Below are 72,089 nucleotides of genomic sequence, written 5' to 3'. Positions count from 1 at the left end.
AGTTTACGAGGCGCGACCTTTTAAACCACCTCCAGTGTCCTATAACCCTATTGGTCCGTTTTTGGGAAGTCCACTGTCCTTGAGTAATTCAGGGTGCGTTCCAATAGGTTTATTAAATGCAAACACAATCGATATACAACAACATGCCTTCTACATCATTCAGTTAGAAGAGGTGCTTTCAAGATATACATTTCAAAAAGGCAATAACATTAATGGAAAAGGGGGGGGGGGGGGGGGGGGGGGGGGGGGGGGGCAGATTAGGGTGTATAGCCAAAATCATATTTTTCAGTTTGTTCAAAGGTTTCCCTGCATTTTTGGGTTTTAATAATTTTAAGAGTAAGAAAGAAAAATTATGAAATCCATGAAACTTTGGTTTCACCTTCAGATGTTCAGATCTGTGTATGTGAAATTTGTAACGCATAAGAATAACACTCACCAAAAAGTCATCTTTCCTATTGTCCATAATGAGTCCATAAATAATTTTAGTGACGTTTTCTAAATGAGAAACCTGTCGAAGATGCCGATTCTTAGAGCTTCTACATACACACGCTGAAGTTTCAGGAGTTTCACTCTGTTCACAAAACATAGTTATTAGTTTCAATTCCAAATCGCTGTTGCAAAACATCACTGGATGGAGACACCCTTTACAGTTTTATAGTGCATTTGTCTGACTTATGGGAAATTTTTCCACACATAATAACTGCGTACCCAACCCCTGAGAAGGAAGACAGCTGTGGTTCCCACGGCCAGAGGGCAAGAACCCCTGAGAACCAGCAACTGCCCTCACAGCTTTGAGTGATCCACACAAAGTGCAGATTATGCAGTCGTTCTGATAACATCTCCCTCTCCTAAAAATAAACACTCCTATTAGCGACTATCACCTCACGTATACGGAATGATTTTTTAGATTTTGTGTAATTTGCAGTAAATTGTGTGCCACAGACTTTGTAATTCACATTTGTGTGATTCATTTAATTATTCTCCTTCTGAAAGGGAAACTCTTACAAATACACATGCCATAAAGCCAGCCGCAAAAATGCTCCTGTTCACAACTTTAATAAATCCAGCAGCTTGGTAACGTCAAAAGAAGGCTTTCTGCTGCTGCAGGCATTCGTAAATGTGGTCCTAAATGTTCCTTTTTCTTTAAAATTCAAACCTTGTTTTTTTCACAGACTGTTCTTGTTTAAATGACCTGCATAAAACAACTGGGTTAAAACACACATGCACATTTTGAACTCCTTCTTCTGCATGTTGTAGTTTCAACAGGATGGACATCCAGAGTCACATTTTTAAAGAGAATAGTGTAATTTGGATTCTTGGCACACTGCTCTCCTCTTTTCCTAAGTCCTTATCAATTTTCCTACCCACCATTCCTTGACCTCAATGACATCTTAATTGACGTGAAGGAACAGAGGTTAGGAAGAGGAGCTAGGTGGGACTTTTAGAGCACACCCTCAGAGTCGTGTCAGTGGGGGTTCACAATTCGGGTCATCATGTAGTTCATGTTGACTTGTTCCCACAATGGTTTAGTGAGCAAATAGAATGTGAACAATACTGCCTTTTTTGGTAATTAATGATCCAAAAATGCGCTGATTGCACTGATTACATTGAAGTACATGTAGTTAAATCTTTATATATTTATTTATTTAAGTCAAGTATTCAAGGATTAGTTTTAAATGCAAGCCTTACCTGCATCCGCCACATATTTTTAACTTGTTGGTCTTTTGTTTTGTTTTTTATTTTTAACATTAATCAATAACAGTCAATTCCAAATATGTATCACTAATATAATAATCAAAGTTAATTATTTTCTAATTACCAATTTGCCTTCATTGTGCTTCCAGGAATGTCATGAGAACCGTGACTGTTGTGTGGTGAACATGCGCAGTCATGGTTACAATGAGCATTAACATTACACCTACAAAAATAAAAATCCATAACTGCTGAACTGTAGCAGCAACAACAGGAAATTGCCTGACATTATTAGGAGGTTAATAACAGACAGTGGGCAGTTTGTGTGTTCAGCCATGTGTACAAAAGCGTGCAAGCAAATTAGTTTAGGCATACTTTACCTGAAGATGAAGTCTATGCATCTGTCCTTCTTGACAAAGATGTTGATGATGGCATTGTAAAACTCTTCTGTCGTGGCCTTCTGTTTTATGAGTCGCTCTTTCTCGATTGATATCGCTGTTGCAGGTGTAGACCTTGACATAAGAAGATCTGTCCACTGATGTTTTAGCTCGAATGGTCAGTGCAAGTTTCAGTAGTTTTGTTTCCCCTGTAACTGTTTGTCTAGGCTCATTTTCAACCAGGACAGAGGTGATTTGTCCTTCACCCACTGTATAGTGGGATAAAGTTTGATAAATTCAAAATACTTGACATATTTAGCCAGGGTTTGCAATTTGACAAATTAAAATGGGCTAACAACTCACTAAATTTTTAGCAGCCAACTAAGGCCAGAAAATCGAACTCTTCCAGGTTGCTAAATCTTGCCTCAATTTACACTGCTGTTGTCAAGGACACTGTAGACCAGCCTTCGTCTGTCATCTCAGACCGGCTGGTTGCGGCACATGTCACTGTCCGCCAAGATCATAGCTTTACACCAGTCGTGAAAGCACTGATCAGACAATTCAAACAACTGGCGCTTGTTGTTCAAGGCTGAAAGCCTTTTGTCACTGACACGAAGGGACCAGAATCCAATGTCCTTTGCTTTGGTATGTGTCTGTCTCTGTGAAAATTGCACAATAGACCATGATAAGAAAACAAGTGGATAATTAGTGCCTCTCCATCCCATTCGTGTGTTTTCTGCATGATAGAACATTCCTTGAGTTTTATGTGGTAGCTGCTACAAGCAAGTTGGTGCGTTTTGTAGAATTGTTAAAAAATGCTGCCAGACTCTTGAAAAAGACTTCACACTCATCTCTGCAGACTGCACCAGAACAAGGTTAAGTTTAGTAGTGAGTAAAACGAAACAAAAGCATCATGCTGCCACATCTAAGGGGTGTAACGTAGCAACAGTCCTACAACAATGAGCTAATAGTTGCTATAATTATAACCTATAATTATAACCTACCAGTATGTTAATGCCACGATCACATGAACATATTTTCCAAAATGTTGTTTCAGGTGAAGCTGCAAAGAGCAAAAATCTTACTCCATTTAATGGTCTTCAATCTGTGCGGTTATATCATTTTACAACACAGCAGCTCACCACACTGATGTGTTTCTAATGTCCACAATTTAACTTTAAAATCCAAAAGCAACTTCTATAACTGTACATTTTATGTATTCAACTTGGACTTGCATAAACAGCAGTCCCATAATGCACTGCATTGGTGGCGTCACAATCCCAAGATCTTGCTTTTGTCAAATTTAGTATTGATAAGCCTTTGGATTATGCTGTTAAAATAAAATGTGATTATGCATTCACTTTTCCACCACATCACAATTTGTAATCTCCTATATGAACACTGTTATATATATATTTTTAAATGTGTTTAACTAGATTAAGATGTTGCATACTGACAACATAATATAACAGAACGAATTCATAGTCTTCCCCGTCTTCATCCTTCCATTTAACTCATTATCAGCCACTGTGACCTCTGCCCCTGCACTACGTACTTTAATGTTATCCATCTAGTAACTACAGCCTGTTCTGCTAATGCACCCATTTTTGCTTCCTCTGCAGATGAAACCGTCAGCAAAAAATGTAAATGTAAATATTTCAGAGCCATTTATTGCCAACACAGAACCCAGGAGGCAAGCTATCGGCTGATTTATGCTTACCATGCTGTCAGCTGATTGGCTGATCTCACACGAAGGCCCTACTCATAAATATTCATTATATTCTATAAAAGAATATAGAAAGAGAGACAGAAGGAGAGCCATAGAGCTTATTGATTAACGCCCTGCAGCAGCAGGGGGCGCCAGAACATAAGACCGTTGAGGTTTGGAGACTTTAATCAACGGTGTCATTCATTTTAGTTCATGGGTCACATCAGCCCAGTTTGAGCTCAGGTGGATTGGACCAGTATAACCACACATTTTAAGAAGGAAATCAATAAACAACACAACCCAAAATTCCTCCTTTTTGAGTAAGCATAAAGAAGAACAAGAACCTTCTGAAAATGTTTAAAACTGATGATGAACAAAACAGTGAGCGACCTGAGCTGTCTTAAGAAAATTGCAGTTTCTAAATCATGTCTCAGTTTTTCTACATCCTGTGAGTTTACTCCCATCACATGGCAGAGATGATCTTTCGTCCTTCCATACATTTTCATCCCTGTGTAGTAATGCTGGCATTGTGTCACAACAAAAGGAATAATAGTAGGAAAATAACACACCCAATATCAGTTTGAAAATGCCATGATTTTATAATTAATGACTTCACTGTAATTTTCACACTGTACTGGACAGACTGTACTGCTTGTCCTCAGTGCTTTACGTAGCCATTTTCTGGATTTAATTTTGAACAAATAACTATTTTGCAAGAATGGATCGTGAGTGTGGCTGTCAAAATGTTGAATTTATTCTAAGCACTGAAAATAAATGAGTAATTAAATGTAAAAAGTTTTAGAAGATACTTGCACTTCTGCTAATCTGGCCCACTTGAGCTCAGTTTGAACCATATATGACAAACAAATTAAATTAAATTTGACACCACAGCCTATTCTTTTTTTTTTCTGCTGCTTATAATTTTTACCCCTCAGCCTGAAAAGCTGTGAAGTCGTCACCCCACCAGGTGGGTGGTCAGACACCAAACTTTGTGAACACAATAACTCGAGAATGAAGTGACGTTTTCAAATTGATACCATAAATGCATCTACTAAAAATCTTGGATGAGTCTGAGTCTCGTCGACCTTGACCTCAAGCTCAAGGTCAGATGTGAAGTTTTCTGAAAAGGCAGTGTGCTTTTTCATTTTTACAAAACATGAAGACTGATTTCTTTTTTTTAGAATCTTGTAACCTGCTGTGTTAGGTGAGATACAACAGAACGGCGAAATAAAGAAAAGCTTTACAAACATCTAATTAAAAGTTCTAAATAAGAATATGGTAGAATTAAAGTGGAAAAAGGTAGATATTTTCTAGACAGGTAATAAAGCAGTTTATAGAACATTCCCCCCTCCTCCATGCTCCTTTTAGGGAGATGAACAAGCTTTAGGTACCTCAGAATACTGTGAATGTCAATAAACAACTACACAGACAAGTCTCTGTAACATCTGAGAGTGTGAGGTGAGTGATTTGTAGCTACCATACCATATCATACCATACCATACAATTTACAAAGCCATTTTAAAATCAACAACAGGGCTTTCAAAAGTGCTGTACAATACACCAAACATAAAAGATAGATGTAGATGTTAAACAATGCATTAAAAAATTAACACACTGAAAAATCTCACACTGGATTGGATTCCAGGGAGTGTTTTTAAACAAGATTTAAAAACAGCAAATGACAGAGCCTATATAGTGATGTTGTTTCTCAATGTCACAATATATTTCAACAGAGATATGTGAGATACAGTGTGGAGAGCCAGGCTTTGTGTTCTGTGCATTTTCTTACATTCTCTAAAAGTAGGTCACTTATGCTACCAGCTGGCAGTCTCCACTGATAAAACCAGAAGAGCTGATCAGGGCCAAAAATGTGAGTGTTGGGCTCAAACCCTTTTTTACCTACTTTTTTTAAACTACTTTTAGGCCCTCAGGAGTTGAAATTAATCCTATACCCAAATGACACATTAAATCCCAACCTAATAAATCCACTGGGCAACAGGTAGACAACAAAAATGCATGTTTGGAAACTTTCGCTGATTCATCATCATTTGCTTATAGAGGGTCAAAATTTTTTCTTCAAGATAGGAAATAACTTGTGTCACAAGTGTGTGCATAGGTTGTATGTTATTATGTGTGTGTGTGTGCTGTAGGTGTGGTAACTTCACCCTCAGGTGTCAGTTGGATCAGAGCGACTGCACGTCTCTCCTGCACCCCTTCCCAGCCTGTCACCTGCAGCATTGTTGGGCCGATCTTTAGCCCATGCCCCCTTTGTTTGCACAGGAATCAGACACTTCAATCACATTATCCTATTTTTGTGCCATCTCTTCGCCGCCTCCTGCGATTGCATCCTGTGTTGCTTGGATGACCTCTTCCTTCAGCATCCAAGTCCCTACCACCAACAACCAGGGCCCGGACACAGAAACCACAAAATGGTAGCCACCGTCTCCAGGCCAGAGCCATCAGACACCCGAGTCCCCCCGGCCCACCCCCAGCCACCTACCGGGTACACACCGTGAGACAAGACTACAGCTGGTCACCCCCATCGTGCGATGGAGCTGATCAGTGGGGACCAGAGAGATGCAAATTTTGCCAGTTGGTTTTTAGAGGTGGCAGACATTCTTTCCAAACTAATGTGGTCTAAAAATAGATTCTTATAGTGAGTAATGCATAAATAAATTCATGAGGATAGTTTTCTTAGCGATGCATAAGGTAGTAAGAACTATGTGTGATATATTTGTTTCCATGTTCAATTCACTTAAATCACCTAGAATGCACAGTTTTGGTAATGCTGGGATATCGCAATTAAAACATGTGGATAAGTGTTCACAAATCCTCTGCCAGAACCTCTGAACAGGTGTACAAGACCAAATTGCATGCATATAGTTTTCAGTATGGTTGCCTGAACAGTGGGTGCATATATTTGTGTCTTTGAGGCCCATTTGGAACATCCTGTGTCCTGTATAGTGTGTTCTATGGAGAGTTTTGTATTGTATAAGTTGTAAATTTGGTCCCATTATGAATAACATGTTCTAAATTCTTTATTTCTTTCTCTTGCCATGTTGAGAAGTTCAGTACTGTCTTTTTCTGACATATATCTGGATTGTTCCAAATGGGTGTCAGTTTACATGGGATAAGTGAAGACTTAGTTATCTTTAAAAATTCCCACCATGCTGTCAGAGAGGTATTTATGTTAAAACTTTTAAAGCAGTTATGATGTTTAATACTGACGCTAATGAAAGGTAAGTCAGAGGTTTTCACTTTTCCATGGAGTGTTTGTTCTAGATCCAGCCATGGACTGTCTAAAGGGCTTGATTTGATCCACCTTGAAACATACTGGAATCTATTGGCTAAGAAATAGTGATAAAAGTTTGGAAGTTCTAGACCACCATTGCATTTTAGCTTTTGTGAAGTCTTTAAACTTATTCTTGAGGTTTTATTTTTCCACAAAAATTTTGAAATGTTTGAGTCCAGGGACTTAAACCAGGCAACAGAAGGTTTATTAGGGATCAGTGAAAACAGATAATTGATTTTAGGCAAAATCATCATTTTTACTGTGGCAACTCTCCCCATGATAGATATAGGTAGAGAGTTCCAACGTGTGAGATCATCCTCTATTGTTTTTAATAGAGAAATATGATTCAACCGTACCAGGTCTGACAGCCTGGGGGGAAAATTAACACCTAAATATCTAATGTTGCCAGATTGTAGTGAGGTGGTCATGGTGTTCTGAAAGGTTTGTGGGTTCCCAAGGAAAAGTAATACATCATCAGCATAAAGGCTTATCTTATGATCTGTGTTTTCTGTTTGAATTCCTTTAATATTTACATTTTGTCGGATTGTCGCTGCTAGTGGTTCAATGAAAATGACAAAGAGTGAAGGAGAAAGTGGGCAGCCCTGTCTGGTGCCTCTCTGCAGACTGAAGCTTTGGGAAATAAAATCATTTGTTCTAACACGTGCATTTGGAGAGCTGTGTAGTATTCTGATCCAGTTTATGAAGGATGGACCAAATCCAAATTTGTGTAGAACTGCTAACAGAAATTTCCAATTTACCCGATCAAATGCTTTCTCTGCATCTAAAGAGACAACTGTGGTTTCTAATTTATTAATAGAACAGTATCTATTACATTTATCAGTCTGTGTGTATTATTGGCAGAGTGCCGACCCTTGATAAAACCTTTGGTCTGGATGTATAATAGATGGAGTGATTTTTTTCTAACCTTCTGGCAAGGACTTTTCAAATTATTTTAAGGTCTACATTAATGAGAGAGATTGGCCTGTAGCTGGATGGGAGTGTGGGGTCTTTGCCTGGTTTAAGGAGTAGACTAATGTTAGCAGAGTTCATGTTTGGAGAGACCATGTGATTGCTCTGAATTTGAGCCACCATTCTGAGAAAAGAGGGTTTTAGCACAGACCAAAATTCTTTATAAAACTCGAATCAAGAATTGCGGCCTGTTCATTTAGTTTAGGTAGATTTATGTTATTTGTCATGTCCTGGGCCGTTTGCCCAGCGTTTTGTGTTTATAGTTTATTTCCTGTGCTTGTCCTCCCAGTATGTTGTCTTGTTCCCAGTGTTGTGACTCGTCTGCGTGTTCCTTGGTTTATCACTTCCTGTATTATTTTGCCAGTGTGTTTTCCCTGTGCTTTGTGTCTAGCTTTGCTTTCCCTGTGTATTAGTTTCCTTTGCCTCACCTGTTGTTCCCTGCTGTTTCCTCTTACCCTGATTACCCATTGTGTATTTAAGCCCTCAGTTTCCATGTGTTCCTTGTCGCGTCGTTGACGTTATTGTGCCTGCGTGTTCCTGTGTTCCCTGTGTCTTCCCTTCGTCTCCCTTACAGAAATAAATACCTTTAAGTTATGCCTTTCTCTGGAGTCCCTCGTGTTTGCCCTTCCTCGCCTGTTTCCTCCCCGGCCATGACATTATTAAGATATTCTTCAATTTCAGCATCAGATGGATTAATCTGTGATGAGTATAAGGCTTCATAGAAGTCTTTAAAAGAGTTATTTATTTGTTGTGGGTTGTGGGTAATGTTGCCAGTTGAATCCTTAATAGAATAGATAGCTGTTCTTTATTTAGTTTTAACTGGTTAGCCAAGAATTTTCCAGATTTATTTCCATGTTCGAAGTTTTCTAAACGGAACCTCACAGTTCCTTACTATCCTTACAGAGCACATGGCTCTTAGACTGCTGGTTTACTTGTGGTTCATAGAGTTTTTAAAAGTACAATGGGAGGCAGAGCCTTCAACTTCCAGGCCCGTATACTGTGGAACCAGCTCCCAGATTGGATTCAGGAGACAGACACTCTATCTTACCCACCCTAGTCATATATTGAGGACAGTGCATTATTTCAGTGTTCATAGCCACATCATACAAGACTTGTAGTCCTCTGTATTAATGTTACCACCAGGTTCTGAATGACGTAAAAAAAATGCTGCTGATTCCCTACAGTTTTGCACCTTATATGGGTATGAGCATGCACAGATTAAAAACTTCAAAGCAGTACAAACAAACCAAATGGAGAAAGAGTAGACACACAACTTGTGTCTTTTTGTGAGGAAAATTTACTTTTGTGCTTAATGGAGTCTGCCTTCACTTTCTTGTCAGAAAGAGCTGTCTGATGGGAAAAGTGGTGAAAATGATTCACATTTAAAACTATATTCATTCTTTTAGGATATCCACAGCAGAGTGTGGCTTTAGTTTCTGCTCCTGTCTGCTTGAAGAATAGTGTACTGTCATCTACTGCATGTAACTGACTCTGGAGCATAACGTCACACAACCCCACTTAGAAAAAGCAAACAAACAATGGCAGACAAAAAAATGTGAAATAAAAGCTTTCTAAAATAGCTCCTTACTGATAAACCAGCTGAACTATTATTTTCACTAAACATTTGCCATGGGTCCTAAATTAAAATAACACACAGGTTCTGTGGGTGTAGGAGGCACTCTGTCACTCTTGTAAAGAAGAAATGCTCAAAAGCCATTGCTGCTTTCATCACCTGGATGGAGAACTTCCCAGACTGGGAGTTATCAGAATGTTGGAAATGTCAATGTAGCTACTGTTCCTGAGAGAGCTGCCCTGGTCATGCCACACATGAAAAGGAGAACTGATACTGCTCCATTAAAAGCCCCAGTCTGAGTAGCAATGAGGAAAACCCCACCTGAGAGCTGCTCGATAAAGGTGTTACCTTTGCTCCAGAGTCACAGGCAGAAAGGCAGCAACTGTTTGCTCCTCTTTCACCGCCAGCATGCCCTGATCTCTAAGCTGGCCAGATGTTTAAATTATTTCATATTGGGGTCAAAATTATCCCAATTGGTGTCATCATATAAATGCAGCACAAATAATGCTTACCTGAAATTACTGAAAACGCAGTGATACCAGAATCAAATGATTGTAATTAAGCTTTTAAGTAATAATTGCAATTAGAAAGTATTAATGAAAAGTATATACTTTCATTTTATAAAATATGCAAATTAATTGTAACTGTACAAAATTATAGCATAAAAATATTGAGACATGATTTTTGGTCCATCTCATCCAGTGTTTGTCCACAAATAATCATCTGTCTGTTATCTTTTGGAATAAAAGTAATATTATAAATAGTCTTCGGTGCCTGCAATTTTAACAATCACATGACTGTGTCATCAGAAGGCACTCTTGTCATTAAAAAAAACAAAACAAAAATAATAAAAATATCAATCAATCAATCAATCAATCAATCAATCAATCAATCAATCCTAGTTGTCAGCAAACAAGAAAACTGCACCGTTTACATTGAAGGAGATAGACATAATGCTCCCTCTCTCAAAGAGTGACACACACACACATGCAGGCATGCACACACACACACACACACACACACACAGAGTCATTTTCATTACTGCTGAGTGCCAGTGTGGGCTCTAGATTTATTGGTAGGCTGAGGGGATACAAGTGTGTATACACACTTTGCTACATGCACGCAGACACACATATTTTCATCATTCTGCTCTCCTCTCCACATTAGTAATAATACCCAACCTCAGTGTGATCCACTGACTGGAGACAGATGAGTCCAGCTGACACGTACACATTCTTACCATCAAGTGTACATCCAAGGAAGACGGATAGCTGCATTCACACTGCAATTAATAATGTTTTACAAGACTGATAACTCTCACTGTGTGTGTCTGTTTGTGTACTTGCAGAAACTGCAAGTACACAAACAGCTGGATATTTGTCCCAGCATGCAGTTGAGTAAATTTGCATGTCTTCAGTACATGATTGTCAGATCATGAGAAAATATGCCAGCCTCCTTTCTTTCACATCAACAATGTGTTCTATAGACTTGGTAAACCACAAATTACAAATACCTGATTATTTGTGTTGAAGTGGTGACGGCTATTGTTTCTGCTTTTCCCCTACTGGTTGTGGGAGTAAAACTTTCAGTGATCTTTTTACCAATTTGACACTTCTACACATCTGAAATGTGTTACTTAATAGCAGTCAATCTAGAGAGTCCACTAAATGTTTGTCAAAGTATTACATCACAAGAGCATGGGTAGTTAATTATGCTGTCCAATGTATACATTATAATCTATTTCTATGATTTGCCTACTAATTCCATTGTTATTATTAGAATAAATATTTATTTAGTCACTTTCAGAACTTTTGGCTGTTCTTAAGTGATTCTCCATCTAAATGGTACTCTTAAGTGGTACTCTATCTAATGAAGTAAGGTTAAAGGTTAAAGTCTGTCCTCCTGTGTCAGCAGGGTGGGTCAGCTGTACCTCAGCAGCAGATCTGCTAGTGATGTAGTCAGGACTCATGGCTTTGGCATCAGATCTACAAATGTTTAGGGTTAGAATAGAAGAGAATAGAATAAAACTTTATTGTCCCACAATGGGAAATTTGTCTTGGATAAACAGTGTTACTACGCTGCAATTTGCATAATAAAAACAGATAGAAGATACAAGTAATAACAAAGTATTAAAAACAAGAAAAACAAAAAGTTAATTTCTAACACTCAAATGAATGTGGTTTGGCTCCAGGCCTTTTAAACAGTGCCGGTTCTTTGTTCAATAATCCAATAGATGTTGAGAGGAATGAGAGCTTGTAGAGTTTTTTTTTTTTTTTTACAGCTACAAGCTCTGTAATGTCTTCCTGAAGGTAACAGTTGGTATTCTGTAAAAATCTGTGGCACATATAGACCACTTAATCACTGCTTCCATGTGTAGACCCCATGGCTGGGGTCAGCCCAACCATGGGGCAAAGCACAGGAGCCGTTCAGGGAGTCAGCCAGGGGGCCATGCGTGGCAAGGGAACCATTTAAGAAGCTGACCCAAATGTGGGACAAGCAGAGGGATGATTATGGGGGTTGGCCTGGGGGCAAATAGTAGAGGCTGGCAGGGACATCTCTGGGGGTTGAGAAGGATGCCAGAACTAGTGACTGAGTCCCCCTGGATCCCCCTTGGCTAGGGGTCGATGGAGTCTGAACTGTTTTGGGGGCTAGCCTGGAGGCTCCAGTCAGAGACCCTCTGATGGCACAGGTGGAGGCTGGTCTCAGCGGAGGTGACAGGACACCTCTGGTGGTGTGGCTGGAGACTGCTGATGATGGGACAGGCATCCACTGGAGACTGCTGGAGGCCACCGCCAATGGAGACCCTCTGGAGGCTGGCAATGGAGGAGACTGGGCCCCTCCAGAGGCTTGGGTGGAGGCTGGCAGTAATGGAGACACCCCAAACACCCCCCCCCCCCCCCCCCCCCCCCCCAGCTCAGGTGACTAGAGCTACATCACAGAGCACGCAGTCTCCTCGGGCTGGGACCTACTTGGGAGGGGACACAGGCTTAGATTCAAGTTGGGGCTGCTCAGCAAGACACAGGCTCGGCTCCACTAACACTGGAGACTCACAAGGCTCAGGGTCCTCTGTCTGTTCTGGGTCTAGATCAGGATATAAAGTTATACCATACAGAGAGCTGAAGTGAAAACAAATGTTAAAATGTTTAAAAAAGTGTCCACTGCAGCCGCTGTCTGTGTCTGTATTTTTTTATCTATGAAGTTTTTTTCCACAGTTCTCCTGTTCCTGGTGAACTCTGCTCTCCCTCTGTTCCCTGCTCTAGTCCACATGTCAACCAGCATTTGGCAGACGCACACATCAGACACACACATTTGTGGGACAATAAAGTACGCTTGAGAGAGAGAGTGACATCACCCCATAGCTGTGGGGACAGGTTACTATGGCAACACAAGTCAGTGACAGAAGGGGGAGGTGTAAAAATCCCTCCTTTCCATGTCAGAAGGAGGCATGCAGACAATTTCTCTCTGGAACGAACGCTTACCAAGAGAAAGCTATAAATCATATTGGAAAAATTCTTTCACTGTGAGTGGCAGCCACTCCCCAAGTACAACACACTCAATTTTCATGTGCTGTGTATTATATGGGCATATTCACAGTGTAAAAACAGCGTGTGCTTCTAATTTTCAGCCAAAATTTGGGTGTTGTTTGGAGGAGGCTGCACTTCAGTGGCATTTATAGAGAACCATAAATCCTTTCACAATGAGAATAACACTGGATGACAATGCTGGCTTTGTTTTGATGTATATACTACGCATGCAGAGAAAAAAGCTCTGGGCATGAAAGAAAGCGAGGGTTTAATTTCAGATTATTTTCCAGGCTCAAAATTGACAGTAGATGATGTCTTCACACTGTGGCTGGAAAATTCCAGGAAAAAAATCAAATTCTTCATAAAACTTAAACTGTTCTTGTGAAAATAATGTAAAAGACATCAAAACATGGATTTAGTCAATAAAAGTGTACGGCCTTATGACTGGAAAAGTTCAACTAATGTTTCTACCACAAAGTGAGAGGAAGGCCTCCAAATTGGAACTGGTTGGTGCACTTTTTGGGAAGCTCTCCCATTAAAATGAATGGGGAAAAAATTTGCAGGTCTTTTGTGAAATTTTAGTTTGTGATATTATCAGGGTTTGGTTTCTGTTCTAATTTTGTTATCATTCTGGTCTCCACGTTGTTTCGCTGTCTGTGTCGCATCAGAGTCACAGAGTGCTTTTTATGGGTACTGGCATAGAGCTCTGTGGAATGAGAATGAAGATACCAGTAGTATGAAGGGTAGCCTGGATACTGACCTCAGGGCAACGTCTGGGGCATAAAACGTAAGTAAATGTATAAATGTCAAAACCTAGTTACATCTGACTTGACATGAAATGACATGATGATGACTCACACCTGATGCTTATTGGCTAGTGACTCGTCATCAGCTAACAAGCATACCCAAGTTTATTGTTCTTTTTTACTTTAAATGGCATCCTGTATAACAAAATTGACTTTAAACTAGTAGTTAAGCTCAAAAACTCACTGGGAAAGTATTTACTGAGGTCACTGAGCAAAGGAGCCAAGGGCTGTTTTCCCATAGATCTACAACAGGAACTCAAAGTTTTTGGAATCACAGGAGTTGCCCCCTGCTGGCCATTAGAAAGAATGGCGGTATAAACAACTTCCGCCTTGGCTTCACTTTTCAGAGCTGAAAGCTTTGGAAGCTTTTTTTTATTGACAGCCTATATTCAGTCCCCATAGACTACCGTGTCAAAATGCCTAGCTTAACAGCAGTGAAAAACCAGTTTACAGGCTGGTTCAAATAACTGTTGTAGGCTCTATAGCTAACTTCCACCTTCATAAAAACTATACTGGAGGTGGGGGTGATTTTTTCTATAATGGGCAGTTTATGAATCCAGCTTGTGTCATGGTTTTGCATTTACCAGATCCAAGCCCAGGAAAGGACTGACAAAAGCACCGATGGGCCCACCTCTCCACCTGAGAGCACAGAGAAAGAAAGGAAGAGAGAGAATCGAACAGAAAACCAGGGGAGCCTACCCGGACCCTGACAGCTTGCTAGGTACATTTTTTTAGCTTTAGCAAATAACGTTTTTGTTCAACCTTGTTAGTTTTAGCTGACAATCCAAAAACCAACCAACCAACCAAACAAAAAACATGGTAGCAGCACAACACAATGGGTTTTCTTTTATATACCCCTATCTGGTATCAAGAGTTGCTCTGACAAGGTATGACAAAATTACCTTCTCTTTCTGGCCAAAACAGTGCCAACAGCTTTGTATGTTTTTATTGGTGTGTATTCATGTGGTGCACCTCATACTGCCTCTGTTTATGTGTGTGTGGCTGTGAGGGAGTTTTACAAGTAATCTCTTTACAGCTTTCTGTGGTGCACACCTACTTTTACTAGCTTACTAGAGTCAAAAAGAAAAGACACACACACACCCTCCACACACACACACACACACACACACACACACACACACACACACACACACACACACACAGGCTGTTCCACTCCGCGCCAGGTGAATGATATGAGCCTGTTGGCTTGGTATTGAGTTCCCTCACGGCTCAGTTTATGAGGAAGCTGCAGTTGGGAAGGTGGAGGTGGGGTGGGCAGAGTGGAGGCAGACAGAGACATTACCTTAATTGTTGTTGGGATTTGACACAGAAGAGGATCTTACAGTCTTCCCTCTCAGCTTCTCTTATCTAAATACAGTGAACAGGAAAAATGTGTTTGTAAACAAACATGTTTAATCATGATCGCTCTATTACTCTGGATAATATAAGTATCAATAATATTTTAAGTTACTGTTTTGCTTCGGAAAACATTGTTTCATTGTTTTTTTGTTTTTTTTCTAGCAGCTGCAAGACCAAAATTAACTGGAAGAACTTTGAAATATAAAAAGTGCCTTCATCTCCAAAAAAAAAATAAAAAATCTGCTGCCTAACAGCTTTATAAAAATGAGTGCTGATGTTCTTATAGCTGCTCTAAAAATTTCAGCTGCAATAGAAAATAAGCACAACAATGCCAGGCAGCATGTCTGATGAATGTAATGTGCAGAAATAACTTTCTAAAGATGGCTGAGAAATGCAACGTAGTTAGGATTAGGATTTTTGCTGCCTGGGCTTCGTGATGTTGTAAGTAAAATAATCGGTGAATATGTTGCACTTCCAGATGATTTTAAAGGGAGTTTGCGAGCCAGGCAGGTGGAGATTAGACAAGGAGGTTGCGTTTCTGTGTGTTGGGATATGTGGAGAATGTCACTTCAATACATTCGGCCTTCTTTGAGTTCTTGGGTTGGGAGATGGAAGTTGCTCCATCTGTGGACTTCATTGTTCTACTGAGAGACCTCAGTGTTCAAGGGCTGTGACAGAGAAACCTGGAGATCTGAACCTGATTTGTGCGAATTACCAGTTTGTCTATAATGAACATCATGTTTGATTTTGTAATTGTCAGATCTGCAACCGCATCATTTGTAGGTGAAAAGACAAGCATAATCACAAGCAACAATTTCATTTCATGGGTGCAGATATTCATCGCCACTCATGCAATTAAATTCCTGCCATGTAAATTCAACTACACATGCACGTAGAACTCAGCAGCTGTACACATAAAGAAGCCATCGTGCACACAAGTGTGTCTGCTGTCTGAGTACTGCAGCAGATTCACTCTCACAGCTGAATCCTGCTCGCTTGACTCAACCCAACTTTGATAGTTTGGAGAGTGGAACACAAAGGACGAGGGACTCTAATGTGATTGGTCACTTGCAAACAGTAATACCAAAGCCTCTGTGATGGACAGGTTCAGTTCAATGTGTTAAATCGAGTTACACGTGGCAGCCACACAAGTGCTGTTTTAAATCATATTTGTTTACAGTTTGGGAAAATGTCATATGCTGAATTAACTATCAACAGTCATTTTTGATGAAGTGGAAACACTGAAAACTTTAATGTTGAAGAAACCCTGAAAACTGGAGGATTCCAAGACAAATTCTGAAGCCTCTGCACTCCTGTAACATTAATCTGTTAATCAATATCACATACCTATTATGATAAAAATCATCATAACGAGGTGCACACATCATACCTGAGAAAAGAAAAAAGCTGAGTAAACTTATGTTTCCAAAAAGAGAATAAATATGTTGCTTATGTTGCTGCCAGATGTTCACTCAGTAAAACACAGCTGTACACATCTGGTAGCAGAGCGCCACTCAGTGTGGACTCACTATAATAGTTTATCCATATAATATCACAGGTTCTCTGAAAAAGCAGGTAGTGGCAGGAGAAATGTTACTGATGTAAAAGTAGAATGTTCTGCACTAAAATATCTGAGATTTGAATATACTTTACTTGAGTCACACCATAGCTGGAGCTACTTCACTGTAGCTAAACCACTTCATAATTTATGTGTTATATTAATCTGATCCTGCTAAATAGTATTAAAGCTTTTAATGGAGTAAATATTTCCCTTTGTGTCTATTTTGTTTATGAATAAATACAAAATCACTATGAAAGAGATGATCTGTGCCGCACATCAGTAACTTCCTGTCTTGAGGATTTGTTGACTTCTTTTACAAAGTGAAGTTTGTCAGTTTAACTATAGCTGTTGTTTCTACTGTGCACCAGTGGATGTGTGCTGCAGACAGAGCAACTTTTTGTTAGCATGTTTATTTGTCTCTATTTTGGTCAAAGTTGAATTTGGAGACCTGCTAGACCCTGATGCACACTTCCTTTTTTGATCCTTGTTAAGAGGTTATGAGGTAAACTGGACCTGTCCATCACAGCGGCTCTGGCGTCACTGCTTTGGAAGTGACCAATCACATTAGGGCAACTCGTCCTTTGGGCTTCACCCTCCAAACCATCAAAAGTCAGGTTGATTTGCATGAACAGGACTACACTTTGAGAGCATTGTTAAGCCTAATTTATGACCGTGCACATGCGTTTGTCTGTGCAGACATTTCTGTTCAGATGGGGGGGCGAGAAGGGGTTTTCACCCACCGGAGATGTGCTCCTGTGCAGTCCTCCAAAATCCTTAATGCGTCTCACTGGAAGTGGATGACGCATGTATGTGCCGAATGCGGATTGGTTGAAAAAGGGAGTGACAGCAGATTCAGATAAAACTGAAATCATTGTACTCGGCCCCACAAACCTTAGAAACATAACCAGATGCTTACTCTGAATGGCCTCCAGTAACACTGTGAGGAATCTTGGAGTCGTTTTTGACCAGCATATCCTTCAATGCACATATTAAACAAATATGTAGGACTGCTTTCTTGCTTTGCTTTCTATGCAATATTTCTAAAATTAGAAATATCCTGTTTCAGAGTGCAAAAAAACTAAAGCACTAATTCATGCATTTATTACTTCAAGACTGAACTATTGTAATTCATTATTATAAGATTGTTCTAAAAACCTCCTGATAATCTAAAATGCTGCAGCTAGAGTACTGACAGGGACTAGAAAGAGAGAGCAGATTTCTCCCATATTGGCTTCTCTTCATTGGCTCCCTGTTAAATCTAGAATAGAATTTAAAATCCTTCTCCTCACCTACAAGGTCTTGAATAATCAGGCCCCGTCTTATCTTAAAGACCGTATAGTACCGTATCACTCCAACAGAGCACTTCGCTCTCAGACTGCTGGCTTACTTGTGGTTCCTAGGATACTTAAGAGTAGAATGGGAGGCAGAGCCTTCAGCTTTCAGGCGCCTCTTCTGTGGAACCAGCTCCCAGCTTGGATTCAGGAGACAGACACCCTCTCTATTTTTAAGATTAGGCTTAAAACTTTCCTTTTTGATCAAGCTTATAGTTAGGGCTGGATCAGGTGACCCTGAACCCTCCCTTAGTGTTTCTTCTATATTCACCTCTTTTTATGCTTTTATGTTGTGTTTATACACCACTCTCCATTGAATCATTATTTAATAAGTGTGTGCATGGCTGATGAGTTCTACGTGCATGGGTGAGTAATCTAAGTGATGGATGGATGGATGGATGGATGGATGGATGGATGGATGGATGGATGGATGGATGGATGGGTGGACTGAGATTTTGTTTAGTCTTGTGGACAAATACAACAACGGACAAAAACATGGCAATGAATGGAAAGACATACGGTCACTGATTGAGTCAAAACAATTGGAGGAAACTCTCTAATTTACCACTGCCTGGCAATGTGTAATAATTTTATTCAACTTGAGATAATTACAGTGAAGTTTACTTGAAAATACTCTAATAAAAGCAAACCACTTACACCTCACCATCAGTTGTTAAAACTTTTAAAGTAGCTAATTCTTTTATTTGTTTTATTCTTATGTGTTCATGTATTTGACATGAAAATACACAATAGCATAAAAATGACAGCTCTTTACTCCTTGGGCCATAAACATCACATGTCACAGAGATTAATCACAAATGCTGCTATGCTCCATTAGACTTTTATCCTGCAAAGTGATAATAAATAACTAGAAGCACTGGAGATATTAACTGTGTCTTCTGCTATTGATCCTCACCAACATCACACATCATGTTGCTACTTGCAATAAATCTAAAAATTCTTCTGCATCTCTGAATCTTTTTCTTTTTTTTTTGCAATCTTCCAGAAACCAAACATAAATCATTCACTTCATCAGTAAGAGACATATGATCATAAACTTTTCACTACCATTGGGGGAAAAACACTTATTGATGTTCTATTAATATTCTTGCATATAAAGTGCTTTTTAACAGATCAGGCTGTATATTTTTAATATGCATATTTATTTATATTATTTTTGTGGGTCTGATGCACCTGCTGTTCATGTAATAAAGGGGTGACTGACTGTGTGCAGTACAGCTTAGTAAACAGCAGGTGGCAGCACAGATATGTGAGCCCAGCATCACCATGAGAGGCCCCATCTGATCCCAAGCCTCCCATTCTTTGACCAGTGTAAGTTTATGTAATGTCACACTTGCAGCTGCTCATGGATCTCTTAATTAAAGGGCTGGATAAAAATATAGTGTGGAACTCCAGGACATGTTTGGATTTGGATTTTGTGTCCTAAACCTCCATTACATCCCAGACTATTTTTGGAAGGTACACAATCAATATCAATATTTAACCGCCAGATTTAATAATCAAAACAAGTTAGTGTACTGCCATATTCTGAAAAAGCATAGATGTTAATGAAATGTGTTTCGGACGATCTAATAATAATAAGGAAATGAATGAATGTGGATTCATGGTTCATTTCAACAATGCAGAAAAGTTACCACAAAACAGACACTCAGCCAATGAGAGAGTGTGTCCAGACTTTGAATGGTACTGTATATGTTTTGAAATCTTTGATTAGAAACTGAGGCAGCCTGTTTACAGACCTGAAGGTCAGGGAAGCTGTTCTGGATAATTCCTGAGGATTCACAGGATTCATTCAGAGATGGATAGCTTTCTTTTTTTTTTAAACAGGCAATTTGACAATACAAACCTGAGGTATGTGTAAAAGCTGACCATCAGACTTTGACATAATAATAACAGCGATAACAAAGAAGTTGTTGTGTGACAGTGAAAATTCGTCTCAGTTAAACGAGCACACATTGTTTCTGTGTGCTGTGAAAGAACATGACACAGAATATGACACAGGAATCTGCAGGTTATTAAAAAGCTCAAACACTGGACACCGTTCCATTCATCATAAAATAACTTTTGGTAACACATCTGTGGCCTCATCAACAACAGTAATGTACTGAGTAAATATCCAAACAAAACACAAGAGATTTTTGCACCATGAGTAAAGTGATAATTTTTCATTAGGTTTTCCAGAGCAGGTTGCATATTGAAAAATGAAATACAGCTCATATTATTTTAAAGACCTCATAGTACAACATCAGCCCAATAGAGCACTTCGCTCTCAGACTGCTGTGGTCCCTAGGATACTTAAGAGCAGGGTTAGGGTATCTATTCACGCTCTATGTGTTTATACCCCCCTCTGTATTTAATCATTGGTTATTATTAATCTCTGGCTCTCTTCCACAGTGTGTCTTTTGTCCTGTCTCTCCCCCCTCAGCAGATGACCCCCCCTCCCTGAGCCTGGTTCTGCTGGAGGTTTCTTCCTGTTTAAAGGGAGTTTTTCCTTCCCACTGTCACCAAGTGCTGCTCATAGGGGGTTATTAGATTGTTGGGTTTTCTCTGTATTGTCTTTATCTTATCTTTGCTTTATCTAATATAAAGCACCTTGAGGTGATTTGGTGCTATACAATACAAATACTATACAATATTGCTAAAACACTCTTTGGGCCAAACCAAACTACTGGCACAAATGTATTCAAGTGATGGGTTTATTGCATGTTTATTGCTGACATCTGCACAACCCCTGAGTCTGAGGGTGAGCCATAGAACTTTAATAGTTGAATAATAATAACCACATGTGAGCCATTAGCCAATTGTCTCACAGCTGTCTGTGTTTTTTAATGAGACAACATATGTTCCCCTTCAAAACCACACTTAAGAATTGTCTTTTCACTTGTTATTGTATTATTTCACATTTTGTGCATAAAATATGATCGAAGTCTTGTCTCATATTTGCCAAAAAAACATCTTTATGATCCCCAAGGCTTTGGGGACAATATTCTGTGGACTGATGAGAGAAAAGTTTAACTTTTAACTTTTAAACAGCATTTCATAAAAAAAAAATCATTATCAGCAGTCAGAGATGGTGGTGTTTGTGCTTTGCTGCTTTAGGACCCGGACAACTTTCCGTAACTGATGGACCCATGAATCCTGAATATCTGTCCATCAGCTCACTGTCGTGGGACAATGATCCGAAACAAGTCCACATCTGAACAGCTCAAAAAGTTTAAATGAAGGTTTTGTTGTGAGTCAGACACACTGCCAGTGATCACAAATGCTAGACTGTAGTTCTTGCTGCCAAGGGTGGCGCAGCCAGTTATTAGGATTAGGGAGAAATAACGTTTTCACATAGGGCCAGGTAGGTTTGGACAGTTTTTTTCCTTTAATAAATGAAATCATCATTTAAAAAATGTATTTTGTATTTACTCAGGTTATGTTTGTCTAATGTTAAAATGTGTTTGATGATAAGAAACATGTAAGTGTGACAAATCTGCAACAAAACAAACAAAAACAAAATCAGAATGGTAACAAATAGTTTTTCACAGATTGGATTTGTTATGCAACATGATGAGGGGTACTGATATATTTACAGCGCTATAAATTCTATTGCATTTATGACTGGACATTTAGCAGCAACAGTCTGAGACAGAAATGGTCTGGCCAACCCTTTTCTGATGCATACAAGCATAACCAGTTGCTTACAGACAATAAATTATTATGTTACATGAAAGCCATTTATTCACTACTTACCTCTCTGCATTACACCTGAGCCGGTTCAGACAGGGCAGTCTGTCTCCCCCTGTACTTACATGATTATACCACATTATTATCCTAGCTGTACCCTCTGTGGCTCCCGCCGTGCTAAACTCAGTTCAGACATCCTCACCTGTAATTAACCCCGCCGTTTATTGTTCTGCATTATTACACACAGTTTTTTCAAACTCGCTCCTGGTTTCAGCCAACACAAGAACGGCTATCACGGTAAACACCTGTCCAGGTGAGTTGGAAATCAGTGCATGGTGTCTGAGGTTTAAAGACCCTCCCTGCTGGCTTTGAAGAAAGGACGGGTCTGTGGCATCTGCTTTTTCAGCTTTGATGAATTGTGTTCAGCACTCCAACTACCAATTGGCTCTGGAATTCATAAACAAAATGCATTACCTCATAAAGCCCCAGCAGAGATCATGTGCTTTGGTTACAGCTTTGTCTTGATTCTGTAAACTTTATATTGATTTGTCAGTGAAGTTAGTTGTTGGACTGTAAAAACCCTCCCAACAAATACATCCCATTTTATCATTCATTGATTTGTTCAAACCGCTTTTATGACCATAAAACTTTAGAGTCCATCTTTGAAATACGCATCATTTTCCTCATGCAGCTTCTTTTGTAAGGTTAGAACTGTAAAATAAAGTCTGGAATATCAGCATCCTGTATCAGCACAGTCAACAATTTGTCTGCATATACTAAACAGCAAGACTCCCACCTCCCATTCAAAAACCATTCCAGGTGATGGCCTCATGACGCTGATTAAAATGGAGGTGGCACCATCCTTGGAAACTTCTTGTACACAGTTCATAGTTGTGTACATGGTTGTGCTTTGATTAATGACAATGCTGTTGGTGTCCTTATGCAGCAGTCCTTTGTTGTTAATATATGTAATGCATGTAACTATGATGTCGTCTTTGTTGTGGTTGTGTTAATCTGACAGTTGGCACAAACACAACTGGAAAAAGAGCAATAAATGCTGATAGTACTGAGGTAAATAGTGGCTACTCTGAGGAATCCATAATATGAAATATATTATGGATTCCTCAAATATAGAAATTTCCTTTGGTAAGACCATATAATAACATCAGTAAAACCAGAAAGAAAGACTAAATTAATAGTTTTTACTGTTAAATACTATTTTTACTGTAAAATATGTCAAATGTTAATATAATAAACATTATATTCTTTGGGATTATTCTGTTGCATTCTGAGCTACATCAGAAAGCCCCTGTGTTGTAGTCACTGTAGTTTTTATCCTAACCTATTGTTTGTACAAAAACACACCGTCTTGCATCTAAATTGACTCATGTAGACTTTGCATTTAATAAACTAAATCTACAGTGTTTGTTAATATGAAGGAGACAATGTGTAGCTAAACACAGCAGCAGTTTTCAGTCACATACTGCTTTCTGGCTGTCAAGTCAACTCAGTTTTATTTCTACAACCCAACATCATAACTCACAAATTCACTACAGTGCACAATCAGTGCATATTGCACATTAATTTATCTTTAATCCTTTAAAGCATCTTATTCCAAAATATAAAAGTTCAGTGTTTTTTTAATAGTGATCTTTAGACTCAATTTAATTCTATTTCATTTACATAGAGCCAAATGTCACAGTGCTGCATACACACTTGCAAAGCATATAGCTTTACTTGGTATTCAATATTGCACTGTAATAATATCCTTTCGTGTACGATCTTGCAGTTGTGTTAAACTGTATTGTGGGTCTTAAAAATAAAAGTCGTTCTGATGTGACGTCCTTTGTTTTTTATTATGGCACAAAATTTGATTGCAACACTTCATGTTGTGGTGCAGCAGCAGGTCCGAGGTGTCCGAGGTGTGTGTCCGAGGTGTGTGTCCGAGGTGTAACGGTGGTACCCAGTCACAAGCACACTGTCACATTTCATAAGCTGGTTTGCCTGAAGCACAAACATAAAGATGTTGCAACCATGTAAAAGTTAGATGTGTGCCCTAAGTGTAACAATAGCACCCACTCAGGATCCCACTGCTGCATTTAGAAGCTTTTTATTTAGTTCAAAAAACAAAAGAAAACTGCCACGTCTAAAGTGTGCAACGTAGCAACAGCCCTCTGACATGTAAATGCAACTGTTAAATTTGTTATAATTAGAACTTACCTGTATGACAATGCTATGATCACACAACAGTATGTTTCTTGAAATGTTGTCTAAGGTGATGTTTTTCCTTCTTCCAGCTGCTACACAAACATGCACCCCCGACTTCAACACAACAGGTCACTCCATTCCATAAAGGGAAGAGCTTCCATTCTGGGCTTATGTACAGTTGTGTCATTGTTTAAAACACAACAACTCACCATTCTGATGAGTTTCTAAGGTCTACAATTTAACTTTCAAAAGCAGCATCTATCTCCCTCTATTCCATTATTAACTCAGACTTGTATGAACAACAGTCCCATAATGCATTGCTTTGGTGATGTCACAATCCTGAGCAGTGTGTGTGTGTTTCTGATCAGACACAGAAAGCACTGGTATTAATAAACTGCTCTGAAAGTTAGATCCACACATCAGATCAGATCTGGTCAAAAGAAGAAGTCCTGAAAGACTTTAAGTTGCAGTGCACACCAGCAAACACACATATTATAATTTCAGTCATTTTATTGCTGTTGTGTTTTGAATGTAAAACTATCAGACCACAGAGAAGTAAATTAATCAGTGATATCAAGGCAAATGAGTCAGTTCAGGGAGAATAGTTTATACCAATGAGCAAACAGGGCAGATTGTCAATAAAAGTAATATTTAAAGGCAGGTTTCATTTGGATCAAAGTGCCCGTTTTACTATTTACAGGATATTATATCATGTTTCCATGGATTAAAGTGAATGGAAACAGGAGGACGTAAATCTCACCAGAAATGAATACGAGGCATTTTTGTCTAATTTTGGATTCAGCAGTGAAACTTTATTGATTCACTTTGCGGAAAACAGAAACATATCAACGCCATTCACATAAGAAATGCCAGGTAGAATTTTTCAACATAGCAAAAGTAAAAGTCTCATTGGAAAAAAATCAAGTTACATGTCAGAAATATAAAAGAATCAGCTCATGCATTTTATTTTACACAAAGCAGATAAACATTAACAATGTTGGCTTTTTATTAAAAAGTAAAAACTTTTCATCAAAAAGTGACAGACTGCATACAATTCATTCCTTCACAAAGTTAAACATCATCTTCCTTATTCTTGTACTTTACAAGTGCAAATGCAGTTTGTTTAGTTCGACTGTTCAGTAAAGAGATGTTTGAGATGTATGTTTGGCTCTGGGTGTGGCATTAGCAGTAAGACCCTTCTGGTACTGTGCAGATTTATGGTTATGAAAACCAACACTAACTCACTGTGTGTGAGGATGGGTGAGGGAATTAAAAACCATACAGACCTGTAGGTCGATGCTTGCCTAAGTTCCCCATAAATTGTACAGCGTCCAACACAGACACACATACCTGCTAATCAGTGCTATATAACAGACTAATCAACTGCTTAACTCAGCAAAAGTAAAGCACCAGCTGCTCCTCAGTCTGTACTACATAGCAAGCAATATTAATCAGATAATTCAATAAAAAATGCTCTACGAGGTACCTCCAGCACAATCAAGTATTGTATTGTACAATTATTATGGTGGGAGAAATTTTAAGAAAATACTTTTTATTACTATTAAGTTGGGTATTTTAACATGCTTTTGGAACTGACCTCAGGTGGCTTTAGTTAGTTAAGAAACATTGGCTTCATCTTTCAGCCCTGGTGGACTGCCACTTGCATTAGCCTAGCTAAGCACAGAGATTGATAGTGGATAAAAGTCCTGCCATAGCGTGCTCTCATACATAATTCCAGAAAACTAATGTTGAATCTTGTATATCGAATCCCTACATGAATAGAAATCGGTAAAACTATAGTTTGTGGTTTGAGTGGGAGCTAAATACTGAAACTATTTCTTGACTAATAGCTTTTAGGTGTAGAGACTGCAGTCAGCTTTTTGAAGCCTGTCTGCCACATTGACATTACCAAACAAAGCAAACCAAAAAAGCAGAAAGTAGGAACACATAAAACTGTTGTCTGTCAAGAAATAGGTCCATCATGTACTTCCCTATAAAAGTACACATTTTATTTTTGCATTTTGTGCACAGATTAAACCCAAAAACTTCAGAGAAGTTGAGAGTGGAACTTTGATTTGAGTCATGCTATGTTTCACCCTGTTTCCTGTTTTTATGTTAATCTATGTCAGCAATGGCTTAAGCTGATACAGCATGCACAACAGTAATATTAATCTTCTTGTCTCACTCTTGTAAATGGCACAGTTAGATTTTCTTCAGAACACCTTGTGCTGCCAGTAATGTGTGAAGAACAAAAGGATGCCACATCGATTGATGGAAATGAAAATTGTCAACGTACAGAGGGCTGGATTCAAAGACAGCATCAAAATCAAAGTGAAAAAAAATTATGCAGCAGGCAGAGATTCAAAATCGTACTCAGCAGTTTCTATGGCCCCCACATGCTCGTATGCATGCCTGACATTGTTGGAGCATGCTCCTAATGAGACGACAGATGTTCCTCCAGGAACTGCTTCAATAATCTCACCACCTGAGGCTGGGCATTGTTGTGTACCAGGAGGAACCCAGGACCCACTGCACCACCGTAGGGTCTGACAGTGGATCCAATGATTTCATCCCAGTACCTAATTGTTGTCAGCCTGTAGACATCTGTGCTCTGTATCCTTCCCTAATTTTACAGGCAGCATAGGCTGTCATATTGTGAAGTTTGTGGATGACACAGCAGTGGTCAGATGCAGGAAAAGGGCCACCTGAATCCTGAAATATATATATATATATATAACATAATTCATAAAGTAACAGTAACATTATTCTTATGTTACTGTTACTTTATATTTATACATGTTCTTCTTTAATATACTTGAAAAACTATCACAAGTGCGACACCAGGATCTGAGGACTTAATTTTGTTCAGTTACATGGAAATAAAGAATAAAGAATCTTTGAAAACTGTTCTCTACAGCTTCTCCTGACCTTTTCACATCAGTCACATGTGCTCAGGGTGAACCTGCTCTCACCTGTGAAAAGCACAGGGTGCCAGTGCTGGTATTCTATGGCAAATGCCAACAGGACTCATTGGTTCAGGGGCAGTGAGCACAGGGCCCACTGAAGGACATCAGTACTAACCAGGAATTTAGTGAGTCTTTGAATCAATATTACTCTGTTCTTCATACCCTGAATTAGCCAAAGGTATTTGGAAGTGGATGCAAAGGTATTATGGTTATATAAACACAAAAGCAAGCTGTTATAGCAGGGAAACAAACGAATATGCACTTGTTGTGTCTCTCTGCTCCAAGCCAATAGTAGCACTTAAAAATATACCAGCTTTAAAGGTTCAATTTCAGGATTAAATAATCTCGAGGGCGGCACTGTCTGGAATTAAAGAGAATACATTTGAGCATAAAGAAGGTATTGGGTTTAAATCAAAGTGAAGATTTAATGCCAGTTAATAATATATCCACAAGGTAGTATGTATTCCAGTTTTCAGATATTATGCTGGAAATTAGTGCATCCCCTATGTAAATGAGTGGAAAATGAAGGGGGTGTAGAGGTTAGGGGTGGATGTGGATTGCAGCTCACTTTAATAAAGGTCCTGCCACAGAACTTGAAATAATTTGAGTTACAGCAAATTTAACACTTCAAATGTGTTATAATCATTACAGAATTGGGGACAGCTCTGGGAGAAAAGTGTCTTAGACTATAACATATATGAGAAAGCCTGTGTAACATCTATGTGCATGAAGTTTGGCAGAAATAGATTTAATTAGAGAAGATTTCAAGATGCATCATGGGAATTGTTGTATCCAGAGAAAACTAATTAAATTAAACCTCTGATGGTTTCAATTAAAAGAAAAATTGAAGTTGCTACTCTCCCTTGGCTCACATTTGCAGACCAAACAATGTCAGGTGCTCTGCGTTTCATAACCTACACCTTACAATAGTGCTGTGTGCAGGAATTATTCAAAAATATATTCTACAAAACTTTGAAGTTTTGTACTTTGATATTATAATTTGTTAACTTTGAGATTTTAGTGGCTCCATAGTGTAGTGGTTTACACATTTGCTTGTCAAACGAATGATTGCTGGGTTGATTTCAGCCGGGGCACACAAATTGCTTTGTGTCCTTCAAATCACCAAAAAGGGCATCCGATGTAAAATTTTGTGGTGACCCTTTGTGGGAAGAGAGTAGCTTAACTTTGGGATTTTAATTTATTTGTAAATAGAGTGGTACTTATACATGTGCATACAGCTAACTGAACACTCAGAATTTTTTTTAACTACAATCTTCATTCATCCAATCACACACACTTTCATACAAGTGCTCTTTTCTACACCTAAGTACCTTATCTAACATTCATGCACACACTCATACACCAGTTGATCAGGGGCAACTCAGGGTTCAGTATCTTGCCCAAGGATACTTCGACATGCAGACAGGAGTAGCTGGGGAATTGATCCACCAGCCTTCCGATTGGTAGACAACCTGCTTTACAGTCATGGCCAAAAGTTTTGAGAATGGTGCAAATATTGGTTTTGACAAAGTGAGCTGAACATTGTTTTTAGACCTTTTTGTCTAATGTTTCTATGGTATACGCAAGTACAATGACGAGCATTTCATAAGTTTCAAAGGTTTTTACTGACAATTACATGAATTGAGAGTCAATATTTGCAGTGTTGGACTTTCCTTTTCAAGACGTCTGCAGTTTGCCCTAGAATGCTGTCAATCAACTTCTGGACCAAATCCTGACTGTTAGCAACCCTTTCTTGCATAATTAATACTTTTTTATTCGTCAGTCCGCCTCTTGAAGATTGACCACAAGTTCTCAATGGGATTAAGGTCTGGGGAGTTCCCTGGCCACGGACCTGTATTTTCAATATTTTGTATCACTTTTGCCTAATGGTACAGTGCTCCATCATGCTTGAAAAGGCATGTGGTAATTCTTTATTCATGACTGTATTCGTAGGCAAAATTATGACTAAGTCCACTTCCTTGGATGAAAGCCAATCCCACACAACTGGTCTCAGGATGCTTTACTGTTGGCATGACATAGGACTGATGGTAGCACTCCCCTTTTCTTCTCCAGACAATCACTTTTTCCAGATGCCCTAAACAATTGCAAAGGGGTTTCATCAGAGAAAAGGACTTTACACCAGACCTCAGAAGTCCAATCCCTGTACTTTTTGCAGAATATCAATCTGTCCTTGATTTTTTCCTGAAGAGAAGTGGCTTCTTTGCTGCGCTTCTTGACACCAGGGCATCCTCCAAATGTGTTTGCCTCATTGTGTGTATAGATGCATTCACACCTGCCTCCTGACATTCTTGTGCAAGTCTGCACTGGTGTGCCCTGATCCTACAGCTGAATGACCTTTAGGAAATGGTCTTGGCACTTGCTGGACTTTCTTGGGCACCCTGAAGCCTTCACAACCATTGAACCTCTCTCCTTGAAGTTCTTGGTGATCCAACATGTGGTTGATTTAGGTGTAATCTTACTAGCAGCCATACTCATGCCTGTGAATCCCTTTTTATGCAAGGCAATGAAGACTGCACATGTTTCCTTACAGGTAACCATGGTAAAAAGAGGAAGAACACTCCAATCTGCTCAGTCAGCACGACAGAGTGATCTTTAGCCTTGTCCCCATCAAAACACTCACCTGTGTTAACAAGAGTATCACTGAAATTATACCAGCAGGTACTTTTGTGGCAGAGCTGAAATGAAGTGGAAATGTTTTTTGGGGGGGATTTAGTTCATTTTCATGGCAAACAGGGACTTAAGAATTATTTGAAATTCATCTGATCACTCTCTGTAACATTCTGGAGTATATTCAAATGCCATCATAAAAACTGATGCAGCAAACTTCGTCAAAACCAACACTTGTGTCATTCTCAAAACTTTTGGTCACAACTGTACCTCATAAACCACAGCTGCCCCATGTGATTTTTATGTTGTGGCTGCTCAGTATACACACTGAGCAGCCACAACCATTGACAGTTGAGGTAATAACATTGATATTATGATATAATTGATGTTACAGTGCAATGCTCTGGTGTAAACTGCACCAGAACAAACCTGACCCTGACATCCACTGCCAACATCTGAGTGCCACTGAACATCCTCCTCTGTCCATGTCCAACAGGTCTGCTTTTTTTTTTAAATTATTTTGAAGGGTTTATTTTGGGCCTACATAATATTACAGGGTTTGTTTTAATGTTATGGCTGCATATACAGTGGTTAGTAAACAGTAGCAACTGGGCTATACAAATAGTATAACGGTCACTTTCCAGAACATACAGAGAAAAAGTTAAGGCTTTCATTTGCTATGTTTGCAAAGGCACAATGTGGCCTAACTAGTAAAAAGGTTTGTGCTTCTCCTGACCAACTTAACTTACAGGAAATAATTGTGCAACCCCAATAAATGGCAATTTTGTCAAAACAAAACAAAACAAAACAAAACAAAACAAAACAAAACAAAACAAAACAAAACAAAACAAAACAAAACAAAACACTGCCTTCAATTAATTGGCAATGTGAGTCTCATCATTTTAAATAAGACCTACATGTTTCAAGTTTCTGTTTTAAAGTGTCAGAAACATGAGAAACTCAGTTATCTGCTGCATGTGAGACTTGGCAAACTCCTCTCTATAGCTAGCATTAATGGGGATGCTGTAATTTGCTTCCAGCAGCTTTTCTTTAAAGCACTTTTCATCTGGTTTTACACCATCTCTTCTCTCCTCCCCAGACTAGCAGGACGAGTGCTGGCTTTTGGACTACGAGGCCGGCTCAGTCCCAGTGCATCCCTTCTGACTTTGTAGAGTTGTTCTGGTTCCCACTGATGGCAGAGGGGACAGGGGCATGAATTAGGATGGTGCATGATGCTTACAGAGGGGTAAAGTGCTGCTGTTGTTGGAGGCAGCCCTCCAGGGCTGTTGTTGTACTGGGTAAGGTGGAATGCATTCAGGGGCCTCATTGGTGTGTTGTACAAGCTGTGAGAGGATGCTGTTGAAGAGAGAGCCAGGGGGGTGTAATGGTGGACAGGGATGTGTGGGAGGTGGGGTTGGATGAAGGTGTACGGTAAGATGGAGGAAGGAGATGTGCTGCCCATCAGAAGCGCCCCCAGTGGGTCAACAGGTGGGTGAGGCCAATGCAAGGGGTGTCTCTGGCGTTTATCCTTCATTCTCCTGTTTTGGAACCACACCTGGAAGGTGAAGGAAATTGTTCAGTTCAGTGAAATTTTATTTATATGGTGCGCTTTCAGAAGAACACATGTCTCAAAGAGCTTTCTATAGACTCAACAAAATTAGAGCAAGAACCCCAATGAACAGCACTTGGTGACAACGGGGAGGATGAACTCCATTTTAACAGGAGGCCTCTGAGAGAACTGGGCTCAGGGAGGAGTTTTCATTATCACAACCCACTGCATGGTGAGGGGGAAGAGACGAGAGAAGAGAGGAGTGTAGAGACCATGAAGAACAAACAGGATAAAGCACAAACTACAGGAGAAGGAAGCCAAACATTAACGATGCTTAAGCATAAGTTCAATAAGGAAGACCTGTGATCATTCATCTGCCTACTTTCCCAGGTGTTTGGTTGCTTCTCGATTTCACATCACTTCCACTTTTCTTTTTTTTTTAAGCCTGACATGTCTGGCATTTTTTGCAATCGGAATGATGATCTGAATGCACTGATGTACCAAACATATTTGTTTTTACAAGAACAGCTCTGTAAGTTTTCTATAGGCTATTCTTGTTAATGTTTGTATTTTTATTTATTTATTTATTTATTTTTTATTTAGTTATTTATGCCAGGCCTGACAGGCAACAAGGAAGGGGCAAGAACAAGAGGGGGGAAAAAAAAGATAGAGAGAGAGAAAAAAAAAGGGGGGGGGGCACAGGGAAGGAAGGAATTGAAGAAAAGTAGATATACAAATATTCATACATCTATACATATGCATATACATACACACATACACACAATTTTGTTGTTTTGCAGTAATGTGTGTGCCTGTGCCTCTGTCATGAAATGTACTCAATAATGAGGGCAAGAAACTGCAACCATGCCCCCCACGATCCAGAGGTGAATAGGGAAGGACCCAGGCCATCCACAGCCCACTAGGAGCTCAGAAGACCTGAGGCCACACATCCTGATGGCAACCACGTGCACACCCCAGAGGAGGAAGGAGGGAGACCCCAGAGTCCAATCGTCTTTCTGCCCACCTTCCATGAGCCAATCAGCCTCTGCTCAGCATGCTTTAAATATCACTGCTCATCTGCCATTCTCCCTTTCAGACTCATTCGTGCAACCCAGCACCTCCCATTCTCCACCACTCAAGAGCTCCAAGCCTCCATCTTGGTCTCCACCACCACCAGCATTTAGACTCCTGGGGGTCCTGCCCTAATTTCTATCTTCACAGGCATTCCCTTCTGCTTCGATGGGCCATTAGAGTCCAATGGCCAAATAACTAATTGTATTTCTTTTCAATAAATCATGTTCAGATCCTCCTAATGATCTATCCTTATTGAAATGTTGTCCCCTTAGAATTATAAGGTTCTATCTGCATTCTGACCAGTTTTGAGATATTAAATAATAGAAAATTATAGTACCAAGTTAAAGCTTTATTTTGCAGATAGAACCTTTTTGTTTTGTGAATAAAATGGCCAAAGTTGTATATAACTGAAAAAAACTCTTCCATGTTGTTGATTAGCAGTCAGCGAATAAGAATATGACAATTAGTCAATTTATTCAAAAATGTCAGAACCTTATAATTCTAAAGGGACGATGTAGTGGGATATAAATGCAAGGTGAGTGAAAAAGATGAGAGTAAAGGACAAGTGAATAATGAGAAATCCACCAGCAGCAAATAACAGCAACTAAAGGATGATTTGGGGTTACCTGTTTCAGCCCCAAATATAAACTTGATCAAAAAGAAAAGTTTGAAACCTATTCTTGGAAGTAGAGAGGGTGTTTGTGGTTCCACAGGAGACGAGCCATTCGAATTTTTAGAAACAGCAGGAATCACAAGTTTGACTGCACCCTGAGGGCAAAGTGCTGATTTGACATAGTATGATGGTAAATGGTAAATGGACTAGCTCTTATATAGTGCTTTTCTACTCAGTCAGAGCACTCAAAGCGCTTACACAACACGATGATGCTATGAGGTCTTTCGGATATGATGGAGTCTGATCATTGAAGAAAGAAGAAGCTTTCAAATGAGGAGAGGGGATAGAAGAAATGGAAAGAAGGAAAAAAATGACAGAATAAGGAGAGAAAGAAAGACATGAAAGAAGGAGAGTGGCAAAGGAGAGAAGACAAGAGAAGATAAGTCTGTTAAAGTACCTTATTGTACTGTTAGAGATACAATGGCTTGTCACTGGGGTAGTACCCCTCTAAGGTACTGCCATTGTACTCTCAATAGGGGATACATATTTGTACCATTGTAGCATGTAGCTTACAGAAACCAGACTTGAACCTCTGGTATAAAGATGGCATAAAATTATTAATTTTATTATTTTTATTATTTTAGTATTCTATTATTAACTTAATGCAATGATATAACATTTTGTTGTGGTACAGATACCTGCTGTTGTTCTTTCAGAGTGACTCCTACTTTGTTTCAGTGCTGCTCTGTGGTGAGTATCAGTCAGCTCTTTTAATTTGATTAATTTATAGAAAGTATAAAGTATAAATAATATCCTAAAGCTTAATATGTAACTAACATATTGTGTGTAGCTGTGATTCTGCATAGAATATACTGAATATACTTTTGTTTAAACTCACTTGATTTCTGCCTTAGACATCATAGACACCTAAACTCAAACTGTAAATTATTTTCTGTAAAAATGAAGGAAAAAAACACACACAAACATGTGCCACAACAGATCATAACAGACATCTATCCTCACACTACTTTAAAACTCCACCACTGTAACAGTTCTAACAAATTCTGCTCCTTCTGTAGATTATTCCAGGAAACAGGGCAACATATTTAAGTCTTACTAACACTTGAATGTTTTGATCTTAGGAAGCACAGACAAAAAGTCTTTACACTTGAGAATAGCATGAACTTGGATTTGCCCACATTTAACATTGTTCAGTTATAACATAGAAAATTCATGTTGATTAAACATGACAGATATTTTTTTCCTGTTAATCCCACAGATGATTCTTTTTGGCCTTTGATGGTTAGTGCTGCAGTGAACAGTAGACAGGAAAGTAGGAGAGAGAGCAGGTGAAGTTGCGCAGCTAATGGCCATGAGTCGGCCTCGAACCCAGGCCGCTGACTTTCACATTGAAAAGAATCCAGGTGTTCCAATGACCTGGCCAAAGCACAGGTCTAAAGCCCACTGAAATGCTGTGGCAGGACCTTAACAAAGTGGTGTATGAACAAATGCCCATAAACCTCAGAGAACTGAAGCAGCATAAAGAAGAGAGGGACAAAATTCCTCTGCTGTGATGGGATAGACTGATCATCACATCAAAAACATGTTACTGCTGGTAAAAGTGGTTCTATGAGTTATTGAATTGTTGAGTCTACATAGTTTTTCTCACATTGTTTCTACACCTTGGCTTAGTTTTTGATAAATAAATAATGACTTCACATAATATGTCAAATGTTGTTCATCTCAGGGAGTATTCACCTGAAATGAAAAACAAGCAAAACCGAGTAGAGTCGAGTCGAAAAGCGGCATAACTCATGGCTCCAATCAGGCAAACAGAAATGACATCTGAAGAGTAAATAACATCTGTGCTCACTTAGCAAGGAAAAACATTGAAAATCTTATTTAAAATTTATACAGAATGCCTCCACTGTATTATTCAATACAGGAAGTGTTTCATTTTCAAAGGTTTCTGGGCGGGTGTCCCCAAAGCCATGCTTAACATGTCTTCCTCCACAAATATTCAAACAACACCTATGCTCAAGTCTGTGTGAAATTTTAAAACAATCCATTCAAAGCTGTCAAGAATTTTCACTCAGAAATAAAAAAAATTAACTTCATGACTATGATTATGACCATGTTGGATTAAAAGTCAAGGAGTAGGGTTCATCCTACGGGGAGTATGAATGACAGCACTGGATTGTAACCCTTCACAGAGCCTTCACAGAAATACTTTGAAATTTAAAAACAATCACCCGTCTCATTGGAGGATAATTACCTTTGTGCCTCTTTTGCTGAATTTTTATGATGCAAATCACATTAAGTAGGTAACTAGGTAATTGATGACAAAAGTCATCTAAAATTTGTCTGAGATATTTTACTTGTCAACTTGCTGGTGACACTGCAGGTAAAACCAAGGGATCGCAACATTACTATACCCACAGAGAAGCTACTAGTATTTCTATAAACATGAAATCAAAAATGAGGGGCTCTGACTATCACTATCAGCCAGATTACATAACACATTGCTTAATTTTCTCTTAACTGCTACTCTTTTTCAAAGCTCAGACTGACAAGTTATTTTAGGGACTGCCCAGTGGGAAGGCTGTGCTTCCAAAACTTCAGGTGGCTGCATTTATAAGGCTTCTTCTTACATTCCTGCTCTTTCAAAAAAAAAAAAAAACCTACCAGCGGCTGGCACGAGGTGGGTGTATTTACTACGTATTAAAAGTGCTGCCTTGGGTGCAGAGGGCCTCTGTTTTAAATGTTAGAGACACTAAATCTGCCTCTACTCAGTCAGCTATACTGACCAGTAACCTTTCCAGGGTGTTTCCAGTGACACCACCCCAGGTGGTAACATACAAGTGATATGCACATGAATGAATAATGATGAGCCAGTATTATCACATGTAAGTTTCTGCATAATGAGCACTTTTACTTTAGGTACATGAAGTACATATTATCTAAGTGGGATTATGAGTTTAACGTCAGTGAAGAGTCTAAACACTTGTTTCATTCAATGCAAAATCATTTCAGGCTCTCTTTTAGGGCACAGGCCTGCACCTGAACCTGACAGTGTGTTTAGTTTTTACAGCAGTTTTCTACGGTGTATTTATTTCTGATTCAATGTTCTGATTTCCCCACTGGGGTAAAAAAAAAAAAAAACATAGAAAAGCTAGTATTAATAACCACCTTCATTTGACTGTTAAAGGGGAATTGCTGATGCTAAGATAATGCAATTCAATTCAATTTTATTTACATAGTGCCAAATCACAACAAACAGTCACCTCAAGGTGCTTTGTATTATAAGGTAAAGACCCTACACTAGTTATATATAAGCGAAGCCATTTGAAAAAGGATCTCCTGCCTCATAATACAGGCCAGTCTACAGAGCACTTCTGAACCACCCAAGGGACCTGAAGTGACTGAGTCCCAGTGGTTAATTGCATTTGCATGGTAGGTCTGTGGTCTTAATCTATGCTTACTCTTGAAATAGCCATCGAAGCTGGATGAACAAACATTAATCTGCTTGTTATATAATCTATATTAACTTGTAATAACTTATTTTATTTTTCTTAGGATATGTAATATGTCCAACATAAACTTTTCATTTATATCTGTTATGCAACTGCAGCATAGATTTTACAAAAACAGCTTGTCTGTTGATTTGCATGGATGCTTTGCCATGGTCCTCAGTACCTTTATCGTAGTCTCCGGTAAGTTGAGCGCAATAGCCAGTTCGCAGCGCCGGGGTCTGGAGACGTAGCTTTCCTTGCCATACTCCTGCTCCAGACGAGACAGCTGCTCACGCGTGAACGCGGTTCGATGCCTTCTGCTTTGGTCCAGCAGGGCGCTGCGCGAGTCCTGCTGCTCCTTACCGGAGGAACTGTGCATTACCGCCGTACCAGCCACGGGGGCCTGTCTGTCCTCTGCCACTGAAATGAGACATTTGGAGACAGACGCACAGTCGGACACTTTCCAGTAAGGATAATAATAGCTTAACTGTTAATTCCCAAATGGGTCTAAGATATCCCTGCAGGACCTACATCGTTAACTTCCTTTGTTTTAGGGGTCCTGGAAAACCCAGGCCCCCTTTCAGAGCTCAGAGACACACTTATGAACTTACCTGCGTGTAATTTCAGGAATTCTCATACTTTAATGAGATTTGCTGATAACCTGATTTTGAATTCATATGTTTTCTGTGAATGTTACATAACTATTCTATTTGGAGCATGAACCCTATCTGCCAAACATAACAAAGTGATTTAATTTATCGGAAGAGCTCTAACTTCTAAGTTCCTGTCTGGAGTCTAATTGACCGAAACACGTGATGTAAGATGATACACATTTCTTGAAATACTTTGACTCCCCATGTGCCTGCAGAGCCCAGCCAGGAAAAGAGAAAAGAAAAAAAGATTTAACGGAGACTATCTGCAGTTGAGGTGTGAGGAAATAAAACCAAGTTTTAAACTGTGATCATAGAATTTTTTAAATATTTTTTTAAAAACAATTACTTACGCATCAGGTTGTTTTGTGTGTTTGTTTTGTCCAAGGAATACAATAAAGTAAAAAGCCCTCTATCAGTGCGTCTTTCTCGGTGCTCCTTCAGATCAGTTCCTCTCAGATGCAGACTGTGTTTGCGTTAGAAATGCCCGTGAAGATGCTACCTGCAGCCCGAAACACACGTACATACAGGTCTGTTCAGACAGTCAGAGAGATGATGAGGTGTTTTTGTCCTATTACCTGCCCCACCCCTCACCCACCGCTGCACGCCTGTGTTCCCCGGGGCAGCGCTCCTCTCCTCCTCTATCACAGACGCTCCAGACGGCGGCGGTGTACGCGTTGGCCCGCCGCGGCGCCGCGGCCCGGAGAGGTGTTAACGGTGTTTAGGGGTAAAGCCTTTGTTCTCCGTCTCAACCTTTGTACTTTTGTTATGAAGAATTAAAGGGAAGAGACAGCAGCCAGACCCCCATTGTTCTCCGCCGTTTGATGTGTGTGTGTTTGGAAGTAAATCATTACAGGCCTAATGGCTCCAAATTGGCCGAGGTGGCACACTGGAGAGAAATTATTAATATAGATTCCTGATCATAGATATAACTACTGGTGTTAAAGATGTATTTTTGATTATAGGCTTTTGAAAACACAATTTTATTAATGAGCACTTTTAGAAGTATAACAGATACGCCTGTTCTATACAACAGCATTTCCTCTCTTTACCGGGGGAAAATTGCTTCCTTTAGTCTGAGCAAAATAAACTAAACATTTCACTTTCGGGTAGATGAGTTGATACTGTAGGGAGTATCCTGATTTTAAAATATGACCGTTAGAACGGTGACAACAAAAGAATGATCTCTGAGTTGAGAATTAAATTCGGGCCTATGACTAATACTCTCTTATGACAATAAGACTCGAAAGGGCAGATTAACTGAGGTTTATATAGAGTAATAGCAGTGCAGTTTGAACCCAAACGATTTTGTAATTGTGCAGTCTAGTTTTTCTATGTAGAAGGTGACCCTTGAACCTGTGTTTCAAAGTTTATTATGGCTGTAATCTGCTCTGATTGTTAATCCAGCAGCCACATAATAATAAAGAGGACCGGGAGGAGGACAGAGACACACAGACGCTAGATAGGGTGGAGTTACTACAGGAAATTTATCATTATAAAAACACACTACTACTATAAAGGAGTCACATTCCTGTGCTTTGAATATTGTGAAAACTGATTAGTTTTATATATATATATATATATATATATATATATATATATATATATATATATATATATATATATGTGTGTGTGTGTGTGTGTGTGTGTGTGTGTGTGTGTGTGTGTGTGTGTGTGTGTGTGTGTGTGTGTGTGTGTGTGCTAGCTCCTCTTGTGATTTATTCTTGAACTGCATAACTAATAAAGACTTTGTAAATAATTAGCCACATCCACAGAGTTTGTGTTTGAGTACACCTTTTGCTACTGGCCATGACAGCTGGGCAGAAGGAAAAGAGGAAGGCCACAGAGAAAATCCAATTCAGTGAGGAGGACATGCAAAGAGTTGTGGTTTCCTTCAGCACTGGTGTCCTGAATCACTGGGTTATGGCATTAGTGCAACAGAGACTGACAAAACACTGAGAGTTTCAACAGATGTTAAGTAGTTTTCAGTGACCAAATCTAACAGCCAGTGAAAGCAAATGTAAAAACCAAGTGACAGATGAAATAAGTGTTTATGAACCAGGTAATTGTGTTATCTATACAGGTGTTCAGGTATATGAATTAGTCCACAATGTCCATCTCTGTTCTTATAATGCTAACTGGGTTTGGACAGGATCGCCATCTTGGTATCTGATGTTGATCATTTGGTTCACACCGCTTGTCCTGTAATCACCTTCCTGTCCCCAGAAGATGGAGACAAACCTGGGCCCTGTGCTACTGAGTTCAGCATATCCAGGGTATCTTTCTGTTATTTGGATTCAATTACCCAAACATTGGCAATCGGGATAAGTGATCACACAAAGCTGATTATGAAATATTTAAGTTAAAATGAAAGGGGAGGGGTTGGCAACATCTGGTCAGTAACATTGATTAGTGAACCTGCTGCTGAACAAAGGAAGAATAAACTATAAGTTAATTAAACTTAAAAACTACAGAATGAAAGCAACACAAATGCCTGAGATGACAATCACCATACAATAGTTTAGTATCAGCAGCACTGAATGAATGTAGAAACACTTTAAACCTGGAAAACTGTATTAATAAAATTTAGCCTATTTGAAGCCTGGAAAGAAAGCTGGTTAACTGTGTAAGTCAAGAGACTTATCAATATCACAGATCTATCATTAAGACACCAAATTCGAGTATTTTATTATTAAAAGACAGTTTTAGTTTTTATTCTTGCAGCTGCAGCCTTGGTGGTGGACAGTTTGAGAGTAAGTAAAGAACAAATATAAAAATGGAATTCAAAACCAGTCTACATGCAAACTGGATGTAAGGTCAGCAAGTATTAATAACTACTCTGTTTTAGAACCACATATCAGTGCTTATAGAACAATAAAATTGTTGTCAAGCTGTTTGCAGGAAACAGAAAAATAAATAAATAATAAAGTTGGGTCTAAGAAATTATATTTCTTACTGATCATCACAGAAACACGAAGTGATTAGACACTACTGGAAAACTTCAGACCCTCCTACTACTGACATAAAGACGTCCAAGAGAACATCTGGGAATGGCAACACCATTTAATTAACCTAATTAAGAATTTAAGTAATGCTTCAATCTTAAAAATGATCAAGCTGTCTTTATTAATTAGTTATGTACTACAGGCTTTTAAAGTTATAAAACAGCTAAGTCCTGAGTGCGGTGAGTGAGTGAGTGAGGTGACCACAGTATTTTATTGCAGAGACACAGCATGTATAGGTATTAAAAGTACTGCACTGAAGTAGCTGGAATCATATTTATCTAATAGACTCCAATTTGTTCATGTAAATGGGGAGTCTTCTGCACACATGAAGCTTAATTATGGAGTTCCTGGTACCTGGTACCAGGTACCAGGTACTTTTTTACTACCCACTCAGGCGGGGTTCCAAGTGATCTGAGACAATCCGAAAATGGGACGTCGAAGAACAACATGCCACTGATTGGCCAGGGAGTGCCATCACTTGTGGAGCACTGTGCGGAATCTTGGAGTAATTTTTGACCAGGATTTGTCCTTCAATGCACATATTAAACAAATATGTAGGACTGCTATTTTGCATTTGTGCAATATTTCCAAGATTAGAAACATCCTTTCTCAGAGTGATGCTGAAAAGCTCATTCATGGATTTATTACTTCTAGGCTGGACTATTGTAATTCATTATTATCAGGCTGTCCTAAAAGCTCCCTGAAAAGCCTTCAGCTGATCCAAATTGCTGCAGCTAGAGTACTGACAGGGACTAGAAAGAGAGAGCAGATTTCTCCCATACTGGCTTCTCTTCATTGGCTCCCTGTTAAATCTAGAATAGAATTTAAAATCCTTCTCCTCACCTACAAGGTCTTGAATAATCAGGCCCCATCTTATCTCAAAGACCTCATAGTACCATATCACCCCAACAGAGCACTTTGCTCTCAGACTGATGGCTTCCTTGTGGTTCCTAGGATACTTAAGAGTTGAATGGGAGGCAGAGTACTTTCTTTTCATTCAGCTCTTTTCACTCTGTTTATACTCCACTCTGAATTTTTATCATTAGTTATTATTAATCTCTGGCTCTCTTCCACAGTGTGTCTTTTGTCCTGTCTCTCTCCCCTCAGCCCCTCACACTAGATGACTGCCCCTCCCTGAGCCTGGTTCTGTTGGAGGTTTCTTCCTGTTAAAAAAAAGCTTTTCCTTCCCACTGTCATCAAGTGCTTGCTGATAGGGGGTCGTTTTGATTGCTGAGTTTTCTCTATAATTATGGTATCATCTTTACTTTTCCGCCTTGAGGCGACTGTTGTGATTTGACACTATATGAATACAACTGAATTAAACTGAATTGACTTGAACTATTTTCCAGAGAACTGATTGTTCATTAGGCTGTGATTTCATATCTGTTGATCTCTGGAACATAACCTGTTCAGGAGCAGGTTAGGTTTTCAGCATAAGTTAACAATGTGACATACCCATATACTTTGGCTGACTTGTAAAATAGCTGGTGATCCAGGCCACTAGTGAAGGCTCAACCTGCATGTCCAGTAATGTAGTGCTGAGCAGGGTAGTGACAGCCATCAGGCACAGGCTGATTGATGTGCTGAAAAACCTTTTACAGCTGAATGGCACTTTCTTTGAGTGCTCTGGGGTCATAACAATGAACTGTCCCGATCTGTGTAACTGATCAAACACTCAGACTCTGTTTTATTCACCACATCCATATTTGAGGAACATCGCACATGTTGCATTCAATTCTACATGTGCCAAACATATGTAACTATGTTGTGCTTGTTGCTAAAATGTTTTGAGAACTTACAGAAAATGTGTGTTGTCCTCTAGTACACACACATACCAAATGGCTTCACAATTAAACAAGCCAGCCAAGATTCTGAAACATACCAATGTCTTCATATAAAATCCTGACGTTCAAGTATTTCTTTTATTTTTTTTATTGTGGTGGGACCTGTACCAGTACCAAAAAGGCCTCTGGGCATCTTTTAGTGACAGTGATAAATTGAAGATAAATTTGGCAACATTATTTCTTAAAGAGACAGACCTATCATTTCTTTTTGCATTTGCAGGCAAGCCACTTGACCTAATTGTTTACACTACGTCCATGATTTCTTACCTGATTTTGGCTTACCAAAGCCATCATCTAAACCAGGTTAATTAAAGGCATTTATGATGTTCTTAAGCCACAAAATTGTCCAGTGTTTGATGTGGTTTTGCAGTCACATAGAAAACAATCCTTTCTTCTGTGCGTTTCATTTACAAAACTCAGTCTGTTTTCATCTTAACTTGTTAAAGTGATTCATCAACCCTATTGCCAGACAACATGTTGATGGTTCAAAAATCTGCAAAGCAATTCTCAAGGTAGATCAAAAGCTGATACAAGGTGTTAACAGGAATAGGTTATAATCAAGTACATGCAAGAGTGTGGAATTAATTTGGTGGTTTATCTTTACCAAAAAAATCTTTTATATAGATCTACAATGTTAAAAAGATATCCCCACATATTATTTATCTGTCCAGAAGGGGCGGTCTATTTTTGCCCTCCAAGCTCGGGTCCTCTACCAGAGGCCTGGGAGCTTGAGGGTCCTGTGCAGTATCTTAGCTGTTCCCAGTATTGCGCTCTTCTGGACAGAGATCTCGGATGTTGTTCCAGGAATCTGCTGGAGCCACTCTCCCAGTTTGGGGGTCACTGCCCCGAGTGTTCCAATTACCATGTGGACCACTGTTACCTTCATCTTCCACATCCTTTCCAGCTCCTCTCTGAGCCCTTGGTATTTATGGAGCTTCTCATGTTCCTTCTTCTTGATGTCCCCGTCACTTGGTGTTGCAATGTCTATCACCACGACTTTCTTCCTTTGTTTGTCCACCACTACGATGTCCGGTTGGTTAGCCACCACAAGTTTGTCTGTCTGTATCTGGAAGTCCCACAGGATCCTAGGTCTGTTGTTCTCAACCACCCTTGGGGGTGTATCCCAGTTTGACCTCTGGACTTCCAGGTCATACTTGGCACAGATGTTCCTGTATACTATGCCGGCCACTTGGTTATGGCATTCCATGTATGCCCTGCCTGCTAGTGTCTTGCACCCTGCTGTTATGTGCTGGATTGTCTCAGGGACATCTCTGCACAGCCTGTACCTGGGGTCTTGCCTGGTGTGGTACACCCCAGCCTCTATTGATCTTGTACTTAGAGCTTGTTCTTGTGCTGCCATGATTAGTGCCTCTGTGCTGTCTGTCAGTCCAGCTTTGTCCAGCCATTGGTAGAATTTCTCTATGTCGGCCACTTCTTCTATCTGCCGGTGGTACTTGTCATGCAGAGGCCTGTTCTTCCATGATGGTTCCTGTTCTTCGTCCTCTTCTTTCTCGGGTTTCTGCTGCCCGTGGTACTCACTAAGCACATGATCCTTTGTGGCCATCTTCCTGATGTATTCATGGATCTTCGTTGTTTCATCTAGGACAGTGCTTCTGACACTCACTAGTCCTCGGCCACCTTCCTTCCGCTTAGCGTACAGTTTGGGGTGGGCTGGATTTGGGGTGAAACCCTCCATGCATGGTAAGAAGCTTTCTTGTCTTAACATCAGTGGCTTCCATCTCCTCCTTTGTCAGCTTATTATCCCAGCAGGGTATCTGGCAACTGGCAGGGCATAGGTGTTGATAGCCTGGAGCTTGTTCTTCCCATTCAGCTGACTCTTCAGGACTTGCCTTACTCTCTGCAGGTACTTGGAGGTTGCAGCTTTCCTATGCTACTTTCCCACCACCGAGGAACCGGTTCACATGCCAGTGCCTGTGCTGTTCCCAATGAACCGGCAAAATGCTTAAGAACGGGCCCGCGTTCCCACCACATTTCTGTGAATTGCTCCTTTACATATTACCGTGGGCGGGTCCTCGTCTGGACACGGAAGCCGAAGCGCACAAATGTGGGAGAACACGCTCCCCTTTCTTGTGCTGCAAATACGTTTTAGGGTCCAAACCAAACTACTGCAGCATCTGTGTGCAGCACAGAGGTAAACACAGACAGCGATTAGAGCAAGACGACAAGCACGCACTTTGTGTCCTTTTATCTGTGATATGAACTGATACAAAGTAGCAAGTTCAGCCGTAGAGCCCAACCTAATTCACAGCCGTGAAAATCGCTTTGCTTTTCTCATGTAATACACAGGTAATATGGTAGAAAACTCGATGTTGAGACGGCAGAGTCACGCCCCTCTGCCGCCTTTGTCACGCATTCGTGGTTCAAGACCAGCTAGTTTGCGGGGCCGGAACTGAACCAGTTTTTCGGCCGAGCACCGAAAACCCACCTAACGGTTCAAATTACAGCATGGGCTCCCAAACCCTGTTGGTGGGAAAGAGGCCCTAGTGGCCTCTTCATGGTTCCCATTTGCCTGTGGGATTCCAAGGTAAATGGTAAATGGACTAGCTCTTATATAGCGCTTTTCTACTCAGTATGAGCACTCAAAGCGCTATTACAACATGTTTACATTCACCCATGCACTCCCATTCATACAAGCACTTCCATGTTTGCTAAGCTATGTGCTTTTTAATTAACTATCATTCACACACATTCATACTCCGACGGGACGGTCGGAGAGCAACTTGGGGTTAAGTATCTTGCCCAAGGATACATTGGCATGTAGCCTGGAGTAGCCAGGAATCGAACCGCTGACCTTCTGATCAGTAGGTGACCTGCTCTACCTACTGAGCTACAGCCACCCCAGGTGACTTGTAGCTGTCCTCAATGTCTGCAATGTTGCCTTCTGGTAGTGTAATACCCTCAGTTCTGACTACTTTTCCTCTCTTAGTTACCATCCGACTACACTTCTCCAGTCCGAATGACATTCCGATATCATTGCTGTAGATCCTGGTGGTGTGGATCAGTGAATTGATATCTCGTTCACTCTTAGCATACTGCTTGATGTCATCCATGTACAGGAGGTGGCTGATGTTTGCCCCATTCTGTATCCGTAGCCAGTCTTGTCGATGATCTGGCTGAGGGGATTCAGGCCTATGCAGAACAGCAGTGGGGACAGAGCATCTCCAGGGCAAATCGCATACTTGATGTTGACTTGTGCAATGGGCTTGAAGTTGATATATATATATGCACACAATACTGCTTTTTCTTTCTTTGTAGGCCCGAGCTTTAACCCTTGTTTTAATACGCAAAATTACCACACCATTTAATATTGCAGTGAATTATGGATGCACTTTCTAACCAAACTAACTAGCCAGCATTAGTATTAGCTGATAACTTGCCAGCTCTACAGATATGGTAAAATGGGATTATAACAATTTTAAGATGGTGATGGACAATATGCCAGACGCAAGGCTTTAGAATGGTCGTCTGCAAACAAATGGCTAATGCTACGATGGCTACATAGATGCATAGAGTTCCAGCCGCTTTATTATCCATCCATTTTCTTCCATTTATCTTTTTCAGGGTTGCAGGGGTTCTGGAACCTATCATAGCTGCCTCAGGGCAAGAGGCAAGGTTATGTAGAAAAGTTATGTAGAAAAACCCATATTAAAGTTGATATGATCACAAAAGAACAGTAGTAATCCATCTTAAATTACTATTTAAAAATTTTGGAACGAAGACACAATTTTTAAAAAAAAATTCCATAACAAAGCCCAACTAATCAAAGTTATTCTTCTGTAATTTCATGCCCGATTCTTGTTTTTTAAAAATTGTGGCAGTGTTTGACCACATTTTTGACCATATTTATTTAGGTAATTATTTTTTTTCACACATAATTATCTTTTATTTAACATAAAATTATGCCAAAATACACAAGATCTCATTTAAATTTAAATCTATAAATTATATTTTAATTATGGGCAAAGTCTACAGTTTTGCAAGTTAATTAATGTAAGTTATTTTACAGTTTTTTTGGCAGGCCAATTGCCTGAATATTATGTTTTTTGTACTGTTTTTATTTATTTATGTATTTATTCACAGTAGAGGGACCTCAGTGTGTTTCTCATTGACTGTGAGATGCCAGTGAGATTGCTGCCAAGTGTTTTATACTACGTTCAGCAGCCATTCACTTACACCTCGCCCAAACTTCATTCAAATTAGGATAGTGACTGACTACAGTGGCAAGTGCTTTGCTACATTGTTGATGTGGGCCTCACCAGAAACACATGTTATGCAGAAGAAGGAAGAACTTCCTGTGCAAATACAGTTTTGAGTGCATATTTCCCACGCAAGAATAAACAGCATCATTTGTGACCATGCATGACAATGAGATTTTCTCATTGTCTTTGATTTCAGCCTCACCAGCGGACTTTTTACAGATGTAATGTTTTCCAGTGTTTGTATTTGCACTCTGCCAAACACTGTTCCAGAGGGTTGGTAGTTTTGATCAAAGTACAGTATTGAATCTGTAGAACATATGGCTATTGAATTTGCTTTGTCATGTCATTCCAGTATGTTAGCATCCATACTTTTGCTGTAGTAATCACACAATACCTAACCCAGAATCCAATCATGATATTGCTGTTGCGGTTTTTCTTATGATGGTTTGGAGCAAGCATCTACTTTCTGTTAACCCCTTTTCTTCTTTATCTGAACTACTGATTTCCTTCATTTATTAGAATAAATCCAACAACCCCCAAAGAAGGACTTAAAAATTCTTGGGCATACTAAATTCTTGAAGTGCTCAAAAGTAACTTTCACTATAAATTATTACCAAACACAACCAAAGTCTGCAGAATTCAAGTCTGAAGAGTACTGACAAAGTATTGCAATATAATGCACACATAGTTTACATTTAGCGTGTTTGATTTAGTTTTCATTACATTTTGATGCTACACTGTATTCTAAGTGATGGCGTCAATATTTGGTTTACATTGTGTGTGTGTGAGTGTGTGTGTGTGTGTGTGGGCTTTGAACTACCTACCAGAGGCTCCACTTCCTTTGGGTTACAAAAAAGAAGAGACTGAGGGTGGAGCTAGGCCCAGCATATAGGCCACCATCTGCTGTCACCGTTTTTTTTCCCCATTTAATTTATTATGGTTTGTTCTGCTTGTATATCGATGAAGCTCTAGTTCATTTGTTTAGGTCAGTTTGTTGAGTTTCCTTTTCCATGTTACACAGTATCATTGAGTAGTGTTCTATGTAGTTGACCTGTGTTTCAGGCCCACTTATTCCTTAAAGTATTTATTTAATTCCTCTTTATTTTTGATATTTGCGTTTTGTGGGTGAAATAAAGTTTTTGAAAAGCTTGTGCTCTTAATTCATCATACGTGTACGGGGAGATAGTGAGAAAAATGTCCCATTTTCCATTTTAGTCAGCGTAACTTTGAAGCAAACGCATATATATATATATATATATATATATATATATATATATATATATATATATATATATATATATATATATATATATATCGAGCTGTGTTGTGTTGTTGAAATTGAGATGAATAACATGAATCTCTCTTTGCTTTTAATTGGGATATTTAGTATATTAGTATCGATATTTAGTATTGAGCAGACAAACATTAACCTGTTAACTGGTTAACTGGCCTCACCAAAATCACCTGAGTTGTAACCTGGCCTCTCATAACACCTGAGCAGTGCCACAGACTGATCAACTCCATGCCACGCCACATTGCTGCAGTAATCCAGGCAAAAGGAGCCTCAACTAAGTATCGAGTACTGTACATGCTCATACTTTTCATGCTCATACTTTTGATTTGGCCAACATTTCTAAAAAATCCTTTTTTTTCTATTGGTCTTAGTAATATTCTAATTTTCTGAGATACTGAATTTGGGGTTTTCATTAGTTCTCAGTTATAATCATCAAAATTAAAAGAAATAAACTTTTGAAACATATCAGTCTGTGTGTAATGAATGATATATATTCATGATATTCAAATTTTATGACTAGCACCTGTAGATGGAATGGTAAATCACAGCCTGGTGGCCACAGGAATTAATGCAGGTTTTAGGCACTTCCACATGACTTCATTTTCAGGCTGAGATGTTACATCTGTGGTTAATTTAACCTAGTCCATCTAAGTGTAATAGGTCCAAAATTATTTAATAATTCTTAATATTAATTACACCTGTGTTTACCTTCAATGAGATGTCAAAAGTATTGCTGTGAAAAGGGCATATTGTGAGTATGAGTGCAAAGGGTAACACAGTATATATGGAACATAACACAGTAAATGGAACATTTCTTTTGTTCTATTTAATATGTTTATTAATGTTACAAAATCATCTAAAAACCTGTTTTTGCTTTGTCATTGTTGAGTATTATGCATAGACTGATATGAAACATGAACTGAATCTACAGAACTAAAGTGCAAAACTATAGGTCAGAAAGCTTATAATACTCATACACCTAAATATTCTGATCAAATCAATCATTGGTTGAATATCTGTAAATAAAGCTACTTATGACTTGTTCCCAGATGACCTACAGGACAATCTTGAATCTAGGACTGTGCACTTGTCATTGCATGCTTTGGTTAAGATGCGCAGCTGTTCATTTTTCCTCTGTTCCAGCTGCATCTGCTGAAGATTAGAATGCTGTCCAGATGTTTTGTTTGTTCAATAAATCTCTGGGCTTTGTGTTCAGAATCAATGAAAGCAGCTGGCATTAGAAAAAACAGCAAGGGAGACAACTCGTGATATCTTTGGTTCTAGAAAAACAAGGTGGAACAGCATTTTACAACATGTTGGAGAAATTTTATTATCCTCATGGCTGCTGTAGTTTTGCTCTCTTCTGGCTTGTCACTGTGAACTCTAACACTAACCTGACAACCTGAGCATCACCAAGGCACATATTATAAAATATTAATCAAAGTGAAAAAATGATGCAGTAGGCTCGTCCATTTTTGCAGAAAATTTACTACAGCAGCCAGCAACTCAAAATGTTATTCAGTCGTTTGTTGAGCCCCCATTTGCTTGTATGCATATCTGACAATGATGGATGATGTCCTGGGGGATCTCCTCCCAGATCTGGACCAGGGGTTACTGAACTCCTGGACAGTCTGTGGTGTAAGGTGGTGGAATGTGATGGACCAACACGTAATGTCCCAGAGGTATTCCATCAGATTTACAGTGCTATGCAAAAGTTTGAGTACCCCTGATAATTTTCAGGATTTTCCTTTATAAATCTTTGGTTGTTCGGATATCCAGCCCCGGCACAACTTCAACTTTGTCGCTGATTCTTGAACATTGTTCTCAAGAACCATAATTTACTCAATAAATTTCATGTTGTATTAAAAGACTTAAAAAACTAATGATTGAGACCATAAACTAACCTTGAAAGTGTTTTAAAATAGCCAGTTTCCCATAAACATATACAAAATCAGATGTCTTTTTGTAACCAGGAGAGTTAGTGACCAAGGACAGATCGGCTTCTGCACCCATTCTGTTTCTGCGGTTGGGGGCAGTTGAGGAATGGCCCGTCTCTGCACCTGTTCCTGTTCCTTGGGTGGGGTGGTCACGGTCCGGCTGGGTCTTCACTGGAGTCGGCTGTGGGCCCTGCACAGCTCCAGTCTGGGCATCCAGTGCAGCTTATGCAACTACCTGCATCTTCAGTCTTCTGTGTCACAGCTGTCTTTCGAGTCTTCGCCATCTGTGTCATCCTCATCTATATCGCATCAGCTATCTGAGTCTTCCAAGCCACCTGTATCTGAACTGTCACCTGCATCATCTCCAGAGTCTTCAGCTGCAGCTCCGTCTTCAGCACTTGCAACTCCAGTCTATGCTGCAGCTCAACCATCTTTAGCAGCAGCTGCAGCTCCACTGCCTCATCCAGAGTCCTCATCCCTGTCCCTATCCACCTCCATCGGCTTTACATCACGTGCCATCTGCTTCACCTCATCAACCGCAAGAGTCTACAGCCTCGCCAGAGTCTCCTGAGTCTCCGGAGCCCGAGACCACCACAGGGTCTCAGTTGCCATGGTTGGCTTAGTGAACTGTTTGGTCCCTGCCACCCCCTTGGTCACTACTGCCTCCGGTTGCTTGGTGGGCCTCCTGAACTGCTTTTCCTGGGTCGCTGGTTGTTTGGCCATCCTCCTGAATATCTTCACCTTCATCACTGGTCTCAAGACTGCTCCCTAGAACTGATTTGCCATCACCACTGATACTTTTGTTTACTTCTCTCAAAATGGACTACTGGAATGCACAAAGAGTCTGAGCCTCGGCATATTTTCCACTGAAAATCACCTAAATCAGTCTCAGTGGGTCTACCCAGAACTGGATCTGCTTGAAGGTATCAAAGACTCCGTAATGGATCAACAAACCATGTCCAGGTCAGAGTCCAGCTGCTTGGTAATGTGGATCCAAAACAGATAAGGATCACAGATTCGGACTGGATCAGGCCCATATCCAGAGTGGCTCTGGTCATTTCTCAGCACATCTCATCTGGATCAATTTTGGATTCATTCATAGTCACTTCTTTTATTTCAACACAATTTGTATTCCTTATTCAAAATGGCTCCTTTCAAAATGATCTTTCAAAAGTATCTAAAATCTAGTTACCCAACATGTTTTATAAAACATCCCTCATAACATATTTAGCTTTACCGAAAAAATTTAAATTCAACGAAGAGCCAGAAAGCTGGTCTGTATATTGAGTTTCTTGTAAAACTACTGCTTAACTCTTACTACTAACAGTAACTCAATAAGTCATTTCTGCTCTAGCTCAAGTTATCATCTGTCAGTGAAGGCTGATATTAGATCAAATTAAAAATGGTTAAACTGAGGAACATTACAGATTTTCTGTTGTTCTCATTTAGTATTCAGTAATACCAGCACTAAGCCCATGAGTACATTAGATGTACTTTACTGAGTAATTATTTGGGGAAAAATTTACCATAGACTGTTGCAAAAGTATATTTTTTATTTAATAAAAACTGAACTGAGGGCAGTCTATTGCTGCCTGGGTAACTAATATCACAGGTCCATCAGTAAACTCAAATGAGTCTAAGGTTTTCAAGCTCCAGAGACAAGGTTAGTCCATACTTTTTTCTTCAGTTTCTGTTGCCTACAGTTTATCAAAAAGGAACCATTTCAAGGAGTGTAGCTACTAACTACTGGTAGGACAGAGAAGGGTACAAAAATAAACTTGAAGTTAACATGAAATGGCTTTAGAGAGGAAAATATACCAGTGCTGTTTTCTTCAAATTGTCAGTAATGGCCAACCCACCAAATCATGAAGAATGCAGTTGTGAGTCAGAGGCTTTACATTCGTAATAAAACATAAAGATGCATGTTACACTGAATCAAGACTCTTCCATTCACGCATATACAGTGTATCACCATAATCAATTACAGGCAGAACCCTAGCTTCCACAAGTTTTTCCTTAGAATAAAGAGAAAAGCAAGATTTATTTTTAAAGTAAAAATCAATCTTCACTTTGAGCTTCCTAATAAGATTAACAAAGTGTACATTAAAGAGAAGCTCGTTATCGATCCATATACCTAAATACTTGTAAGCCTGCAGCCTTTCATTGTTTTTGCCATCAAATGTAACAATGCTAAGATCATCAAACCCCTGTGGTCGAGCTTTTGAGAAGACCACAAATTTTGTTTATGGTCTTCTTAAAAGAACTTCCATATGAACGACTTGTGCGGATAAAAGAAATCAATGCTAAACATATCACCCTATCAGAGAACACCAGGACACGGTGGTGTGCTAGTTTAAAAACAAGGATATGAATGTAGCTGCAGCTGAAGCAACACTGGCGTTATGGGAACCCAGGCCCACCAGGTAAAGTCACAGTGACTTGGTAATGAAAACACTTAAACACCTTTATCGTTGATATGCTATTGGTGTGAGCAGTTACTGTATGTGCTTCTACAGCAATTGTGGTGACCAGCACTTGAACTGAAGAGGACATTGTGCAGGTGTGCCTCGCAGGTGAGACTTTGTGAAGAACCCTCATGTGTCTTTAAAACCAAGAAAAGGTCATTCATCTGCTGTGCAGTTAATTTTAGCATGACCCTACTGAAAACGATACTGTTCACTCACAGATATCTGTTCTAATGATGTGAGACCACTTTCTAGTTACCACATGTTCTGGTCAGGAACAACCAACTTGAAAAGTTCCACCAGAACATATGGTCTACATAGCTTACATGGAAGAAGCTGCAGAGGGGTAAATATTACATTTCTAAAGGAACATGAATCATAGGATTCCAGAGCTGCTGTATTCTCCCTCCTCCCCAAATCATCATCATCCCCAAATGGCACAGCAAAAGACAAATTAAACTGACTTTACCTTGCAGATTCTTGATTTCTTGTGCACAGATTAGAAGAAACAAAGGTAGGCTGGGAGGAATTTTATGGTGGACTGCAAAAACAGAGGCCGACATGCAGAGACTCAAGCAGCACTCCCAGGGTGGAATGCTACCTGAACGGGAAATCTGTAAGGGGAACATGCTGAGCACTCGCCAGAACTTACAGACGACGGGCTGTAGATGTAAAAGCTTGTAGATGCGAAAAGACTGAAGCAAGCTCTCGGAATTGCACAGCACCGAGACTGGATGCTAGGTTGACATTGCTGACAGTGGGAATTTGCCAGGAGGAGGATAGGTTGTAGTCCTGATGTAATGCAATGCAGGATCTGCGATTCCTGCTACTACACAGGAGAATGTTCTACAAAGACAGGGATTATGATGGGATCCTGACCGAATCAAAGATTACACTGCCTGAAATTGTAATGAATGAAAAGTCAACTAGTAGCATGGAAAATGACAAAGACACGGACACGATCGCATGAATGAGAGTCTGCAAGGGAGCGAGATGGAAGAGCACTGATATTTAAACCACACAGAGTGGAGGCTTGTAGTCACAGCTGCGGTTGAGGAAACATACTTGGAGGCCAGAATTCTCTTCACCCGATGGGCAATTTATTTACAAGTGCTGTTTACAAGGCAGGTCAGGCTGGTGATATGACCAAAAAAAGAAATACAAAAACTATACAAAAATGAACTTAGCCAACAAAATAGACCTGCTATGCCACCCTCTCTCAGGAGCATTGACTCTGGCTTAAGCCCCTCAGCTGTGGTCTCATCTCACGGTGTGCTGGCAGGTGACTGGTGGTGGGCCGAGTGATTCGGGTGTCTGATGGCTCTTGGACTGGAGACGGTGACTGCCATTTTGTGGTTTCTGTGTGCGGGCCCTGGTTGCTAGTGGTGGGGGCTTGGATGGATGCTCTTATGGTCTTGAGGTGTGGGGGCTGGGGTTCCTGTGGTGGTGGGTGCTGGCCCTGGGCCGGCTGGCCGGCCTCCTCTGAGGGAGTCTAGGGCCCTGGTGCCCGTGTTCCCCGTTTCCTTTTCCTTTTCAATCATATTTGGTGGTGATAAGCTACTAATGTAGCCACAGCTGCCCTGGGGCAGTCTGACAGAAGCGTGACTGCCAATTAGTGCCTACGGCCACTCTGACCACCACCAACACCAACCACATTCACACATAGAGCTGTTCTTGTAAAAGAAAATATGTTTGGTCCAACAGTGCATTCGGAACTTAAAAAAAAAAAAAAAAAAAAAGAACCCCCCCCCCAAAAAAAACTTAAGCCCCTCCACCAGAATAAACCACATGAGAATTCACCAATTAACTCCTTCAATTAGTGATTTCTCTACCTATAAGCAAAAGAAACCATTCCAGTTACCTCCTCTAAAGCTTTGACACAAGATCCTCAATACATTAGTTTGTTTACAGTGTACCAAAGACTACTTCACAAGAAAAGAGTGGTAAATTCCACCTCTGCATTACTCACATATTGGGCTCCAAATCTCCCGCTACTATAAAAAGATTTGGAACCTTCCACATCCTGTTTGGATTTCCAAGATGGTGGCAGCATGGAGCACAGCATTCAATAAACATTTTGGTAATATTTATACGACATGGCTTTGTGTTAATAAATGGTTTTGAATATGTGGGCCTATTGTATTTTTTTTTTGGCATGGAAGTAATGAGAATGTTAATGCTTAGAAATAAATACCAAAAATCTGCATACTATTGAATCTAACTGAATTTAAAGTAAACCAATGAAGGACTGGACCAAAGTAGCATTGGCCTCACATTTACCACTAAAACAACTTCTATTTTGCCAGCAAGAAGTTACACTAATAGAAGTCATTGCAGTCTCTTATTGGCCATTACCACATTTAGTCCTCTAGGGCCTCGTGACAAGGCTTATTAACTCAAAGACTGTGGGCAAGACTATGACTGGACTAGTGTAATGATGATAGAATTGAGTTTGACAGTGTGGAAAAGAGGTAGAACTGACTAGCACCCAAAGACCTAGGAAAGCATGCAGATGAGAGAACACAGATTTTCCTTATTGAACTAACATTGTGACCCTGGGTCTCTTGCTGCCAGAGCCCCAGGCTCACGTGCTGCCTGATCCGGAGCCCATGGATCCCTCACCACTTGAGCCAGAGGGTCCAGAACCGGTGGGTCCCACTCCACTTACAGTTGAACCCAAGCAGCCTGTGCATCAGCCTAAGTCAGAGTCTGAGGGTTTATTGGAGTATAGATAGAAAGCACTTAGGTGTAGAAAAGCAAGTGCTTGCATGAATGGGTGAATGAGGTATGTTGTATAAAGCACTTTGAGTGCTCAAGTGGAGTAGAAATTCCCCATATAAGAACCGGTCCATTTACCATTTTACCAAAAGTCACATAGCCAGAACAGCTCGCCATATTTCGTCTCGTGTCCTACAATTCTTGTTTTTTGGACTTGTTCTGCTCTCTACTTTTATTTTTTGGTTCTGATCCCTCCGTCCTCCACCTGCCTGGGTCGTGTGTTACTCAATTTTGTTCTTTTTTGAGACCATTTAGGAGCTGTTCTGTTGGAGGATGTCATAATCCTGGGTTTTTGAACCAGTGTTTTGTGTTTTGGCCTTTTGAACTCATGTGCATTCAATATTTGGTGTCTGAGTTATTAGTTTTGTTTTTTGGTTAAAGTTGAAATTTTGTTGTTTTTGTTACACTGTAAAAAAAGTCTGTAGAAATGACAGTGGAAAACTGTGAAATGGCAACAGTAATAGACCGGAAAATCAAAAAGGGTGTATTTCTGTAGCAGAAACATGTGATTACCGTAAATCAAAAAACAATACATAACTGTAATTTCCACTGTGATAATGTGTTGAAATGACAGTGAAAGTCTTTTTCCTGAACTGCAAAAAAAGCCTGTAAAAATGACAGTGGAAAACAGCCAAATGGCAACAGTAATAGACCGTAAAATCGAAAGGGTGTATCTCCGTCGCAGAAACATTTAATCACATAAATCAAGAACCAAGATATAACTGTCAAAATATGCTGAAATCACACAATTTTACTGTGAAAATCTTTCTTTTCTGTAAAATTTCTATAAAAATGTCACACTCATACGATAAAAATAATTTCTGTCTGAATTATACATATTGCTGAATTGTATATTTAAATGTATTTCCCAGGTTGACTGAAAATTAACCAGGAACTATTTGAAATAATAGTTTCAGTTTTTTGTTTGTTTTTACAGAAAAGGAAATGCAAAACATTGTATTGTTTTATTATTCTGTGTATCAACTGCGTCTGAACTGTAAACTGAATAACTGGATTTAGATTTCATCATACAGATTTTCATTTCATGCACCTTGTGAGTGGTCCCAAAATTATCAGCTTATTGCAGAGTAATCTACTAATATAAAATGAGACTGAGGGAGATACATGCATGTGTCACAGACAGAATCCAATCAGCAGCTTCAGACTGAGCCATGACTGAGCAGTTACACTTAAAGGTTAGCACCTTTTCTGCCCTCTCTGTGGGATAAACAACATTACTACACGATGGTACATCATCCTGCCCCAGGGTTTACTCCAGTTTTGTGTCAACCTTGCAACAACTAGTTATGTCACCATGATAAGGTAAGTTACCTTAACAGTATTGATACCATTAGCAGCAGTGAAGACCTGAGCCAGCATTGTGGAGGTAAAGCCAGAGTTAACTTTAACCAGTATCAACTAAGGAAATGTTCAGCTGTAATTTTGGGGGAAGTTGTTTAAGACATTGAAATGTTGTGTTCCTCACTGCAAACTTAATCGAAATGAACTGTTTATTTAGGTGCATTCGCTGACATGTTGTAGATAAGGAGAAATTTAAGGCTAATTTTTACTGGAGTTATAATCAGGGTTAAAGTGGACCAGAGCATCTTCAGTTAGTGAGTAATCAATCTGAAAGGCAGTTTGATACTTAATACTGTACAGAGGTCAATTTTGTCTCTTTTCCATGGATTCTGTCATCAGGCACTGAGCACAAAACATCAGCATGCTGGTGGGTTTCAAAAACGGCACGTTTGATTCTTGTGAAGGAGTCGCTTGCATGACTCATCTAGTGACATCACTACCTGGCCAATCAGTGGCATGCAGCCTGTTGATGCCATATTTTCTACATTTTCAATCAACTGCGCACCTGGAACCGCGGCTGAGTCGGTACTAAAAAAGTATGTGGTAGCACCTCCTGGTCCACACTCCTGTCCAGTGGGTGGCGGTAATGCACCTATGAGCTGGTTTGCCCACTGCCATTAAAACCACAAGAACAAGGTACTAGCGCCCATAGATATACATCTATGCTAGCGCCTAATGGAATACCCTAAAAACTAAGCCAAGCTGAGTCTAGCTGAGCTGAGTAGGTACTAGTGGAAAAGCGGCAGTCTCTGATATCAGCTCTGTAACTAGAGCTCTGCTAGCATTATAGAAGGTGAGCAGCATAAAGAGAGTGTTTGTAATTGGCAGGTGATTTGAAATGTTTCAAACTGCTCGACAAACTGTGCAGTTTGGACCACAGTCTGTGAGCTAAAATGTAATAATTGTTATTCAAAGGTTACATGAAAATACTACGCAGTTTAGTGCAGGCTAAAGTAGTTAATTTGAAGTATTGTGGTGACATGTACGGTGATGCAGTGTGTTGGACTAGTGCAGAGCAGGCTGTGGTGTTAATGGCCAATGTTAGCAGGCATCAGTTTAAATTTAAGGACTGGACTGGTACTTAATGCCTGAGTGTTTGAGCTGATCTGTCTGCTTACACCTTGTTGAATTCAGTTATATCCACAAAGAGCAATAAACCAAAGTGCAGCAGCAGATGTCAGCTGATCAGTGTGTAAAATTCTTCCCATGCTGCATTGCTGCTACACCAGATATTAGGTTTACCCAGTCTGCCAAATCTCATGTTAACCCCAGGACATCGTGTAGGGGTGGCCAACTCCAGGCCTCGAGAGCCAGTGTCCTGCAGGTTTTAGATGTGTCCCTGATCCAACACACCTGAATCAAATAGCTGAATTACCTCCTCAGTATGCAGTCAAGTTTCTCCAGAGTCCTATTTGATTCAGGTGTATTGGATCAGGGACACATCTAAAACCTGCAGGACACTGGCTCTCGAGGCCTGGAGTTGGCCACCCCTGACATAGTGTATCTGCTCCTGTTAATGTTTGTCTCTAAGACAGCTGTTAACACTTTTAAATGGTGATAGTTAAAGATTTTAAAATTATTTTGTTTGTTATTTTATTTTTATCATTTCTTTATTTATGCTTTCTGTCTTTTATTTTATTTGTATTTTTGTGGCATGCCTACTTCATTGAACAGTGGCAGTAGACAGACGGGAAACACAGCAGAGAGAGGGGATGATCTGCAGCAAAAGGCCCAAACTGGAATCGAACCTTGGCCAGCGTGACATGTGGTGCATGTACTACCAGGTGAGGCCCAACTGTTTATGGATTAGAGTGTGAAATGTATTAGAATTTAATTTGCTACATGTGCAGTGAGCAGAGTGACAGTGTTGATACCTCTCTAACTTAGGAGGATGTTGGTCCTGTCAGTGCTCTCTTCTGACCTGCCAGTGGTTCAGATGGACTTAATCAACTACATTGCTGTCCTACCAATCTACCTGTCTGATCAGAAACCAGTCTTGTCAAGGATAAATAGAGGTAAGTGGTTGCACAGTTCAGAGTGTGTCGATTTAATCAACAGAATGCTTTAGATGAATCAGCTTTTGTAAGCACTGTGTAGCCATTTCATGTTCAATTTCTGTATTTGTTGATGTTTAGAACTGCAGAAATCCAGGACCTAAATGATATGATTAACATCTTGCCAGCGTCAGCCCTTTGGGTCCAGTTGTCCTGGACCTTTTCAATATTTGACAAATTTTCTATCACCTAACAAATTATTGTTATTTTATTCCTTAATGGAGACTTAGCTGGGACCAAAGGATTGCTGCCTACTGGTGCAGCTTTGTCCACCTACTACAGTTCCACAGGCTGTGGTGGGGGCACTGCATCTGTTTATAAGAACCACGTCTGTACTGTCCTTCTTACTGCTTTATTTCTAATAAACATTTATGGCAGTGATTTCTCTAATGTCTATTTATACAATTTTTAAACACAACAAAATAATGTATCCTTCTCCACAGCACAGTGCAGTGGAGAATGAAGTGCTGCTTCACAGGGATGTGCAATGGCAGCAGTTTGACTCGACATCAGCATTATCGGGTACTGTCCATAATTTTTATTTTTTTGTCTTGTTTTCTTTTTGATGGTGTTCTTTTTGTTTGTTTTTGGATTCTTTTTTCATGTCTGACAAATGTTCACCTCAGTAATTATGCTAAGTGCTAACTCCTAACTCTTTTTTCTGATCAGCATCACATGTCCACATTACTGAAGTTGCAGTATTTTTTTGCAGTTTTACTGAACAGTTGCAGGTTGGCTTTGGAAATTAATATTAATGCAGACATTTACTGCATTCTTTCTCTAGGAGGACCTTTGTGACTTTTGCATTAAAGACACTTAATATGTACACAAAGACAAGGTGTATATTTTACATTCAGGGTATGTATGTCATCTAACTGAAAATTTGTTTAATTCATTTGAGTATGAACTATAATATTATCATTGTTATTATTACTGCTTTATTTTATTTTGTTATTCTGGCTGCAGAGAGGATCCTGCAATTCCACAGCAAACACCTGATGACTAACCGGGGTATTCAAGCAGAACTGGTCACACTACAATTACATATTTTTCCCAAAGAATGTCTAAATGCAAAAAATATTTATATTTCAACAATGTCTTTGTTTGCAATGGGCTTTGTGTTATTTTCTCTGTAATTAACCATGGGCAGTTGGTTGTAAAATCTTAGCCACTGGTGTTCTATTTTTTTCTGGGTGAAGTTCTGGCAACAACAGCTGCCACTGTTTGAATGTAATGTTGATTTTTACAATAAAATACTGTTATGTATCACACAGTTGTATTCTGTTTTTCATCAATGACTGTAATTAGGTTTAAGGTATATCATTTGTATTTGGAATTGTTTATCATAAATGGTTTTAAATTGTCACCGTATTTTATACAGTAAAATATAGGCAACCATAGCGGCCAGTATTTTACCATGAACCCAGCTTACGGTATTTTGCAATGAACCCAGTTTACAGTATTTTGCCGTGGACCCGGTTTACGGTATTTTACTGTGAACCTGGTTTACGGTATTTTACCCTGGACCCATTTACGGTATTTTACCACGACCCCTTTAACGGCAGCGTACCCTGAACCGGTTTATGGTATTTTACCGTGGACCGGTTTACGGTATTTTACCCTGGACCCATTTATGGCATTGTACTGTGGACCTGTTTACGGTATTTTACTCTGATCCCTTTCACGGCTTTGTACCCTGGACCTGTTTACGGTATTTTACCGTTGACCTGTTTACGGTAAAATACTGGCAGCTGTGGTTGCCGGTACTTTACTGTGAACCTGTTTACGGTATTTACCGTAGAGCAGTTTACAGTTAAGTACCGGCAACCACAGCTGCCAGTATTTTACCGTAAATTCAACGGATTTTTTTTTACAGTGTAGTTTTTAGTTTTCTGGTTTCTCATTTTGTTCTTAATTTTGTTGTTTGGTTTTCTGTCTGCGTTTAGTACTGATATTCTCAGGCCTTCTTAGTTGTAGTTATCTGGGTTCTGCTCTTGGCTGTTGTTGTTTAGTTGTTTTTTTTTTTTTTATTTAATCCATTGTTTCAGTTATCAGGCTTCCCCTGTGTTCCCCATGCCTTCTTGTCAATTTTTTTCTCTTTGTGATTCTGTGTTTTGTTACTTCCTGTTTTATTTTGTTTGTCTTTTGTCTCGTGTGCATTGTGTTTAGTTTTGCCTCCTCTGGATTGTTTCCTCCCAATTAGTTTCAGCTCTATTGCCTGTATTTAAACCTCCATTTGCATTTGCTTATTGTTGCATCATACTGTCTGCCCTTGTGTTTCTCCATGTTATGGTTTAGATTAATGAACTCCTGTTTTCAACTGTATTGTGGATTTGCTGCCACTAAATAAATTCAGTCTTCAATTAATTAAGGTCAGCTTGACACACAGAAGAGCAGAATCTTAAAATTTTCCATTAATCTGCTTGTGATTCAATGATCACATAAATACTTCACAAACATCAGACTTAAAAATTGACATTTTCAGTCTGGCTCATTACTGTGTGTCACAGAATGCATGTTTTTGAATGGCATAGGCACCCTTTGTGTTAAGCAAACAGTAAGTACAGACAAAACATCCACTTTACCCTGAAAGATCTTATTTTTCCATCGTACTCTAGATAAGTTGGGATTCCACCAGTCACAGCAGATGACTGCCCCTCCCTGAGCCTGGTTCTGCTGGAGGTTTCTTCCTGTTAAAAGGGAGTTTTTCCTTCCCACTGTTGCCAAGTGCTTGCTCAGAGGGGTCTGTTTGATTGTTGGGGTTTTCTGATTATTGTTGGATCTTTATCTTACAATATAAAGTGCCTTGAGGTGACTGTCGTTTGGCACTACATAAATAAAGTTGAATTGAATTCAGTCAGGAGTTGACAAGTCCAGCTGTCGCTTGGAATTAGCCAAATGTGCTGACAAGGAGCAAGTGATAAACCTTAGCAACATCAGTCTCAGATACAGTACTATACACATAGTACTACACAGCAGAGACAGACAAATTAACAGGAAACATGGGACTGTATATTAACTTATTCATGATTGTTGGGTTTGCCTTTGTCAAACTCAGGTATAGATAAAGAAACCATATCGGAGCAGTAATCAGAATATTTTGTTCTTTCAGTACCTCAAACCTTACCGCCCTGTTGCTCTACAGTTGGCCGGTAGTTGGAGTTTGGCATGACTGCAGAAATCAATCTCCTCCCTCACTACTGAAGGAGCAATGCTGAGGTGAGACCTTCCTCTGGTATGGAGCAGAGTGCTTTACTTTGCCTGTCTGCTCTTGTTCGATGTCAGGTCAAGGTGAAGTTCAGTCTGAGTGGAGAGTGAGCCCTTCACCTCTCTGAATTTGGGATAACATAGACAGTTTTTGCAATAGGGGAAAAAAGCACTATTGAAACCTTTATATATAAACCTGGATTTTGTGAAAACTTTGCATGAAGTACCAAACATATTAATTACTCTGCAGAAAAATGTTCCCATCAGTGTTAAATTGATTCATATTACTGCTTCATATGTTTAAGGTTGAACTCATTTGAAATAATTTATATTGTTTAATGTCCAGCAACATGTGCTATAAATTATGTTTGTAGTGGCTGTCCTGTAATGTCAACATATCTCTGATTAAAAATAAAGGTGGAGTGTTGCAAAACAGCTGGTTAGACTTATTGCACTCATTTAACCAAATGATTTCTCATAGATGCTAATTTGAAAGTGCTGACATGGTCAGGGCCACCGTCCTCTCTCCATCATCAGAGCCTTTCATCCTAATGTATTAAAGGAGTTAGCAACTTTTCACACTCCATCTTCCCTGCATTGCATGTTGGCTAACGTGGTTAGCAAGAGGAAACTCATCTGATACAATGATACATCTCTGAAGCTCAGTTACTTTCAAATTTTAGCTGTCTTTCCACATAAAACGCAGATCGTAACTGATCTCAGAGCAGTGAAAGCAAGGCCAGCTGGAGTTTGCCTTAAACACCGGTCTCCCATCAGTTTACCGTGAAAGACTAGTGGTTTATCCACAATGCACAAACCACCAGAAAAAAGCTGCTGTCCTCTCAGCTTGCCGAGCTCATCATTGATGATGAGAGACAGACATGTTGGTAAAATGGAGACAGCTACAGTTTCCTATGAGCACGAAACAAGCGGAACTTTCAAGAGAATGGCACACTGTGGCCACAAGATGACAGTAATGCAAAGGATGCATTCAAATAGCTTTATGAAGCACTTTTTTAGATTTGACAGAACACCACTGTGACTAATCATAATTTTGCTCCGTTATCATCCATCCATCCATCCATCCATCCTCTTCCATTTATCCTGTTCAGGGTTGGGAAGAGGAGGAGGGGGGGGGGGGGGGGGGGCTCTGTCTCTGTGTTAGCCCCTGCAACAGGCTGGCTTCATTATCTAATGTAACTATTTAAATCCTGCAGCCAGAGACAGTAGTGTAAAGTTTTCTTCTCTTTCCAATGTTGAAATCTTGTCAGAGCTCAGTCAGCCTTTTGACTTTCATTCAGCATGTGTGATCTGAAGGAGGTTCCAATTTCCAGTTTGCATGTTCTCCATGTGACTATGTGGTTTTCCTCTTGGTGCTCCAGATTCCTCCCACAGTCCAAAGACATGCATGATATATTTATGGGTGATACTAAACTGGAAACAAGTGTGGATATGTGACTGATGAAGCACTGAAAATGCATATAATAAAAAGGGTGAATGTGGCTTGTATCCTAAAACACTGAGTGGTCAGTAAGACAAAAGAATGCTATATGAATGTCCATATGTAGTCTATTACAAAAAGAGCACAGAAAAATTACATTTTGATATCACATTGTTCATTGTCATTCTATATGAAAGAGCAAATAATAAGTCACAAGGCAGTCACACTGTGATTCATGCTGCAGGGAAAAGGAGCTGAGTTTTGGGGTGACATTTTAATTATCTCATTGATATGAAATAATTAAAATGTCACCATCGAGATCAGAATGGTAACCTACCATTTCATTTTAGAGATTAAAATAGGATTCAATATAAAACAGAAGTGGCTACTTCTACAACTTACAGCATGATTTTGGGCACCCTGAACTTCTACCCCAAAATCTGCACCTGGTTCAAGGACTTTCCGACCAACTGCCAACATGTTGTGAAGATGGGTCAGATACCCCCCACCCCCCGGGTCACTCCTTGCTCCCCCTTAGAGCTGCGTGCTGAGCCTGCTCCCGTACACTGACTGTGCCCCCATTTACACCTCGAACTCCATCGTCAAGTTTGCTGACGCCACTACTGTAGTTGGACTGATCAGAGGGGGTAACAAGTCAGCGTACAGGGAGGATGTACAGGCACTAATAGAGTGGTGTACCAAGAACAACCTGGAACTAAACACCACAAAAACCAAAGAGATGGTCGTCGACCTCAGGAGGGGGAAAGGGGACCACGCTCTACTAACTTTCAATGGTGAAAGTGTGGAGAAGCTGGCCTCCTTTAAGTTCCTGGTGACACAAACATCAGATGACTTGACCTGAACAGCCAACACATGCTGGTCAAAAAGGCTCAGCAAAGGCTTCACTTTCTGTGAGTTCTGCGGAGGTGTCAGCTGGAGGAGAAACTGCTTGTGTCTTTTTACAGGGCCACCATCAAGTCAGTACTGACACATGGCATTATGGTGCGGTTTGATGCCTGCTCAGCAGTAGACAAGAAAGCTCTACAGAGAATAACCAGGTAGCCTTCTGCCCACCCTGGTAGACATGGCTCGCTCCCACGGGCTTTGCCGAGCCAGGAATATTTTGTACCACTGACTCAACTCAGCATTTAAGCCATTGTACTTAGAGAGGAGAGCTCCAGTGCCAGAGCCTTTGTGATGCAGCTTGTGAGCTGTGTGTTGTGGCTGCTTACGCCTGCTCTGTGTAGACGAGGGTGTTTTGGTGAGTGAAGCCTTTTAACTTATAGAAACTGACCTGCAGTTTATACGCCATGTTACAATATCAGGTTGTGCTGTCTCCTGCCACCTGTAAGGGCACTGATTTTGAGGGGAGGAGTTGTTGATTTATTCCCATTTCTTTGGTTGCATTTATGAAAAATGGCAAAGATAACACAGTTTGACAAACATAAAATAGCACTTTTGCACCAACAGGATGATTCAGAGAGAGGTATAAGCTGAAAATGCGGTATATCTCAACATGGTGTGCAGTATGTTCTTAAAATCTTTGAGGAAACTAGACAAATGGAAGACAAAATTGCAGGCCTAAACACTGTCTACAGCAGATGAACAGTATCTGAAAGTCATGTCCTTAAGATATAGAAAAAAAATCCAGCAAAACCCTGACAGAGGACCTAAGAGATGCATCTGGCCTGCCACTTGATCCACGAACTGTTGGCAACAACCTCATAAGGATGGAAGGGTGGCTGTGAGAAGCCATTCCTACAGAGAGAAAATTCTGAAGAATGCCAAATTACACAAAACTGGGCTGAAAATCAGAGGCAACAGGTTTTATTTAGTGATGAATCCAAAGTTGGAAAATTTGTTTCCAGTCATCATCACTATGTATGATGGCGGTCTGGAGAAAGGTACATCAGTGAGTAAAATGGAGCAAAGGTTGTGGCATGGTTGGGGCTGCATTTCGGTCAGTGGTATTGGGGATGGTTTCAAAATTGATAGAATTATGCTCGCAAAAAATACCATCAGATTTTGATCCACCATGCAATACCATCTGGATTGACAACAGCTTCATTTTTGAGAATGATAATGATGCCAAACATAATGCCAATGCAGTAAAAGCATATCAGCAATGGACTGGCCTACCCAGAGTCCCGATCTCACCAGTACTGAAGCAGTCTGGGATCATCTTCACACAGAATGGCACAAAACGCAGCCAGCATCCAAAGAAGAGCTTTGCGATGTCTTCTAAAAAGCCTACAGAACTATTTCTGAATACTGCTTAAAAACATTACAAGAAAGCTTGCCTAAAAGTGTTTAGACTGTGTTGAAAAATGAAGTTGGTCATACCAAACACTGACTTTCAAGCCTGATAAAATTGTAAAAACTCTGTTTTTGCCTTATTTACTGTATTTCAATGCTGCATACTTTTCTCTGTGTCCTCCAATTTGCTCATCAGGATTGACATACACTGTTTTTGGTGTTTCATTGTCAGGAGACGTATTTGCAGAAATCCAGCTGTCATGGTCCCAGGGTCGTGGATCCAGGGTTTTGGGTGTTTGGGGTTGTTCAGGGTTTTTCTAATTTTGATTTAACTTTAGAATATGGTTCTATATTCTCTATTATTTATATCCTCCTGTCAAGAATTTCCCCAGCACTAAAACAGCAAAATCAATAAAGTGGTGTACTAATTTATAATATTACACAACAATTTCACTTTGATTATATTTGTTGCTTCCTTATTGATTAGATTACTAAAAGAGATAACAACTTAAGTTAAAAATTAATGTGTACCCTTCCAAGGGTAGAATGGCATATACAACACACACACACACACACACACACACACACACACACACACACACACACACACACACACACATACATACATATATATATTAGGGGTGGGACTCGATTAAAAAAATTAATCTAATTAATCAGAAGCTTTAGAATTAATTAATCGAAATTAATCGCATTTTAATCACATTTCAATATTTAACATGAGAAATATTAATTTAAGTTTAGTTGATGAATGAATCAATATACATAAGCTTAAACTTCAAAATGTTGTTTATTTTCCCACCAGTCTACTACACAGACCAGCGATGGGTGGAAGTGCTCCTGTGATAAGCAAACTCCTGACATTAAAGTTAAGCATCATAACTGGATAGATTTAGTCAACATTAATGTCTCACTTAAAAGAGTTGGAGATTAATCATTCGCTCAGCTGTATTCCTTTATGTTGAAATGTGTTATGCTTGTTTTAACAGCTTATTTTCAATTAAAGAATTAAAATGAAACCACAAAAAGGAGCAAAAGTTCGTTCTCCGTTTAACCAGCTGCTTTTACACAGCTGTGCTTCGCACTCACTTTGCTAGGCAACATGAGCTACGCAGAGGTGAGGGCAGGTGATGCTGATATGAAGGCTAGCCGCTCACTTCCAGCCTTTGTGGTCTTCGTGGGCTGCGAAGGACGTGGGCCGGGTCCTTCGAACGATGCGCCCCTGAATTTGGACATTGTGCGTCGATATAATCTGTATGCCTGGAACTCGTGCACCGAGAAACGTTCCACGGTGCAAAGTGCGATTAAAATGCGTTCAATTTTTTAATTCGTTAATTTCCCCGTAATTAATTAATCGAAATTAACGCGCTAAAGTCCCACCCCTAATATATATATATATATATATAGCATCAGTATATATAAGACCAGCATCAGTGGCGGATGCTGGTCTTTCAAGGAGGGGAAGCTACAAAGAAACCCACCAGAATTGAAGCTCGATTTGTCTCTAGTCGTTTTTAACAAAGAAAATGCCGCTAAAACGATTAGGAAAGTCTCCGGTTCAACTCAGAACAGAATGAAAATCTAAAAATGCTCCCACGGATGTTTACACGAAAAGATCGCTGATTCGCGCATTTCGCTGTCAATCAAAAAGGGATTCAGCCTCAGACAGATCATCCAATCTTCATGCAGAAGCTGAGCGTCCGGGCCAGCCGAGGCCAGCCCACTGTCCCATAGACCTCCGGAGACGCTGAGCGTCCGATGGGCGGGACAAAGCCCAGCATTTATCCAATGACTCGTCTCGTTTCGCTGCAATCTTTGCTTCGCTATTGAACTCTGTGGACGCTCAGCGTCCACACTGTTTAAAGCACTGGGAAGATGCGGGACTGAGTGAGAGGAAAGCCGCGTCGTTACCAGTGATAAGAAGCTGATTCTGAACAAAAGTTGAGCGCGTTGTAGCGCACATTTAGTCAATGACATGTACACACAACAGTATATGTTTGATCACTTATTTTTTTGACATTTTAGGGGAAGCTGAGCTTCCCTTGCAGTCTTAGAGCAATCGCCTCTGTCACAGATAGTCATCTTCAGGTAAACAAAGTAATGACAACACAACTGTATTTATTAGAGAACAAATGATGTAATCTCTTGATTAAAGAATAAAAGTAGATATCCACATTACAGTGTCTTTATCCTTTTTACTTATAGTTCCAGTATAGATGTCCCAAACCCCAGTTCTCATCATAAACAACCACAGATATAGACCTTTATAATCACATGAAGACACTCAAATTTGAAGTAACCAAATTATTTTATTTCTTTTCTGAAAATGTCTCACATAAGGTGACTTATATAGGTTAATTATGAGATAGTGCTTTAAAGCTTTATCATTGATTGATAGAAGAAGCTTGTCTTTTTTGCCTGTGTTTTTGTGTCTTTCATCAGGTTACACTAATTAGCAAAACTCATTAAATGCACACATTAGCTTGAATATTTACTGTACATTGTGGCAGAATGTAGGAGTAGACTAAGAGTAGATATGTGTGGATACTGTGTATCCTATTTGTGTCAACACAACAGAGACACACACACTTATTGCTTCATCAAAAGATGCTTGAATAGGCTGTCTCACTTTATCCACAGAAACAATATACTTCCTGTTTTTAAAAACATGTTTTGTATCCAAAAACATTTACTATAATTTTAAATTATTTGTTAATATATATTGTTTAATAACTATCCAATTTTGAGTGACAAAAACATGACTATTTGTGCATGCCTTGTGGAATTAATATCACTGTTAGCTAGCCAAACTGTTCACTGTGCTGTGTTGACTGTGTCACCTTTATGATAAATTTTTATTATTAATATTATTTGTGCAAACTAAACTTTGTTATAAATATAACTATAAATACACTTCATTCTTGTATTAACAGTGGCTCCTTGTAACTGTCAGTGAATTTGTCTTTTACAGATATATAGTAGTAGTATGTAAGTAATGTTTTCATCTGAGCTTTGATTTTGTGCGTGTGTGTGCGCGCATGTGTCTGTATGTGTGTGTGTGTGTGTGCTTGTGCGTGCGTGCGTGTGTGTGCATGCATGTGCGTGCATGTGTGTTAGGTGTTAATTTTACTATTAACCATCATCAAGTTCATCATAAACCAGGCATGTCATGCTTATATTTCATGTCCTGATTCAGTCTGTTTAGATCAAGTGGAGCGGTGGGAATCAGATCAGAGCAATGTGATCCACTTAAGTTGTGTGTTTCCTCATTTAGTTCTTTCACTTCCTCTTTTATTTTGGTGAGTTCATGTTCCTTGCGTTCAGCTCTTAGTTTTACTTCCTTGTCTTGTCCTCCATGATTGAGTCCAGCTGTGTGTTTTCCCCAGCCGTCTCCACTTCCCTGTGTATATATGCTCTCATTCTTCCCTTGTCCTTTGTTGGATTGTCTGTTTGTTTTTCCCTCAGTATTTTCCATCCCCAGAGAATATTTTAGTGTTTTGTTTTCTGTAGTTTTTAGTTCTCAGTGAGTTTTCTTGGGTTATATGTCAGTGATCTTTGGCTTTGGTTTTTCCTCCAAACAGACCAATAAAGATTCATCTTCAGTTTGCCTAGCCTCCTTCTACACATCTGCATTTGCATCCATGTTCAAACCTCTTTACACCCGGGTCTCTTTCCCATTTCAGTTTCACATATGAGGTTATGTTGTGTTAGATGGTGATAGGTTATGGAATTGATTCTGTATTTCTCGATTCCATTTATCATCCTAATTATTCCATGTTTTTCCAGGTTTTGTTTTACATTTTTATTGTAATTTACAAGAGAAGAATTTCAAGAAGAATTTATTTTCATTATACGTCAAGACATACAATGAAATTATGTTCCAGAGCACCCATCCAAGAAATACAACCGAACAAAACAAACAGGGAAGACAGGTGTCGGAGGTCATGCAGCCTTTATGCAGTGCTACCTTTAAGAAGAGAAAGAAAACAAACACACAACAGGGTAGTTAGGTTCAAAAATATTCAGGTCCAAAAAAACACCTTAGCTAAGCATATTGCACATTTAAAGCCGGAATAGCAATATGGTTGGGTAGGGAAGGGGGGGGGGGGGGGGGGGGGGGGGGCTGTCAGCGGAGACGAGAGGGTCAGGGCATCATGGAGCCAGATCCCGGCTCTGAGTCTGAGTCTGAACAGCTGGTTCTGGTTCTGGTTCTGGTTCTGTTCATAGCCCATCCATCTGGTTCTGCTGACTCGGCAGATGTTGAACTGCTGCCCACATTTTCTTAATTTCCTGGTAAATCAGGTATCCTCCAAGCCCAGACAGAAGAGATCCCATTACCAAAAAGCCAGATATGTATACGTCTTCCACGTCCTCAACCCACAGAGCTGAGAGACACAGAGGTTTCCACATGCCCCATGAATCCAGGACGTGTCCAACCGGGTCTGTTCCACTAGGACAAGCGGGCTCCCCTTTCCCCAATCTCATAGTGGAGAAAATACGATCCATGGTGTTGAGGGAGGAGTTTGCCAGATCCATGTTGTTTCTTATTTGATCGATGTGTAAGAGAGGCACTTTTCAGCAAGCAGCAAACAGGTTTAAAGGGGAGGGCAGGAGAGAGAGAAAGATGCGACCGTCTCTGTCGAGAGCAGGAAGAACTTAACCTATCAAAAACAAGACTTATATGCACATTTAAAAAATGGAAAAATGGAAAATTGCAATTACAAGATAACCAAAATTAATATTTATTAAATTCAGAGCAGTCAAAAAACTAAACAAAACAAACAAAACTGAACAAAGATATATATATAATAGTATATAATAATTAATATAGACTAAGAATTAAATATTTTAAGTAGATACATAAACAAATATACAAATGACCATAGTATGTGAATAAAATCAGCCACATCACGAACACCAATGTATTTCAGTACTTATGTATTGGAATATTTAAGTTATTATTTTCTTAAATCACTGACTGGAGTGAAATCAGTGACCTGGCTGAGCTGAATCACCAGAGTCACTGTTTCCAGTGACTCTGTCAGTCACCCGGTTCAGCTGAACAGCTGTTTCTAATAATTACGCTACTTCATTGTCTGCTCTCACTCACTCATCTTTTGTATTTAGCAGCGGCAGCTGGTCAGAGGACTCATGTGATCCGGGTTAATGGAGACCTCAGATTCATGATTCAGCAGGATTTTATTTTCATACGAAAAAGAAATCACAGTCAGTATATTTGTATATTTAGTTATATTATATTTGACACTGACAGTCTGCATGCATGACAACCTGTAATAAGGTACCATGTTTAAAAATTGTCTGATCATTTACTGCAGAATCTAATTATCCAAGTAACCATCAAAATATAGCTGCTGAGTTAGGAAAAATCAAACCTATAAACCTGGCATTACATACCACTGATGACTAATCTACAGCAATGCTGCACATTATGGTTCATTTCATCAATGTCATGAGAATGTCTGAATGAACTCATGAGGAACATTAGTGTGAAACCAGCTGGTGTGTAAACGACAGAATGACATTGCTGTAGTAGACTGAGCAGGACACCAACACCAAGCACGACTGAAAAGGGTTTACCAAAGCTCAACCACAAACAATGATGTTACAGTGTTGATTTCCATCATTGCACCTGCAGGCTCCTCCTCTCTAGAGCTGCACCTTCTTCTTCTCCTCTCTCTGAACCTGTGGCCTCCTCCTCTGGTCTCTCTCTGGAGCTGCTGTCCATCCTGTCATATTGATATAAATATGAAAATGTAGACTTAAGAGACTACATGATGGTATGGCATGCAGGCAGCCAATGGTTTAAAATATATATCTTCCAGTAAACCCTATAAATTATTTCCATTTCCTCAATGATTGCCTTGGCCTGGGAGATCACAGGTGCAGAGACACTCTGACCTCCATGCCTTACCATGACTTGAGTGTCATCTTTCACACAGGACATGTTTCTGCTTCCTTTTGTGGCCTCCATCCATGAGCTGCTCTGGTTTCCTGAAGCACTCTGACAGTTTGATGGAGGGACCTTGTATGGCTGCCCTGTGCTGCAGTTTTACATTTTGCAAAGCTGGAACTACAGGTTCAGTCAGTAAATATTTAATCTGCAAAAATGTGAGGACAAATTGTCATGAATGATACATAAATTAATATAATGTAATGGCAACATAAAATAAAAACAAATGAGTCTTAAACCTTTACTTCACAACACATCACAAATGTTGAAAGAGGTAGAAAGAAAGAAGTTTCTCTCCATATATTTTTGCTTTTCTTTATATTTTTATTCTACACTATGACCTCAATAAAAAAGTACCACATAATACATGTTCAATAACAAATCATAGGCTCTGTGGTAAAATAACTATATATGAATGCATTAGTTTTAGTTAACATAATTAACACTCTTGCAGCTTCAGTTCATTGATTGAACAGATCCTTCCATGCCAGTCAATCTGTGGATTAAATTAGATTTTAATGGTAAAATGGTAAATGGACTAGTTCTTATATAGCGCTTTTCTACTCAATCAGAGCACTCAAAGCGCTTATACAATAAATGTCAGTGTTAGCTAGCTAGTGATAACAATGCTTCAGTGTCAAATTACATTCTACAGCAGTTTCACCAAAGATGGATATCAGGAAATTTACACTTTATGTACTTTGAATTCATGGGGTTGGCTACAGACACACTCATTTTCAGTTATTTAGTTTTCTATTGATGCTAATGTTATCTGTAGTTAACCTTATATTTCTTGAGCTTATTAAAAACATCTGTAAAACCTACAAATAAATGAAGGATGGGGTAAATAATATAGTTAATGATCTGTGATTTTAATCCTGTCAGTGTTGCTAATTCAGTTTCTACATATAATCCCCGCAGCTAAGCTCCTTTCAGCAGGTTACAGGGCTGAGGGTAGCCAGACATCCATTGTTTGATTTTGTGACTGCACAGAGTTTTGTGGGGATTTGCTGTTCGCAGCCTTTAGCTGTACCTGCCCGGTGATCGGCCTGTTCCAGAATTTTCATTTTTACCTGTTTCTGCTCTGGGATTTTCTTTTCAGCATGCTGTGTTAATAAAAAGTTGGTAAAATAACACTCCATCTCTTCACAC

The 72,089-nt window shown here is 39.7% G+C and overlaps 1 protein-coding gene across 1 annotated transcript; it reads right to left on the bottom strand.

Annotated features, from left to right (window-relative positions):
- Nucleotides 1-30,759: 30,759 nt before the first annotated feature.
- On the bottom strand, nt 30,760-49,861 carry eve1 (even-skipped-like1). Its single transcript, XM_030724905.1, has 4 exons — nt 49,739-49,861; nt 49,353-49,590; nt 36,620-36,855; nt 30,760-31,242 (listed from the first exon to the last, which is right to left on the bottom strand). The coding sequence occupies exons 1-4, from the start codon at nt 49,859-49,861 to the stop codon at nt 30,760-30,762; spliced, it is 1,080 nt and encodes a 359-aa protein (XP_030580765.1).
- Between the last annotated feature and the right edge of the window lie 22,228 nt (nt 49,862-72,089).

Source organism: Archocentrus centrarchus, unplaced genomic scaffold (genome assembly GCF_007364275.1).
Source record: "Archocentrus centrarchus isolate MPI-CPG fArcCen1 unplaced genomic scaffold, fArcCen1 scaffold_43_ctg1, whole genome shotgun sequence".
Classification (NCBI taxonomy): domain Eukaryota; kingdom Metazoa; phylum Chordata; class Actinopteri; order Cichliformes; family Cichlidae; genus Archocentrus; species Archocentrus centrarchus.
The sequence above is the reverse complement of the archived record's forward strand: the minus strand, read 5'-3'. Positions and strand labels throughout refer to the sequence as shown.

Excerpts from the sequence above, each read along its gene's own strand:
- eve1 (XM_030724905.1), bottom strand. The coding sequence starts at position 49,861 with ATGAGGACTCTGGATGAGGCAGTGGAGCTGCAGCTGCTGCTAAAGATG. Across the intron at positions 49,591-49,738 it reads AGACTCTGGAGATGATGCAG|ACTGGAGCTGTGCAGGGCCC; the intron begins GTGACAGTTCAG and ends CTGGATGCCCAG. Across the intron at positions 31,243-36,619 it reads TACCGGAGACTACGATAAAG|GTGTGGTTCCAAAACAGGAG; the intron begins GTACTGAGGACC and ends TTCACCTTCCAG.